At 45.6% G+C, this 72,089-nt stretch overlaps 1 long non-coding RNA gene across 1 annotated transcript; it reads right to left on the reverse strand.

Moving 5' to 3' along the window:
* Nucleotides 1-8,721: 8,721 nt before the first annotated feature.
* LOC146176853 (uncharacterized) lies at nt 8,722-45,819 on the reverse strand. Its single transcript, XR_014701224.1, has 4 exons — nt 45,679-45,819; nt 33,424-33,483; nt 28,397-28,564; nt 8,722-8,802 (listed from the first exon to the last, which is right to left on the reverse strand). It is a non-coding gene; the product is annotated as an uncharacterized LOC146176853 (long non-coding RNA).
* Nucleotides 45,820-72,089: the final 26,270 nt, after the last annotated feature.

Raw genomic sequence — 72,089 nt, forward strand, 5'->3', positions numbered from 1 at the left:
GTGGTATTGGGCTTGGTGACGTCCTTACCCAACGTAAGCCTGGTTACAGCGAGTATGTTGTGGCATACACCAGCCGAACATTGACGAAAACAGAGTCCAATTATTCAGCCACAGAAAGGAAATGTTTGGCCATTATTTGGGCCATCGGAAAATTTCGTCTCTATATGTATGGCCGACCGTTTTATGTTGTGACCGATCACCCCGCTTTGTGCTGGCTGGCCTCTCTGAAAGACCAATCCGGTCGCCTTGCTCGCTGGGCTCTCCGTCTCCAGGAGTATGACATCCATGTCATTTATCGATCAGGTCTGAAGCATAGGACGCGGGGTGCTCTTTCCCGCTCGCCATTGCCTAGTGATACCTCGTCTGAGCACGTCTGTGCTTACGATTTGTCGACTATTTCCATTGTCGACATGGTTACCGAGCAGTGAAATGACGCGTGGACCAGTGCACTTTTGCATTTTATTTCAAGTCCTACTCCCCATCATTCATCCAAAGCGCTCGTCCGGCAAACCCACCACTTCTCCATTCGTGACAGTCTTCTCTATCGCCGCAATTATTTGCTTGATGGACGGAAGTGGCTTCTAGTCATCCCGCGTCATCTCCGCGCTGACATTTGTGCTGCGTACCATGGTGACCCACAGTGTGCCCACGGTGGCGTATTGAAAACCTACACGCGCCTACGTCTGCGATTTTATTGGCGTGGAATGTACCGCTTTGTACGACATTTCGTGCGCACTTGCGAATCTTGCCAACGCCGAAAAATTCCACAGAATTCCCGTTTCGTTGCAGCCGTTACCCTGCCCTGCTCATCCGTTTGACCGTGCTGGCATAGATCTCTATGGCCCTCTTCCTACTACTTCCGCTGGAAACCGGTGGATTATCGTGGCAGTAGACCATCTTACTCGCTACACTTAAACATCACCGTTACCCTGTGCCTCCGTAAGAGACGTTGCTTTGTTCCTTCTCAACGACTTGATTCTTCGCCACGGGACTCCGCAGGAACTGCTCAGTGACCACAAACGCGTTTTCTTGTCCGAAGCTCTTGAGGCACTACTGAAAGAATGCCGCATCATTCACCGCACCGCAACTTCTTACCATCCTCAGACGAATGGCCTGACCGAGTGCTTCGACCGTACTGTGAGTGACATGCTGGCCATGTACGTCAACGACGCTCATTCCAACTGGGACCAAGTTCTTCCCTTCGTAACCTACGCATACAATACTGCGATACAGATCACCACTGGATTCTCTCCCTTCTTTCTTCTTTACGGACGCGAGCCAACCTGTATAATGGACGCGCTCTTTCCCTACCGCCCTGATGTCTCTGAATTGATGCCACTCTCGGACGCCGCCAGTACGCACAAGAATGCCGTTAACGTCGCCCAAGGGTGGACCACCCCCTTAGCCTATAGAATATTTCAAAATTGCTGTCGGGACACGGACCCCGCGTGCCGATATGTCGTCTGGGCTCCTAGCCACCAGGGTCTTGCAGGGAACGAGGCAGCTGACGCAGCCGCCCGCGCGCTTTCTCTCCGGGCGGTTTCCTCGGGACTCGAATCGGCTGAGGACACCGATTCCAATCCGACACACATTCAAAGATATTGTAATTTTTTATCAAAACGCGCATCGCAAATGCCGTAACCTCTGCAAAGGGTTAGGAAAAGCGAACGAGAGGCTGCTCCTGCGCCTCTTCACTAACACAATGCTGTGCCCGGCTGTACTTAAACATTTTGGCTCACAATTCACTGAACAGTGCCAGTACTGTGGGGAGGTGGCTGACACCTACCACATGGTATGGGCCTGCCAACATAACCCATCCCTTCCCCCATCCCTAACCCTTCCCGGGAGGACTGGGAAGCGACCCTGCTTGGCTTCTGCGAGCTACAGGCCCAAATGGTCTTAACGCGGCGTGCGGGCGGCGGCAACCGCTAATGGGGTCGCTTACTAGGGTCTCCACCCAGTATTATAAGGCCGAAGCCCTTAAAGCTCCGCGTCAAACCTCCTATTATGAAATAAACGTTTTCACCACCACCACCACCTCGCCCGTTCGCTTACAACGGAAAACCAGTGGGAACAAAAACGCCACCGCGACACCGGCGAGTCTTCTACATATGCACCTAACTGCCTGGTATGGCTCTGGGTCCCTGCCACAACCACCGGCCTTTCAAAGAAGCTTCTTGTTCGATATCATGGTCCATAACGAGTCCTCCAACAAACATCTCCTGTCAACTACGTAGTTGAGCCTGTTACGCCCTCTGCGGACATGCGTCGCCGTGGACGCAACAGTTCATGTCAACCGAATCAAGCCATACTACGATCCGTCTGTTCTGTCGGCTCCATAAGTCGCCAGGATGGCTCCTTCTCTACCCGGGGGGGAAATGTAGTGTGATAATTTTCGTCTTCCTAGCCACTGCCATGCATCGCGTGCTGGTGCGCTCGAGGACGAAGAAGTTGGTCGCTGCCTTGCTGATTCGCCACGCCTAACGCTCCACTGTGAGTTCCTCCTGAGTGGCTATATCCATAAGAATAAACACACCCCTACAATATATATATATATATATATATATATATATATATATATATATATATATATATATTGTGAGCACAATGTCAGAAATTTCACCTCTGTCACCTGTACATAACCGTGGTTCGCAAGGTCACGCGCAGCGTTCACGATTGTGGTTGGAATAAAGGCCTTTGTTCGAGCGGTGGCTCACACAATATATACACTCATATTCTGATTCAATTCACTGTTGCTCTGTTCTCGTGAAATATGACGGGTTTGAAGACTCGACAAAAACTAAGACGGTCATGCAGAACGCATGTGCCCGAATGAAAACGACAACGCACCTATGGGCCACGTGCGAGGTGTTCGTGCCTTTTCGGGGAAGGGGGTGACGCATGGACCCAGGTTGCTTGCACTCTACGTGATGGTGGTGGTGGTGAAAAACTTTATTTAGTGGAGCCGCGAAATACTCGTTACAAGGGCTGGGCCTGCTCCTGATCACGGGTGGTGACCAGCAGGCAGTGCCTGACGGCGACCGCTTCAGCCCAGTCGACCAGTCTCCTTTGTGGAGCCGGTTCTGAGCTGGAGACCGCGATCTCCCAAGCCTCGTTGTCCGTAAGGTGCCATTCGGCCGGTGGTTGAAACTCCGGGCATCTGAACATATGTTCGAATGTAGCTCTCGGGGCCTCGCAGAGGGAACATTCGGACTGATGAGTAGAGGGGGAGAAGAGTGCCAGCAGTGCTGGGGAGGGAAAGGTGCGGGCTTGAAGGTGTCTCCATGTTATTTGTTGTAGTTTAGCTAAGGAGGGGTGTGGGGGAGGGTAGTGAAGTCTTTCAGACCGGTAGTGTAGTGTAATGTCGTTGTAGGTCATCAGCCGATCTCTGGCACTGCCTAGGTCCTCGGTATCTGTTGCTCGGTCGACGTATGCTCGAGCAGCAGAATTGGCCGCTTCGTTACCGGGGTTGCCCGAAAGGGCTGGTACCCAGACAAGGTCTATGGGTCGGGGTGTTTGAACGTTGGTAGTTAAAATTTTGTGAGAGGCAGCATGTAGCTGGCCTCGGGCGAAATTTTGTAGGGCAGTTTTAGAATCGCTGAGGATAAGGGTGGCAGTGAAAGAGACTATCGCGATGGCTATAGCTGATTCTTCCGCTTCTACGGACGTTCGGGTAATGATAGATGCAGATGTGATGTGTTCGAAGCGGCTGGATACCGCGCGTATCGCATAAGCTGAGCGGTGTGAATATTCTGCGGCGTCCACGTAGACCGTGTCGGGTTCGTTCGCATGTGCTCTGTGTAGGGCACGTGCTCTCGCTTTCCGTCTGGCCTGGTTATGAAGGGTATGCATGTTTTTCGGAAGTGGGTGGACAGTGATGTGATCGCTTACTGTCTTTGGAACTGCATAAGTTTCCACTGGAGGGGCACCTAACAGTCTAAGTTGGAGAAAGGAAAGAATGTGGCGACCAGTTGGGGTAGTGGAGAGCCGTCCTAGTTGGGCGATGCGGTGGGCTTCCACCAGTTCGCTGAGGGTGTTTGAACACCCATGCCTAAGAGTCGATAGGTTGGGGTGCGCTTAGGTAAGCCGAGAGCTGCCTTATAAGCGTGTCTGATGAGAGCATCCACCTTGTCTGTCTCTGTTTTTGTTAGATATAAATACGGAATCGAGTAAAGAGTGCGGCTTATAATAAATGCCTGTACTAAGCGTCTGAGGACATGCTCGCGCATTCCACAGTGCTTGTTGGCTATACGTTTGATTAGGCGGGTGATCTGATGTGTTGTGTTAGTCTGGGGAGTGTATCCGTGTTAAGGCCGTTGTCTTGTATAAACATACCTAGTATTCGAAGTTTGTGAACTTGTGGTATTGGCTGACCATCTACGGTGATGAGCATAGGGGGTTGGTGGTGTTTCAGCGGGCTTGGGTGGAGTATCAGGAGCTCGGATTTGGTGGAGGAACATGCAAGGCCTATTGAAGCTGCGCATCTTGACACCATGTCTGCCCCCTCCTGAAGAGTTTCTTCCATGCTACCTACATTGCCAGTGGTGGTCCACAGGGTGATATCATCTGCATATAGAGAATGGGAGAGGTTTGGGATCTGTGACAGCTTTTTAGCCATGGGGATGAGTGTGATGTTAAATAAAAAAGGGGAAAGGACTGATCCCTGCGGGGTGCCTCTATTACCGAGGGTAAAAGTGGGGGATTTTAGGGGACCGAACCGAATTTCTGCTGTGCGATCCCGGAGAAATGGTGAAATGTAAGCATGTGTTCGGTTTCCCACATTCAGAGTGGATAGTGCATCCAATATAGAGGAGTGATAGACATTGTCAAATGCCTTTTGCAAGTCTAGAGCCAGCAATGCTCTTGTGCGTTTGCAGTGCCGGGGATGGAGAATTTCTTCTGATATCTGTAGCATGACATCTTGGGTGCATAGGTGGCTGCCGAAACCCAGCATTGTGTGAGGAAAAAGGTCGCGGGTTTGCATGTGTGTATGTAGCCGATTCAAGACAACGTGTTCAAAAAGTTTATCAAGACATGAAGTTAGCGAAATGGGCCTAAGGTTTGAAAGAGTGAGCGGTTTGCCGGGTTTAGGTATAAAGGTAACCTGAGCGTGCGTCCACTCTGAGGGAAGCGTTCCCTCTTGCCAGTGTTGGTTAAAGAGTTCCGTTATTGTCTGCATGGAGTTTTCATCGAGGTTTCTAAGTGTTTTGTTCGTGACCTGATCGGCTCCTGGAGCAGACGTAGTGCGGAGTTGGAGCATGGCTGCTCTGACTTCATACTTTGTGATGTCTTCGTCTAGCTCATGGTTTTGGGTTCCAAGGTACTGTGGTAAGGGTGTCTTCGGTGTGGTTGTGAGGTATGTATCTTTTAAGGATTGAATAATGTTTCGTTGTCCATGTTTGTGCCATGGATAAGACGCGTCACATTTTTCTGCTGTACATTTTTGGCGTGATCGGGTTCAAGAAGGCATCGTAGCAACCGCCACGTGTCCTTAAGTCCTAGGTTTCCAGCAAGGCGGTCGCATTCTTGACCCCATTGCTGGTGGCTGAGCTGTGCCGCGTGCGTCTCCATTTCCCTTATGAGAGCGGAGATGCGTAGCTTCAGGTCGCGATTGTGTTTGTTTTTAAGACATCGCTTCTGTAAGCTCGAGTGAGCTTCCCACATGTGGAGTAATCGGCTGTCAATCACCTCCGAGGTTTGTGTGCACGGCATTTCCCATGTGGCCGTGTTCACGTCCTTGTTGAGGTTAGCCAGCCAATTTGTAAGGTGGTCTATCTGCTTCGGGGCCGCGGTACGAAGATCGCGAAAGCGATCCCAGTTGGTGATTTTGAGTTTCCTCTTTACACTGGGGGTTATGGAGGATAGTGAGAAAGAGGTCTCAATTATATAGTGATCGCTACCAAGAGAGGTTTGCGTGTTTGTCCAATAGCATTGTGTTATGTTTTTCGTGAGTGTAAGATCGGGGGTGGTGTTGTTCTGTACACTGTTGCCGATGCGCGTGTACTGTTGTGTATCATTGACAAGGGTTATGCCCTCATTTTGGAGAAGTGTCCAGAGTAGGGCGCCTTTACTGCAAGTCATTTTGTATCCCCATGTGATATGGCGCGCATTAAAGTCTCCTGCAACTATCAATGATTGGTTAGCGCTGATTTGAAGGGCTTTTTTCATGGCCGCCCTCTACGTGAGGAATTGCTTGCGTTGGTTGGTTCACAGGAAGGGAAAGGCGCAGTATCTGTCACAATTGCTCTGTGGACACCTGAATCGCGCCGTAAGGGAAGAGAGGAAGGTGGGAGTGAAAGTGGAAAGAGAGAAAGGGTAGCCGTAGTGGAGGGCTACGGAGTAATTTCGACCACCTGGGGATCTTTAACGTGCGCTGACATCGCACAGCACACGGACGCCACTTCGTTTCGCCTCCATCGAAACGCAGCCGCCGTGGTCGGGTTCGAACCCGGGAACTCCGGCACAGTAGTCGGGCGTCTTACCACTGCGCCACCCCGGCGGGTCGGAATTGCTTGCGTAGGACACGGAAATGGGAAGTACTACCGCTGATGGACTAACAGCTATAATGCCGAGTTATGAAGCTTTCCTCTGGAGCCTTCGCGGCCTTCAGTGTCCTCATGGTTTTCACCGTAGGTAGAAATAAGTTCCTACGTTAGCAGGGTCCAGCACCCCATCACTAATTATGAATGTGCTCCTAAAATAAACTTGCGGCTCCTCAGTAGAGACTCTGATATATTATTCAGTCAGAGTCGCTCAGCTGCTTTGGATCACGCATTGTCATTATCTGTTTGATGGGTAAATAAGGGCAAAGTTTGCAACATTTCATAACAAAATGGCCTTGAGCTGCGCTTTCTAGCGTGCATTATAAGGTTAGGTGGTTAAAATATTCCGAGCGCGCTACAACGCCTTCCTAAAGAGCTCTCCACCAACTTCATGACCATAAAAAAAAGCCCCGCCGGGGTGGTGCAGTGGTAAGACGCCCGACTACTGTGCCGGAGTACCCGGGTTCGAACCAGACCTCGGCGCCTGCGTTTCGATGGAGGCGAAACGCAGAGGCGTCCGTGTGCTGTGCGATGTCAGCGCACCTTAAAGATCCCCAGGTGGTCGAAATTTTTCCGTAGCCCTCCACTACGGCTCCTCTTTCTCTCTTTCTACTTTCACTCCCATCTTCCTCCCTTCCCTTACGGCGCGGTTGCGGTGTCCACAGAAAACAAGTGAGACTGTTACTGCGCCTTTCCCTTCCTATAAATAAATCATTTTTTTATGACTATAAGTTAAGTTAAATTGGTTCACAGGAGGGGAAAGCAGCAGTAACTGTCACACTTGCTCTGTGGACACCCGAACCGTGCCGTAAGGGAAGGGAGGAATGTGGGAATGAAAGTGGAAAGAGAGAAAGAATAGCCGTAGTGGAGGGCTACGGAGTAATTTCGACCACCTGGGGATCTTTAACGTGCGCTGACATCGCACAGCACACGGACGCCACTTCGTTTCGCCTCCATCGAAAGTCAGCACCACCCCGGCGGGGCTGACTATAACCACCGCAATTTGTATTTTAGAGCGCAGCTCTTTGGCGTCCGTTCCTGGGTTTCGCGTCGGCGTCGGCGTCGTCGTCGGCCTCGTAACCAGCTCCGCCCCCCTTTCATCCCCCCAGACCTAGCAGCGACCGACTGATACCGCTGGATGCCGCTGACGCCGCTAGAGAGTCAAGATAACGTGACTGCATAGAACACCGTCGCCGCCACGCACAAAGAGGAGGGGAGGGTCCCCCCCCCCCTGTTCCTGTGTGGCGGATAGGGTGCTCTTCAGTTGCCGACGCGCCGGTTATTTCACGTAGGCCTCGGCACGTCGACGAATACGTGACCACCTTCCCACGGCTAGACCTGGTTCTTGGCGCTGCGGAGGCGAGGGTATCATATTGTTTGCGTCGGCATCGGCGGCGTTGTCCCTGAAACCAACTCCGCAGCTGGGGTTGACTCACTATCGGCGTCAGCAGCATCAGTCAGTAGCTGCTATCTCTTTCCTCCTCCCTTTATCGCGTTGTCCGCTTGCTGCGCGCGCTTCTGCCCCCATCGTTTGCCGCTGGGTGTTCACGCCGCCCCCCTCCCCCCTCTTCCTGCGAGTCTCCGGTTGTCAAAGCGCCGGCTCGAACTTTATTTCTTTCTTCGCTCCTCCTCCAATGCAACCCCTGTGCGGTGGCAATCAGAGAGCCAGATCGGTGGCGGCGGATCTGTATACGTGCACCGCCCGACCCGAAATTGCCGCTGCCGTTCTTTGTTAAAGAAATACGTGTGAAAAATAAAAAAAAAATCTGTGATAGCGCATACATGTGTTGCTCGATTTTTTTGCCTCAATCTATCGAAAAGGGTAAACAGCTTATTTGCTGCGCTCAAATTTCGCATTAGGAAGTAACGTAATTGTCGGTAATTTTTTTGTATTCTGTTTTTTTTTATCCCAGTTTTAAAAGTTGTATTATCACTAGTAAACTAAAAAGAAACTGAAGTTCAAGGAAGATTTTTCATTAAAAAATAATGTCTATCAGCCTGACTCACCTTTCGCTTGTGTCTTTAACTCAAGAGCTTTACTGCGCACTTGGCGATAGGCATTATTCCTCGTGAAAAAGAGAGGCAGTGAGAAGAGGCACAGCACCTGTCTTCTGAAAATATCAGGAATGCTTACGAAAAAACAACACGCTGCCACTCGTTACTCAGCACAGTGATCGACTGAATTCACAGCAATTTTATTTGGGTCTTTGTGGAGTATCCCACCATGTCCTTGCAACTTGTACACACACGGTATTGGCATCTGTAAGAAGATAAAATATGACACGAAATCGCATCTTCACTTAGAGCTCCGACATTGTAGAGAAAATGGGGTTGCATAATGAGTGGAAAGAGCTAGCTGCGGCGGTCAGGCTGTCCCAGAGAGAGCGACTCGCAGGAACGGTGGCGGATAGGCAAATCCTCGACTGGGTAAACCTACTAGCGCAAGGGAAGGCGAAAGTATCAGAGAAAGCATAGATCGAGAAACCAGAAAGCATCTATACGTCTCGCCCATGCCGAAGAACATGCACCCGGTACACGACGAGGGAAGGAGGAAAAGCAGAGCTAAGCACCTCGCTAACAAATTGGGCAAACTCCCGCAGGGATCGGTCGCCTACACCGATGCAGCGATCGGGAAAGAAGGCGACGTAACCTCGGTCGCCCTATTAGACACCGGGATCGCCATAGGAATCGAAAGAAACTAAGATCTACCGCCGGTAGAGGCGGAGGTGATTGCAATAGCCATCGCCATTGCACGATCAGGCGTGAAACATGTCATCAGCGATAGCAAAGCGGCGGCTGGGAATTTTAGGAAGGGTAGAGTCAGCAATCGTGCTGCAAAAATTCTGAACGAGTCGTCTCTCACCGAAAGTATAGTGCCTACCGAAAGCGTCACCATAATCTGGACCCCAGCACACGCCGGTCTCGCCGGCAACGAGACAGCCCACATGCTCGCCCGCTCTTCGCTACCTCGAGGTGCTGCGGACGCCTCCACAACAACATCTAAAAGCAAAGAATGTATTGGTACGTTTAGGGATGTAACCGACAACCTGAAGAAAGACCGGAGGATATATCCGCCCCCGGATAGATCCCTGAGTAAAAAGGAATCATACGAGTGGAGAAGTCTCCAAGCTCGAAATTTTTTTTCGCCCCTGTGTAGGAGTTGGACGGGTACCAGAGGGTGGAAGAGGGACGGTGCAGGAACAGAAATTTGTAAATTTTGCGGCCACGTGGCAACATTAGATCACATAATATGGAGATGCGTTTGTGCCCCAGGGTGCAAAGCGATTAAAACTATCGATAAATGGGAGACCACGCTAAGAAGCTCCGACGGAAAAACTCAGCGATTCGCTGTCCGCCTGGCAGCCGAGGCTGAAGACCTCTTCTTCTAGACGGAGCTGGATGTCCTCCGGCCGCGGTGCGACAGACTGCCTCCCCGGACGCCTGCGTACGGACCGGGAGGTGGGTGCCGCACCATATTCGGCGGAAATAAATGTTCCTCCTCCTCGCCGTCATGCAGGACCGGTACACCTCTTCATGCTGAACTCCTCGTGATTTGGGGAGCATTGTCAGGAGTGCCTTGCACCGGAACTGGTTCAGTACGTATTCTTACTGATTCCTATGAAGCTTACAAGGAAATCGCTACTCCGGGTTCACAAGGTGCAACAGCTACGGCCATATAGCGCCTCCTTAAACGCTACGAACTCGCGACCAGAACTGTCACTATTCACTGGACCCCAGGTCACTCGGACGAATCAGGGGACAACGAGGCGGCACACGCCGAGGATGCCTTGGCAGGTGGGATGTCCACATTTACTTCCCCACCCCTCTTGATTAATCCTTATTCGGCTTTGGGCGGGCAACTCATCCCTTCTCTTGCCCTTATGCACTATACTCGGACCAGTCTTCGTAGCCTCAGTCAACATCGCATGCAGGTGGCCATACCAGACCAACATTTTACAAGAAAAACCCACCTCACCCGAAGTCAAGAAGTCTTTTTGAATAAGCTCATTCCTATGCGGCTTACACGCCACGTAGTGTGGCCCGCTGGCGTCAGTATACAGAGAAAATGATTACGTGCCCCCACTGTACTACTCGCGGTGGCATATCTCATCTATTCTGGGATTGCCCTGCTTTTTCTACTCGACGCTCCGAGATCAAACCCTACCGCCTGAACTACCGTTCCCTTCTAGAAACTGATGCTAACACACAGATGATATTTGCAAAGTATGGCTCGCTTAGTGGCCTGGTTAGAGCAATGTGATTCAAGTGACGACCTAAACATTGAAGATTTTGTCTATGCCCCTTTATCCCCTCCATGGCCATAAGCCTTCCCATTCAATAAAGGACATTCAATCAATCATCATGCAACACTTTGCATTGCGCCTCAACACGTTACTCAGAAAGCATAATGAAAAGAAATATGCCGGACACTTAAGCACCGCCTTTAGGTGTATGACACGGTAGCGTACAAGCCCATATATAATGCCCAGCTTTATTTAAGCCGTAAAAATGTGCCGGCGTGGTAAGGAGCAATGTGAATGCAATGCTCCTGATAAGGTTATTTCGAAATCACTCTCCGATATGAAATAAGAGGCCTGTGTTGCCAGTTCTATCTCTACACGCAATGTCAAGCAACTCAATGCCATATTAGTGCTCGGCCATCCCAGTTGCGAGCAAACGCATGTCAGTGCCATGCTTGAGATTTTTTGCTAACAACGGCAACGCCGGCGGCGGCCACCGCTTCTGTAAACCAGACATCTAACTTTATAATGCGAAAGTATTACTTCGCTATGTTCGCAGATTTCTGTCAGCAGAGCGTGTCCGCAGGCCGTGTCCGCAGACTGCGTCCGCAGAACGTGTCCGCAAAATCGTGTCCGCAGCAGTTGTGAGTAATCGAGGAGTGGTAGAGGCTAATGAGTGGTGTCAATCAATAGAGGGTGACGTAATGTTGCTGCCGGGAAAATAAGTAGGTCAAAGGGTAATTAGGTAAATAATTAGAATAACTGGTTCTCAGGAAAAGGAAGGCGCAGTATCTGCCAGGCCTTATGTGGACACCGCGGTGTGTTCACCTAAACCGCGCCGTAAGGGAAGGGAGGAAGGTGGGAGTGAAAGCGGTAAGAGAAAAAGGGGGACGCAGTGAATATGCCGTCAAGAATGTGACGTCACACAACCGGAAGTAGAGCGGAAAAATCATAGGAAGGGGTTGGCGAACAATTTGAAAGTACCAAAGACTAAAAAAGGCAAGCAAGAAATAAATGAAGCATTTAGAAGCAACCAGAAGCAACCATCTGCAGCATTCGTGCTTTCGCATTACTTCCAATGCAGATTCTGCAGTGCTCTTAAATTATTTCAGTCAAATTCTGAATGACACATATGATCCGCCTTTGGAGCTTGGCGTGACACAATCAATGGCCGCGGAACACGGCCACGCTTGCAAATTGTAGTTCGTCAACAAGCACTCTTCTATACCGCTATATCACAAACTCCTAGCATGGGCTCTGCTGACATGCACTCAGAGGCATACTATTGTAAGCTACACTGCATGCAGGATTCCCCAATGTATATATTGCCACCTGACGGTTCGAGGTAGCGCTTGAATGACGAAGAAGTTGGAGACTCGCGCGCTTCGGCTAGCTAGGACTGTGGACTCTTCAGCTCGTGTCTTCGTGTTACCGTTTCCCGGGAACCTCTGTCTTGACTGTTTGTATCTGCCCCTGTTGCCGATACCCATATCGTGACAGTTTTGGTGGAGCCGCTGGGTAATTGTCCTCTCAATGTCGCACACCCCTCTGCGAACCAACGACACCGAGCTTTTGCCTCTGGACACGCCAGTTCATCGCGCCAGCCGGAGGAACCTGGGCCTTCCTCCCGAACACGGGCCCTTGGAGTCCACTTCAACATCGAGCCTCCGGCCAGCCACGCAAAGCACTACGTCGGTCATGCAAGGTACTCCTGTTTACTTTCAAAACCCCCGAGTGCCGAAATCTTTCCATGGCACTGCGCATGAAGACGTTGAGGATTGGCTAACGCAGTTTGAACTAGTCGCATCCTTTAATCAGTGGGACGACAACTTAAAGCTACGGAACGCCATTTTCCGCCTGGAAGACCATGCTTTGACATGGTATGACAACCGAGAAGGCACAAAACACCATGGCCTCAGTTCCGCCGTCTTATCGTAGAGGCGTATGTGAGCCTGGATAGGCGCAAACGAGCAGAACGTGCTCTACAATCTCGGAAACAGATGCCAAACGAGTCCGTCATGATGTATGTTGAGGACATGACGAAACTATTTCGACGTGCGGATCCCAACATGTCTGAAGAGAGAAAGCTGCGCCACCTGATGCATGGGGTTAAAGAACAGCTTTTTGCTGGTCTTGTACGTAGCCCACCAACTACAGTTACCTCATGTTTAACAGAGGCGGTCACCATGGAAAAAATCCTACACCAGCGCCTCTCGGCGGTCTACGACAGCCCAATCCTCGCTACGACTGCTGCCGAGCCTCTTACAGCTGCTGTAAGCAATACTGAAAACCTCCGAGATCTTAATCGCGCAATTGTACGCGAGGAACTGCAGATGATTTGTGGCACGTTCCAATCCATGGGTGATTCTCTCGCACATATGATCCGCGAAGAGATTCAGCAAGTCACGCAGCCATCTCTGCATGTTGCTGAAGCTCAAAGTACCCCTGTTCCTGAATATTCTCGTCCGACTTACGCTGACATTCTCCGATGCGCAGTTTCCGTCCAAGCTCCGTTGTCTACGTTACCACCAACCCAGTGCATGCCCGTCCAGCAGCCAACTCAATACATTCCTGCACAGCAGCCAGCGTGGTACGTGCGGCCACCGCGGTCAAACATTCGACGAACGGACGTCTGGCGGGCCCCTCGGAGCCGCCGCCTTTGCTATCACTGTGGGAAACCTGGTCACATTTTCCCGTACGTGGTGCCCTTATCGGAAACTCGGACCGGGGGGTTTTTACACCAATGCACCTAGACGCACGTTTGGACAACTACCTCGTGACATTGGAGACAACCTCGCACAAGAGACCCTCCGGATGGCTCGCCGACAATCCAGGTCTCCATCCCCATGTCGGCAAACCCCTTCAACAACTGGTGACTTCCCGCGAGCACCGCCTGGTCGTCGCCAAGCCCCCACCGGGAAAACTGAGTAGAGCGACCTCCGGGGGCGGGGCCGCTAATTGTCAGCACAAAGAAGTCCCCCCAATGAGAACAGATATGGATTTTGGAGCAGAAACGACAGCACTTGGTTCACGAGACCGCCTATCGCTGGACATCCCTGTGTGCCTCGATGATCATAATGTCAGCGCTTTAGTGGATACCGGAGCAGACGTTTCGATTTTGAGCGGGAAACTGGCAGCGAACCTTATGAAGGTTATGACACCATGGTGTAACACGCAAATACGCACGGCTGGGGGGCATGTAATTACTCCTATTGGAATGTGCCCGGCGAGAATCCAGATTCGTACGTCAACGTTCGTTGTCAGCAGCGTCGTTCTTCGGGAATGTTCACGTGGTTTGATTCTCAGTGTGGATTTCCTGCGAGAATATGGCGCCATCATCGATCTCCGACAGCGAACGGTCTCGTTCTCAACGGAGAAAGCGGCTGCCAGCCCCACCGATGGCCAACGTACGTGCGCCCTACGGGTTTCAGCCGAGTGTGTTTCAGTGCCTCCCCGCTCCAGCGTGTTTGTGAGTGTTGTGTGCGACGCGCTTCGTGACGGGCCGATAATAGCTGAAGGCAACCGTTCGCCTTTATTTTCTCATGGCAACTGTGCAGCTCGAAGCTTAATTATTCTCAGCAATGGTCACTCTGAGCTTCTCGTCACGAACTTCACGAATGAATCTCGCCACCTCTATCGCTCTACTGCTATCGCTTTCGGCGAACTGTTAAATAAATAATAATAATAATAAATTGGTTCACAGGAAGGGAAAGGCGCAGTAACTGTCACACTTGCTCTGTGGACACCCGAACCGCGCCGTAAGGGAAGGGAGGAAGGTGGGAATGAAAGTGGAAAGAGAGAAAGAGGAGCCGTAGTGGAGGGCTACGGAGTAATTTCGACCACCTGGGGATCTTTAACGTGCGCTGACATCGAACTGTTAAAGGAAGTTTCTGAATGTTTTGCATCTGACATTATTGATACTCCCAGTGTTCTAGACCACATCGATGTTAGCAGTGACCTTTCTTTCTGTCAACAACGCGCCCTGCGGGCCTTACTGCTGGAGTACGCCCCGTGCTTTGCCTCATCATCGAAAGTCCGGCAAACTTCTATCACCAAGTATCGCATCTTAATGTCTGACGATGCCCGAGCTATTCGACAACAGCCGTACCGTATTTCGGCCAAAGAACGTGAGGCAATTCGGACACAAGCCCAGGAAATGCTTAATGATGATGTTCCGATTCAGTCCGACGTTTCTTGGGCCTGTGCGCGTACTATCGCCGTTTCATTGCCGATTTTGCCAAGATTGCAGAACCTTTGACGCGCCTGACACGTGATGACGTCCCGTATTGCCTGGTCTTCCGAGCAGCAGGAGGCATCCATCGAGCTGCGCCAACGGCTGTACAACCCTCCCGTTCTTGCACACTTCGATGAGGACGCTCCCACCGAAATTCACACCAACACCAGCAATGTCGGTCTGGGTGCTGTTCTGGTCCAGCACCAGCAAGGCGAGGAAAAAGTGATCGCTTATGCCAGCCGCACACTTTCTCGGGCAGAATCAAACTATTCAACTTCTGAAAAGGAGTGTCTCGCCGTCGTTTGGGCCACAATGAAATTCCGACCTTACCTCTACGGCCGTAAATTTAAAGTTGTGACAGACCATCATGCTTTGTGTTGGCTAGCTAGTCTTCGAGATCCATCAGGACGTCTTGCACGGTGGAGCCTTCGTATGCAGGAGTTTGATTACACTATCGTTTATAAATCCGGACGTAAACATGAAGATGCTGACACACTGTCTCGATCACCCGTGGAGTTGGCCCATGACAGTACGGTTGAAGACGCCCATTTTCTTGGCATTATCAGTTCCTCTGATTTAAAGGCCCGGCAACGGGCTGACCCAGACCTCAAAACTGTGATCGATCATCTGGAGGGTTTCGATTCTACAGTATCTCGACTGTTTTCTAAGAACTTGTCATCCTTCTGTACGCGCGACGGAATCCTCTGCAAGAAAAGCGCAGGCAACAGTGACCGATCCTATCTTCTAGTCATCCCTGAAAATCTCCGCGATGAAATCCTTCATGCTTGCCATGATGAACCCACCGCTGGACACTTGGGCTTTGCACACACTCTTACCAGAGTGCGCCAGGCCTACTACTGGCCCAAACTTACCGCCACCGTTCATCGATATATTAGAGGTTGCCGCGAGTGCCAGCGACGCAAGACACCGCCATTGAAGCCAGCGGGTTTCCTGCAGCCTATTCCCCCAGCGCTAGTACCATTCGACCAAGTTGGTATGGACTTTCTTGGCCCTTTTCCTCTATCGTCAGCTGGCAATAAGTGGATTATCGTGGCTACAGATTATCTGACACGTTACGCGGAAACTATGGCGGTGCCACGTGCAACATCCTCCAAAGTGGCACAATTTTTCATGACGCAGATTGTCCTCCACCATGGTGCCCCTTCATACGTCATCACTGATCGTGGCAAAGCATTTACAGCGCGTTTTCCTCAAGAAGTTTTCCAACCAAGCCAGACACATCACCGAAAGACTACTGCTTACCATCCTCAGTCTAATGGCCTTACTGAGCGACTAAACAAAACAATAGCGGACATGTTCGCCATGTATGTCGATGTCCGGCAAAGAACATGGGACGAGATATTGCCTTATGTCACATTTGCATATAACACGGCCGTCCAAGAAACAACTCGATTCACTCCGTTTCGCCTGGTATACGGACGCGATGTACAGACCATGCTCGACGCTATGCTGCCATGTGAGGCTGACGACCAGCTGCTTACCGCTGACGCAGAAGAATTCACCAACTACGCTGAGGAACCTCGCCAACTCGCCCGTAATCACATTACAAAACAGCAAGCAACAGATGCACGCCGATATAACGACCCCCATCGCTATGTCGTGTTCCAGCCTGGTGACAAAGCCTGGGTGTGGACACCTGTCCGGCGCCCAGGCCTGTCAGAAAAACTTCTCAATCGTTACTTCGGACCTTACAGAGTGTTGCGTCGCCTTTCAGAAGTCTGAACTGGTGCATGTGCTTCGCATGAAGCCGTATTTTACCCGCTGAAAGTGTTCTTTGCCATCCGGATCAGTTTTTTTTTCTGTGAGCTTGCGGTATTTTTTTGAGGGAGAGGAATAATGCCACCTGACGGTTCGAGGTAGCGATTGAACGACGAAGTTGGAGACTGTCGCGCGCTTCGGCTAGCTAGGACTGTGGACTCTTGAGCTTGTGTCTTCGTGTTACCGTTTCCCGGGGACCTCTGTCTTGACTGTGTGTATCTGCCCCTGTTGCCGATACCCATAAATCCCTGTCTTCGTGACAATATAAAGCGCAATTTTTACCTATCAGCGCGAAAGCGCCTACCTGCATGGAATAATGTCTCACTCGGAATCAAACGGTTCGATCTCAAAACATTTATCCCAGTTAGGAGCGACTGCCATCTCCACCACGTAATGTGCCCACGTGATAGAGGCATGTTCATGCTAAAATCTTCGATATGCGGATAACAAAGTCGCAAGATTTGCTAAAGGTCCGCTTCCAGCAAATAGCTCTAAAAACGCAATAGTTCTTAATACGCCTTTATTTAGAGTTGTACCATTAAATAATATTATATACTAAGTGTAATAACGAAATATTTAAAAAATATATACTGTCCCAGCATAGAGAAAACAACTGTGGCCAGTTATATGTATCCTGTCAAACAATGATGTATTTTTAATTTGTGAATGTTATTAGTACAGCTTAATTACCTAATTTCGTTTCCCCTTAAGTGACAGATTGTCAACGGAAATCTTCCAGGCCGTCTAGAAAACTCACTAGCACAGCTTCTTTCATTAAGCTAGCGTTTACGTAAAATATCTTGCCGTAAACTATAATTCATGCAACGCACACATAGATTTTACATGTATTTCTCTCTACTTAGTGCTAAACAGACTGGGACATAGCGAGACACACGGGACGGGAGCTAACTTACAACTGAACTTTTATTGCATGAAAAAAGGCAATATAAAGAATAAAGTGCTTATATTGCCTTCTTTCATGCAACAAAAGTTCAGTTGTAAGTTACCGCCCGTCCCGTGTGTCTCGCAGTGTCCCTGTCTGTTTAGCGCTATGTGGAAAGAAAACTGTCACCAACTCGCCCAAGTTTCCATCCAGGCAAAATTTACATGAAGGCAGCGTTAACTCAAATGTCTCGAAACAAGCCTCAGATACCAAAGTCGGGCGTCTGTGCAGCACATGCAGTGCTGCAGCACTTCTACCCGCATTATCGCAAAAGCCCGATGTACAGAAGCCGATTTGACCTTTAACCTTTTCAAGGGTTTCAGGTGTCCACCGAAGCAAGTTCGTAAAGCGCTAGGCTGGGGTTCCAAGAAATGTAGGTTCGATTCCCGGTGCAGACAAGATTTATTTTATTTATTTTTATTTCTCACCTTCGAAGCTGTGACACCTTCTGCCGACAGCCTCCGCAGACAGCTTCTGCTGACAACGATGAAGCAGTAAAGGCTTTCGACTTAATATGCTATCACATATAATCATTCATATAGCAAAATAGTCAGGTGCTAGCCCTATAACAAAATGGTCCAGCGTTTTAATGTATTGTAATGCTTGACCATTCTCTCTGCCTGTGTGCCTACTTCGATTTCATATGAGTTGCTTCGCGAATCGTAATGCACTCTTGTCCTATTTTACTAGAGACCTATGTGAGGTCATGTTGCGACGTTTAAAATGACAAAGATACCCAGAAGCTATACTAGCGGAAGCAAGCTTACTTTATATTCTGCAAAACCTCGTGGTCTTCTGACGGTGGACCAAATGAGCAGAGATGTGAGCGTGTGGAGGGTGAAGCGAAGTTTTCCAGAGACAGTTCATGCGCACCATTCGACAAACCTATTATGTCTAATCCATCCACGCTTTCGGACTACATCCGAGTCCTATTGTAGCCCCCATGATATTGAGGACTCTTGAATGTATAGTCAGTTTTATACAGATAAACTGGCGTCCAACTGCGTCGCTATAGGGTCACCCGCACCCTTTGCAGAGGGGCGGCGCAGACCCCCCCCCCCCCTCCCCCCCATTCCTGCCGCGTTTAAGCAGTTTAAGCACCGAATCTCAACTTCCTTTCTACCTCCTCTGTCCTCATAGTTCGCATTGAAGTCAAGTTCGCTCTGCATCCTATCACGCAGTGTGAGTGAAGTGGCATTTTTTTAATAATTTAGCGCAACGTTCGTTCCTGACGGCTGATAATTAGGATAAACATCACGTCAAAAGCAGAAGCATATTGGGAGTTCACAGGAAAACAATTTTTCAGTTCACTCTGTAACCGAACCCTTTGCTCAAAACATAGATTGCCACGGCTTGTCCTTTTTACCCACAGGATGCAAACAATTCCTGATCGTCATTCAACTCCAGATTGCATTTTTTTAGATTTCGCTAAGGCGTTTGACAAGGTTTACCACCGGCTTCTGCTACTAAAACTGCGAAAATAGGACTTGATACTAATGTACTGAAATGGCTTGAATGCTTTCTAACAGAACGTCAGCAGTTCGTTGCAGCTAATGGCACTGACGCAAGCTTACACCCCGTCCTTTCGGTGTTCCGCAAGGTACCGTGCTTGGGCCCTTACCCTTCTTAATATTCATTAAGGACCTGCCTGGTTCCTTCAACTCATCAGTTCATCTTTTTGCCTACGATTGTGTCTTTTTCCGCGAAATAATAACTGTGTTGACGTAAGAGAAATACAAACTGATATTAACAATATCTCCTCCTGGTGCAATGCATGAAAAATGACTCTTAACTATAACAAATGTCAATTCTTACGAGTGTCAAGGTCGGCTGACAACTTACTTGCATATCATCTTACCAGCACTGCTCTCGAATTAGTAACGTCATACAAGTTCCTAGGCATTCACATCACATCTAACCTTAGCTGGAAATCTCACGTCGTATTTATTGTCAAGAAAATTACCCGCCTGATAGGCAACCTAAAAGGGAACTTTCACTTAGCCCTTGCTAACACTAAGCTTATCTGCTACAAAACCATTCTTCGTTCGCAACTGGAATACGCATCGCCAATATGGGATCCATGCACTAATGAGCTTACCAACCAGCTAGAAATGACTCGGAACAATGCAGCTCGCTTCATCTTCTCTATCACCGGACTGCCAGCGCATCCACGATGAAATCTAGTCTTGACCTGTTAACTCTCGGAACTCGTAGAAAGCTCGCACGTATATGCCTCTTTCATAAGATATTTTGTCATGATGACCTACGCAATAAACTGCTCCTTCCGCCTTCTTATATATCATCTCGCATAGATCACTGTGGGCCCATCTTTATGTGTTTCCTCTTCCTACCCTGAAGTAATTTAGATGTCTGAAGTACTGCATCAACTAGGCCGACAACACATCTTACTGAAGCACCACATTCACAAAGTTGGTATAACTGCATGCAATAGTAGAAGTCTTCTTGACTCATTTATACCCCGCACATCGAAATAATGGAATCGCCTTCCCACTCTTATTGTAACCATCACTAATGTTTCATTATTCCAGCCTGCAGTGCGCAACGTTGACCATGCGAAGTTTCGTTAGTACTGTATAACGTTTGCTTTAATTTTTCTGTGTTCACCTCGGACTACCGTGTATTTAAACATTTAAGCAAAAATACTGTTTACATATTGTTTAATGATACCTTGTAATGCATTTTTTGAGTCCGAAGTAATACTAGTGGAATAATACGCAATTCGTAAATATGCTGACCTCTTTCATTACGTATATATTGCTTATATGCTTTTTTATGGTATGCATATTTTGTATTCTTGTACGTCACCCACTCACCTCTGTATTGTTCCTACCCTGAAGGTAACAATCAATAAATATAATAAATAAAAGTCCTAAGCAGAATGTTTCACATGCCACATGAGTAGGCGAAAGCCTTTACTTAGGATTCACTATAATTAACTTTTCGTCTCCCCGTTCTTCTAAAAGGTGCAAGTTGACCTCCTCATCCACATTGCAATGTTAACAACCTGCATTGATGCCATAAAATAAGAAAATATTAAGCGCGAACCGTCTTTTTGAAGCTGGGAGAGGGTGGACGTCACTAGGTTCATTTGTAATGAATTTGCTTAGCTCATTTTAACAATGGCTTTGCTTTTTCAGAGAAAAATGTAAGAACCGCCTTATATACTGCGTGAGCACTCTTCAGTAAATTGACTCAGTTCCGTTCAGTTCAGTCGTTCAGTCGTGTCCGACTCTTCGTGACCCTATGGACCATGTCACGCCACGCTTTCCGGTCCTCAGTATCTTCCTAACATCACATAACTTCATCTGCAGTGCCTCGAGGATGCCATCTAACCATCGCGTTCGCTGCCTACCCCTTCTCCGGCGACCCTCAACCTTTCCCAACATCAAATCTTTCTCCAGCGACTCCTCTCTTCTCATCAGATGACCAAAGTAGCTGAGCTTTAACTTTAGAATTTGACCCTCCAATGAGCAGTCAGGGTTTATGGTCGACAATATTCACTGATTTGATCTTCTGGCAGTTCAAGGAACTCTAAAGAGTCTTCGCCAGCACCACAATTCAAACGCGTCAATTTTTCGGCGGTCAGCCTTTTTCACAGTCCAACTCTCGCATCCATACATCACAACTGGAAAGACCATAGCACGAGTTATACGGATCTTGGTTGGCAGACTAATGTCTCTGCTCTTTACTAGGCGGTCAAGGCTAACCATTCCTCTCTTTCCCAGAAGCAGGCGTCTCCTAATTTCATAGCTACAGTCTCCTTCCGAGGTAATCTTGGAGCCCAAGAAGAGAAAATCTGTCACAGCTTCCACTTCTTGTCCCTTGATGCTCCAAGACTTGATAGGGCAAGACGACGTGATCTTTGTCTTTTTAATGTTCAGTTTAAGACCAAACTTCTCACTCTCTTCTTGTACGCGCATCAGAAGTCTCTTGAGTTCCGCTTCACTTTCTGCCATTGAAGTGGTATCATCCGCGTATCTCAGGTTGTTGATACGTTTTCCAGCAATCTTCACTCCAGCTGAAGACTCGTCCAGACCGGCCTTCCTCATGATGCACTCTGCATATAGGTTAAATAGGCAGGGCGACAGTATGCAGCCTTGCCTCACTTCTTTCTCAATCGGAAACCAATCAGTAAGACCATGCCCAGTTCTGACTGTGGCCTCTTGCCCTTCATACAGGTTCCTGAGGAGACAGATGAGGTAAATAGGAACTCCCATCTCTTGGAGAGCTTGCCACAATCTGCTGTGATCTACGCAGTCAAACGCTTTTGCATAATCAATAAAGCAGAAGTAGATGGGTTTCGGGAACTTTTGCTTTTTCCATAATCCAGCGAAGGTTGGCAACTTGGTCTCTAGTTCCTCTGCCCTTGCGAAACCCAGCTTGCACGTCCGGAAGCTCCCGATCCACATACTGCTGCAGCCTACCTTGGAGGATTTTCAACATCACCTTGCTAGCATGCGAAATAAGCGCGATCGTGCGGTAGTTGGAACAATCTTTGGCACTGCCTTTCTTTGGAATGGGGATGTGAACTGACCTCCTCCAATCCTGTGGCCACTGCAGGATTGTCCAATTCTTCTGACATAATGTATGCAGATTGTTAACAGCGTCATGGTTTAGGTTTTGAAGCAACTCAGCTGGAATGCTATCAATTCTGCTAGCTTTGTTCTTAGCAAGGCTGGCTAAGGCCCATTCAACTTCTCTCTTGAGGGTGCCCGGCTCGAGATCAGTTATCACAACCGTCTTATGTTGGGTTTGCACATTCGGGTCCTTCTTGTACAGTTATTCTGTGTATTCCTGCCACCGCTTCTTTATCTCTGCGGCTTCAGTGAGGTCCTTGCCTGGCTTGTCCTTTATCACGCCCAGCTTAGGACAGAAGCTTCCTTTGATATCTTTGATTGTCTTATACAGAGCTCCTGTGTTCCTCAATTGGCTGTTGTCCTCAACTGCTTGGCACTGTATGTTCAGGAAGGTATCATTATCTCTCCTTGCTATTTTCTGCAAATCCGCATGGAGAACCTTGTATCATTTCTCTGTCCCCAATAATTTTGCCATCCTTCTTTCCTCAGCTATTTGCAAAGCCTCTTCAGATAACCGGTTTGCTTTCTGCATTTCTTTTGCTTTGGAACTACCTTAGCAGCAACTTCCTGTATTATATCACGAACATCAGTCCACATCTCTTCGGGCTCTTTGTCTTCTAGATCTAATTCTTGAAATTGATTCCTCACTTCCACAGCATATTCTAATGGAACTTGATCCAGATTTTACCTGAAAGGCCTTCTAGTTTTCTGCGTTTTCCTCAATCGAAGCTTAATCTTGGCAATAAGAAGCTGATGATCGGTGCCACAATCGGCCCCAGGCCTTGTTTTTACTGCTTGTATAGCGCTTCTCTACCTCTGCCGGCAAAGAATATAATCGATCTGATTCCTGTACAGACCGTCCGGTGAAGTCCATGTGTACAGGCGCCTCTTGTGCTGTCGAAAATGAGTATTCGCTATGGTCAGGTTGTTTTCTCGACAAAACTCTACAAGCCTCTGCCCAGCTTCATTTGGTTCACCAAGACCGAACTTTCCTGTAATTCCGGATATTTCTTCACTCCCTACCTTAGCATTCCAGTCTCCTATGAGAAAAACGACGTCTGATGATGGGGTGCGGTCTGAAAGGCATTGTAGGTCCGCATAAAATCTCTCATCATCAACTTCTTCAGCAGTAGTGGTCGGTGCATAGACTTGGATAACTGTTATGTTGAAAGGGTTACTTTGGATCCGACGCGAAATCATTTGGTCGTATTTGGGGTTGTACCCTAGCACTGCTTTGCCCATTCTTCTGTTTACTATGAGAGCGACCCCATTCCTTCTCTTGGATTCGTGCCCACAATAAGACATAATGGTCGCCGGAGTTAAATTCTCCCATTCCGGTCCACTTGAGATCGCTGATACCCAAGATATCATTGTTCAATCTGTCCATTTCTCGCTTGACGATATCCAGTTTACCTTGCGTCATAGATCTTACATTCCATGCTGCTATGTGATATATCTCCTTGCAACATGGGACTTTCCGGTCGCTTCCCGACACATCCACAACTGAGCGTCCTTTTGGCTTTAGCCCAGCCGCTTCATTCGTCCTGGAGCTACTAGGAACCCCCCTTTGTTCCTCCCCAGTAACATGTGGGACGCCTTCCAATCTGGGGGGCTCATCTTCCGGCGCCATATCATTAATGGTATTGTGACTGGCCATAGGGTTTTGTTGGCAGGAAATACTGGAGTGGGTTGCCATTACCTTCTCCAGTGTATCACATTTTGTCAGAACTCTCTGCCGTGACCTGTCTATCTTGGGTGGCCCTACACAGCAGAGCTCACGACTTCATCGAGTTTCGCAAGCCCCTCCGCCACGACAAGGCAGTGATCCATGAAGGGGACCACTCAATTCCCCTCTTAAAGCACTTGGCCTTCGAACGGTACCTTCCTTCTCATTATTATAGTTTTTGTTTTGTATTCAGTAACTATGGTGATCACACATCCCATTCCAATGAGCAACAGGCATTCGACGCCTTTCGGCGTTTTGGAAATATTAGGCGGACATGTGACTGAGCAGAGGAGCGAGAGAGGCACAGAAGATAAATGAACAAGGCAGAACACTACCGCAATGATGCCAGCGGTTCTCTGTATAGGAAAAGGCGAGTGGACTGCATATGCACAAAATGAGGCGATGCGGCGGTGCGGCCGCCAACGGAACCAGGTCTCCCGCAGGGGTTTCCGATGGGTATCGGGTTAGTGCTACTGTTCCCTTGGTACACAGCACATAAACAGGGCCGGTCCAACGTTAAAATGGAGTTGAGTCTGACATAAACTAAGGAAAGGTTTTGAAGCACTCTTCATACGAGAATAATTCGTTCTACAAGATCACATTTGCTGGTCAGCATCTCAGCGGCCCTTATGCGCGCCTTTTTGGATTTTTACACAATAATTCATTTCCACCCCCCCCCCTTCCTGCCTCCCTCCCACAGCAAAACTAGCTGCACCCCCTGAGCGCCGCACCCGGTGTTGACCGCATCCCCTACTCTCCCTCGTGATGCGACTGACGGCGTCCAAAGATATTTCCTATACGTGGAGCCGCACAACGTATATACGAAACGATATTAGTGAAGCCTAGCTATTTGAAAATTAGAAATTTATAAGACGAAAGCATTGCCCTTTTTAGGAGTCATCGCCATGGAAACGATGTATTGCGCATATTGCTTTGAACGCATGCATTAGCAATGAACATAAAAGGCTAACCAGAGTGGCAGCAGCCACCTGGACCAGACATACAGTCAGATATTTAATTTATTTATTTTATTTTATTTATTTGTACATACTATAAGTCCATCTGGACTAAGATAGGAGTGGGTTTGACATCAAAATTCATAAACGCAGGCCAGTACGATAAAACAGCAAGTACAGTCAATAAAACACGGTTCATAAAATACAGTCAATGTAATGTACAAATTATGTGCACTCCTGCGTTAAATATTTGCATATAAGGGTAGCAAATTGCTCTCGGGATTGAGCGTTCCCAACGTGGTTAGGAAGGCTGTTCCAGTCGGATGATGTGGCAGGAAAAAAAGAGTATTTAAAACAGTCCTTAAAAAATTTTTCTACTTGGACGTGTTTATTATGCTTATTACGAGTGACGCGCGTCTTTGCTTCGTTTATGTATCGTTCTTTCTTAACCAGGACTAAACCATTTATTACACAATAAAACAAAGTTAGTCTTTTTTCTTTGCGTCTGTGGGAAAGTAGAGACACATCGGCTTGAGCATAAAGAGCGGGTCACTGAATCCAATCGTCGATACCGGGAGAAAATGAACCGTAGCGCCCGTCTTTGTATCTGCTCAAGCTTAGAGACAGATTTTTTTGTGATATGGGTTCCATATTTCGCATGCGTAATCAAGTAAAGGCCGTACAAGCATCTTGTACGCTGTCAGTTTTGTGTCCGTAGAAGCCTGTTTTAGGACGCGTCTAATGTAGCCTAATCGCTTGTTTCCCTTCGCGACAATGTTGTCAATATGTTTTGCCCAGCTAAGATTTGAGGTGATGGTCACGCCGAGGTACTTGCATTCATTTACTCTGGAAAGCGGGCTACCTTGCAAGCTATACACATACTTCAGAGGCTCAAGCTTGTGAGTAATTGTCATGCAAACTGTCTTGTGTGGGTTTAGTGACATCTGCCATTCCGTGCACCAATTATCAATTTGGAGTAGATAATCATTAAGCTGAATTTGGTCATTAACGGATCTGATTTCATGGTAGATAATACAATCGTCTGCGAATAGCCTCGCTTTTACTGGTGAATCCCGGATCACGTCATTAATGTATATCAGAAATAAGAGGGGGCCAAGAACTGACCCCTGGGGTACACCTGATCTAACCTCGCAACAATCGGACCTCTTATCCCCAATGACAACATACTCTCTGCGACCTCTTAGGAAGTCCTCGACCCATCGAACTACACAGTTATGTCCCAAAACAGTTTTTACCTTAATTAGAAGCTTTCTGTGGTTAACCTTGTCGAAGGCTTTTTTGAAATCTAAGAATATAACATCCATCTGGCCCCTGCAATCAACCACTTTACAAAAATCATGACAACATTCCAATAGTTGTGTCACTGTTGACAAGCCCTCGCGAAAGCCATGTTGGTATTCACTAAAAATATCATTGCGCGTTAAGTGCTGGCGAATATGTTTTGATACAATATGCTCTAAAAGCCTACAGCACACTGATGTTAGTGCTATTGGCCTGAAATTTGAAACGTTAGCAGCGTCACCATCCTTAAAAACTGGGGTAACCTTACCAATCTTCCAATCATCAGGAAGCATACCTGTGGCTAAAGATTTCTTAAAAATTACGAAGAGATACCTGGCCGTCCATTCAGCGTACCTCCTTAAAAATAAATTCGGTATTTCATCCGGGCCTGCAGCCTTTGAAGTGTCTAGCTTCAGCAGTGAAGCCAGAATTCCCTCGTATGACACTTGCAATTCGTCTAATTCGGGTAAATTGTTATGCGATGCAAACTGTGTCGGATCTCCGTCATCCTAAGTAAAAACACTTGCAAAGAACCCATTGAAAGCCTCCGCAATTTTAGCCTTATCCTCAGTGAGACCCTGATGCGTATTCATTTTTGTTATTGGTGTCTTGGTTGCCGACAAGTGTCTCCAAAACTTTTGGGGAGATTCACGAAGATATTTACTCCTTGTGATGTTGTAAAACTTATGTTTCGATTCTTTATTCATTAATTTCAACTTTTCACTTAATGTCGTTAAGTCCTCACGTAACGCCGGGTTCACTGATCGCCGCAACCTTGCTTTACGTCTGGACACTTTTCTTTTTAGTTGAAGAATTTCTCTCGTAATCCACGGGTTGTGGATACGTTTTTTCTTACATTTCAAGGGTACATATTGTGTTATACATTTGTGAACAGTTTCTTTGAAAGTTAGCCATAGTCTTTATGCCTGTGTAAATTATTTTTTTCTGCCGCTCGTTTTACGTCATCTGCTATGGATTAAAATTTGGCTCCCGCTTGTCTCTTAATATATGTCAAAATGAGGCTGAAACCTCAGCTCAACCACTGCTTATAAAAAAAACATGTAGCCATTGATTTGTGAAAATGCTCAGCGAAGAAGTAGGATACACATTCTCAGACACCAAAACTAGGAAGATAATTTTGATCAAACGTATACTGGAGTGTGCCCGAAAACAATAATGAGGCCTGGGGCTGTGCTTGAATAATAAATAGTCATTATTGTACCGCGAATGAAATAAAAGGCTTTAATCGTTCCAGGAGCCATCATCAGACTGAATTGCTCTTATTGCAACTTTAGTTCTGTAACTATTCTGAAATAGAGAAATTTCGAGAGGCTTTTGTCTTACTATCATCAGTGAATTACTGCCGGAGGTAAACGTTCTCTCTGTTAGTGAAAGATACACTTTTTTCCACACCTAAATAGGACAACAAAATATAAGCTTTCATGCATACATGTCTGAGATGCCCAACGAAAAGACCAGACTTACATCGGATCAAAGCCGTGAGAGATCTTGCGATTTCAATATTAGTGATGCAGCCTGTGACTTTCTCACGCCCTCTCCTCTTCTACCCTCCCTCTTTAATCCCCCATTCTCCTTCCCCAGTGTAGGGTAGCCAACCGGAATTCATTCTTTCTGCTTAACATCTCTGCATCCCGCCCTCCTTTTCTCCTCCTCCTCCTCCTAAAGGTTCTCAGTGCGTAAAAATTGACGTGCAGAAAAACGCACAAAAATGTACCGAAAACAAAGGGCGAACGGCTCTTTCCTAAAGATATGCACGCCTTTAGTGCTATATGTAATATTAGTGCATGTATTTCTTCTGATTTACGCGAGCAACGCACACAATATAGTATAAACATTTCTATGTTTTTTTGGCGCAAAGGAAACCTCCGAAGGGAAATTTTTTACGATCTGCAAGGATGGAAATACAACATAATTTAAAATATTAAGTTTGGATTATGCCAGGTCAATTTGAACAGTGTCATAAAACAGTATACATGGAGATCTAGTTTCATGCTCTTGAAGCCGCTTGAAAACAAAAGCTACGAGTTTCTATCAAAATGAGAATCTCAACTTACCCCCACACCGTTTGTAGCAATCCGCGCAGGTATGAAAGGTGTCTCCAACATAGCATATTTTGAACTCTGAATACTCGCACATATTTCTTGTAGAATTGTAGAACCAAATAACAGATTTCTTTACACAGGATTCTCGCATTTCCCCGTAGCATGGCCTAGGAACGAATGCTACATAGCAAGGCATCCATTAGTAAGTTAAAAATCACTATTTCACTAACACGTAATTGAAAGCATTAATGCATTTTCTGCAGCCACAGACAAAACCGTGTACACTGACTGTTATCGAGCAACAGCGAACATTATTATACAAACATAAATTACGGCTTCCGTTAGCAAACAATCACAAAGGCATACAGTATTTCGGCAATATCTTTATTCAGAGGTAAGTTTCGCAAAGTATAGAATTTTTCTACCTATCGACGTTCTTTGCAGAACTGTGCTCTCAGGATTCATTCAGATCGCTGTAAGTTATCGAACGCCAAAATTTCAATTCCGAAGAATGAGCATTGACCAATATTTCGAAAGCAAAGGCCTTTTAAGCTTTCAGAATTGTGTGTTGAAACTGTAGGGTGTCTTAGAAAGAGCACTACAGACTGCACAATTTCATAACGGCGCGCCCTTGCGTAGCTCCATTTGCTTCTTAAAGGTTGCAAGTTCCATTTTCTAGAAAATTTGCGTATTACATCATCATGGACGCTAATGTGATCACACCTTTGCGTGTCAAAAAAGCTTTATAATTCACAGAGAAACCATGTTTTGTTGATAGAGAAGTAACGTTAATGACATTACTGCACCCACATATGTGCCGAAGAACTGCTATGCACATTGCAAGCCAAACCAGAAAGGGGACGTTACAGCGCCGCCTTATCGGTACAAGATATCGGCCTGAGGACCTATATAATGTTTCCGCATTGAGAAATTTATATAGAGGTGCGCTTTGCATTCAGAAAGCCACTGTCAAATTTGGAACACGAAGGAACAATCTGTGCTGGCAATGTGATATCAGGACTCGATTAGGTTCGGTGGTGCCCGCATGCCTGAGCCAATTTTCCTAGACGTTTTCGTAAAGCAGGGGAACGGCGATGGCTTTTAATTCGAACGAGCCTAATAGGTTATTGCTTATTATACTCGCATTAATTCATTCAAGTATGGAAGCCTCATTAACATCGCTAGTTCAATACGACCAATAAGAATATTTTAGGCTTTGCCAGTTCTTAAAGCGGTGATCCAGAGTCACAAGGCGCCGTTATTTCTTTTTCTTGATGTTATCTTTCTTGGCGTTTTCACCATTAGCACCACCATTAGCTTCCAAGAAAATTTGTGACCAGAAATGATGCCGCTCATAATCTTGTTGACATAATCGCGCGAACAGCAAGTTATTAGACAATGCAGGGATAACTACCATTGATTTCGCGATTTCTTCATTCATTCGTACATGTCGACTGAATAAAGCATTCTGCGATTTGTATTTGAAAGAAACTAATAAGTAAAAAATATGGCCTCGAATAAATATGCAATTGGTTTGGCTTGGTTGAGGGTGCTTAAAGTCGCAAATAGGCTCAGGCCATGAGAGAAGCCCTAGTTGAGTACTCTACAAATTTCCACAAGTGAGGTTCTGTAAAACGCACTGACACTGCAGAGTACATGGGTGCCTTATTTTCTGCCCTAATTATGAAAGCCATCATTCCTACAGTCCTCAAACTGTGAGTGAACCGTCATAAGGGAAGTGAAGACTGATTAACAAAGGCAGCATAATTTGGACGCTTTTTTACGAAGTAAGCATTAAAACACAAGTCGATAAAAACTACTGAGCAAGAATCTTGCGGAAATAGCGACGCGCAAGCCTTGTCGAAACCAGGTTCGGCTACTGGTTGGATTCCGCAATAATGGTTGCATACTGGTTAGGTTCGATTAAAAGTGCATGATACTGTCCTCCTTTCCAACTGCAAAATCAACAGTACAAGGTTAGCTCCAGAGCTGGTCGACAACCTCACGTGTCTCTTCTTGTGCAGATCGTAATTATATTACCGCACTTCTACCACGGAATTCGCGGGTGTATACACACGGAGGTGTGAAAGCAATCCTACAGAAGGTCTGATCCTAAAAATGTGTAATGCAAGGGCCGCCGCTTTTATTGGCTATACTGTTTCGTTAGGACGCAACAACGCGGCCTCGCGTGAGAAATTTAAATTAAGTCCGGTACATTGCTTGCCCAACACGCGAGTCTTCCTTATAGGTATTTCAATTTCCCCAGCAAGCAGAGAGGGTGATGGGGTCTATCACTGTGAGGTAATTGGTGGGTGGCCATTAACATTTATAGTGCTTTCATGCAATTTCTTACAGCGAACTCGAACCAATCAGGTACACACCTGGGTACAGGATCAGTAGGCGAGCGTTTTTCCCATTCATCAATCGTGGCGTGCGCTTTCGCACGTCTAACTAGCTTTGGTAGGGTTAAACCTCGCCCTTTTACGCGGCAAATCCAAGATGGGTGACAGAAGTAGGGTAAACTGCGTGTCTTCACGATCATACTAGCCGCTACACAGGGGCTAATTGCAGACGCCACGATTAACCTTCTCTAATGTGACGCGGGGACTGCCAAATGGGACCACATGTACCATTAAAACTGTAGCGCATCATTCCCTTTTTCGTATAATGTTTGCACAAGCCTGCTTTGGCGCATTATCTAACATCTAGTTAAAACCTTTTCATATTCCACAAAGAAAAAAGGCCAAGGAAACAAACTCATTGCCTTAACTGCTATTACTCGGCATTTGGGATGACTGCTCTATTTCATAAATGTTAAACACCTATCATATATAATATTTAGCACACGCTACATTTTTCCGTATTTCCTAGTTGCGAATGCTGAAAGCAAGGTTCCTGAATATCATCAGTTTCGTAGCATGGCGTTTAAGTTTTGCGTCATACTTATTCGAGGATATATCATCTGTAATATAAAAAATATTATGGTGATACTGCTGGGCAAAAATAACGCGCAGGAAACAAAAGCCCTACTATTAGTTAATAAACGGCTTTCATCAGTGGCTTTTCTGTTTAAATGTGTTTAGCACGTGTGATACATACCGGGTGTCCCAGCTGACCTGAAGCAACGGTTAAAAATAAAATATTTGAGGTAGGCCAACGAAACCGGGTGTCTCAGCTAACCTGAAGCACAGAACCGGTTAATTGGAGAAATATGGGAGAGGCCTTCGCCCTGCAGTGGGTATATTCAGGCTGATGATGATGATGCTGAACGAAACCGGTTTCATACAACTGCAAGCCGCTTTGTGCACCACAGGCAAGTTTATTTTGTTGCGTAATCACTTACCTATCAAATGGTAATTTTTATAATTTCTGAAATGTGGACTTCCGTCCCATAAATATCAATTGGAAAGTTGGAGAGCGCCTTCAAAAATCCCCATTCCATTAATTACGATAAAGAAAGCATCATGTGTATCTTTTTGTCCAAGCAGGAGAGAAATACCGTAAAATAGAAATAAAATCACATGACTAGCGCTTTCGCGCGCCACCACTGTGGTGCTCTCAGTCATGGTTTTATGCCCGAGGTCAGCTGCGGCCGTGTCGCTTCGGCCCCGCGATAGCGGCAAGCCGGTATGCATGTGATGGTTTCTTCGCCTATGTCAGACAACCGGCACACGAGGTGGTGCAAGTAGCAGCGAGCGCGGCGAGCTTGTTCAAACCATCGTCAACATGTCAGCCTGCCATTATAACGGAACCGTCCAGCCACACAGATCATTACCGGCTGGCTCGACCATAATGACATCCCATAAAAATGAACAAGAAAGAAGCTGGAAACTTTCTTTCGTGGTGTCACTCACTGCACATACCCCTCGCGCCCGAAAACATGAGAATTCTTGGTTTTGCTAGCAGATTTTAACTTTCCTAAAGAACTGAGACTATGAGAACGCAGTAGTTGAAGGCTGCGGAAATTTGAGAACGATGGAGTTATTACTTCTTGCAGTGGCATCACACAGTACACGGACCTTTGCTTTTCGGCTGCCTGTGTTCAGAATTGCTCCACCATAACCACTGCTCGACAATGGCGACCATTAAAACTTATATGGTCTAGCATGGTGCAATGTAAGTAAAACGGAATTTTGGCGGCACGTGAGGTATCTGTTCGAAAGTGACTTCTAATACAAAGTATATTCGTTATCTACTACAGGTTTTTTTATTTGCAAATAAGGGAATAATTTTATAGAGAATGCATACTTCTTCCTGGATCACAGTTTCGGGACTGCCGGATTTCTGGAGATGACAAGACTCGTACGGTGAACATTTGCAATTAGTAAATCAAGCAGAATTACTGTTTTTTTTTTTTCAGGTTTTATTAATTACTTTTTTACGGAAAGGAGTCTTATGAACGCATAAAGACTCGAGCGTAAGTGTATGTAAGTGAGCTATAGGCCAGCGAGTCAGCCTGACACGATGGTATAAAAATTTATTCAACGAAAATCATAGCTTGTGAAAAGAGTACAGTCATTTTGAGCATGAAAATTCAGGAACAGGTTGCTAGCGAATATTGCCGCTAAATATTTAAGGCTAGGGACCTTATTCCATAACGATTAACTTAGGGGACATTCCTGCTTCGTACTCCATAAAACGATTTGAGCCTCCAGATTTTTAGTCGCAAAGCGCATGACCAAGCTTCAAAATGTTTCTCAGTTAATAAAGACCTTCCTCGAAGAGAAATCAAATTTGATTTTTATATTCCCGTTCACACTGTCAACCCCAGAATCGAGCTAGAAAGATAGACGTTAAGGTCTGAGCTCAAAATGGGAATCCTAACAAAAAATATTGCCGCACCATACAGACAGGTCATGTGTGAGCATTTCAACCAAGTGGAAGCACACTAGTGTGAAAACGTAACTGAAACTTGGGCGCCTGAGACAAGGTGCTCATCAGAATGCACAAACTAATAAAGTAACGCACTTTTCCTTCATAAGTTACCAAGTGTCGAAATGAAATGACCAATTTGAGTTATAAAACTGATAGTTACGTACGTGGTCGGGAGGGTACTTCAGGTTCAACTAATTCTGGTTTATCACGGATAACGCTGCAACCTGGAAGGAGAAAAATATATCAAAATGCGGCCCAAAATTCCTAACGGCACATTTGTTTCAATCGAAGACAGTTTTGTTTACTGGCGAGTCCAAGAGAGGTAAAACTGCATTAAATAAATTTTTTTGTTTTCGTATTTTTTGTATACTGTGGAAATGTAAACGAGTACGGTAGTAGAGTATTTCTCTATCTTAACGCCTAATAGGTTTTATGGAAAATAAAACGGATCTTGGCAAAGGAGTCGTTTTCACGCACAAATTAATAAAACCTTCCATAGCTTCTCCACATGCGCATGTCTAACCGGAACTCCATTACGCCCCTAGTAATAAAGTTATTACTACTACTACGTCCGCTACCCCGTGCACTTGTGCTTGTCGCGCCTTGTACCTTGGACCTGGCCAAAGCGAACAGCCGCACACCATGTCGTTCGCGCAATATATAGCCGTCGATGTATATATTCTACTCTTTCTCTCTCTCCGCTCGTCGACGGCACGTGGAGCGCCAGGTGTTTTTTGTGTGCGTAACCGGGACTCGTATTGCCGAGCAAGGTTCTCTGACTAGCGCCGCTTGCGCGGCAGTTAAATAAGTGCTGTCGGTCTGGCGGTACAGTAATGCTACAATAAGCAGTTTTATTTTGATCAGTACTTTCATCTTTCGAGACACATCTGCCTCAGAACGCTATTTCACGAATTTGCAATAAATCACAGAGTGGTATAGTTGCAATGACGAATATTACGTAATAAAGGTTAAGGGAAGGACAAGTATGTCAGACTTATCTCCGCCGTCGTGATAATCTGAAAGGGAATATGATTCTACAAGAACGCAACAAACATTTATTGGACCCGCCTTCAAAGTATTTTTCTTCGCGAACGTGAAGTACACTTAGTTGAAATTTCTTGATCCCTTTCTTTAGAGTAAGCTAAATAAAAACTGTGTCCGAATTTCACTTTCAGATAGGAAACATCGTCCCGACCTGCCATTCCATGGAAAATTAAAAAAAGCTATACACTTTATTTTGTAAAAAGAATTAGTAAGGTCTTTAAAGCTAGAAAAGAAAATTACAAAACAGAGTGGTACAATAATAACGCGATAAGGCGTGAACAACGCTCAACGCAAATTGCGATACCTGGAGATGAAAATCTGGACTAGTCGAGAGGGTGTAACGTATCAGCCACACTGACTAGGGCGAGTAGTTTAACAAACCGTGTAACGATCACAAAGTACAAGCGTAATGACGTCACTTGACAATTCGTATTGGTCTACGTGGTCATGAAATCTGAAATAGCGACGATAAATTGAAAACGATATCAGAGTATTAAACACGGATTCAGGGCGAGTAACTATGCTAGAAATAAAGCTAAGGGTATGTGTGAATTGAGCCTCCTAGTAACTTTTGAATGCGAAGCGGAAGCGTTACGGAGAGACCATCAATGTACGTTTGCTGAGCTTGATTGAAAGCGGCGCTTAGTGTGCTGCTGTAAATAAATACAACATAAACATAGATGCAAGGTGTTTGTCCGAGAAGGGAAAAGCAAAGGATAACAGCAGGAAGGGACTCTTTAGCGCTGTAACATCGCATAATTAGGGCGGAGCAAATATTCCTTAGGAATATCTGTTTCCCAGAACCTCGCCAAATCTAAAACCCTTAGCAGCTCGAGTAATTTTAGGCGAGGGAGCACCAAATCCGGTATGTGCTGCTCTGGAGTTTCTAAATTTAAAGCTGGTACCGTTCCTAGCGGGGATGGCCTAATCAAAACAATATTATGACCCGACACTTACCTCTCACATAACCGCACTGAGCCCTTCTTGATCCGATTAGCGAATAATAGCCTAGAATACTGCCCGCAAATGCATGCAAACAATTGTTTGGCTGTATCTTTTTAATATGCACTGTCACCGCACAGCACACTGGCACCTTGCTTTTCGCATCCATGGAAAAGCACCTCCCGCAGACAGGATTCCATCCCGCATCCTTGGGAAAAGCAGTCGAGTGCCCTGACCAGTCTGCCACGACGACCGGAGGTGCAAGCAATATACTATTGTGAAAGTAACAGCTTGGAGTGGGACACAAAATGGGTGCAAATAAATACTGTGCGATTTACCCTATATTAACCATATACTATCCCCAATATATAGATGCATGCGCTCTGGTGAATGTTCTGTCAAGCGCACACAGAAAGAGTATCACAACTAATTCTGCAACTAAAGAAAACTTTGTACATTAGTTTCACGTACTTTTAAGTCCCCACGTGTCAGAAGTGATAGCTTAGCGTAATCGACTGAAAATATTCGCCTATTATTAGGATCTAACGTGAGTATTTATGTTTTATTTCTTTGCTACAGGATTTCTTCACTTGTTTCAGCTCGGATAGGTCTGGCTTATGTACACAATGAGGAGGCTATAGCGTTCCCGCCGATATATATGCATTGTGAACACTCCGCGTGCCAACCGCACCCATATCTAGTTAAACTAACTCAAAGAAACAAACGGAGCTATACTGCAAGTAGATGCAAGAGCGATAGAATTAATCAGATGTGTGATAGAGCCGACACACGTCTACTCAGACTCAACACAAAGTATCGCGATGACAGAAACGTGCGTTTTTAAACAATATAAGCAACGTTTGCCATTTGTTTCTCTGTATATCATGTTTCGGGATGACCATGCCTTCATAAAAGAATAAATCATGTCCTGTATGTTTTTTATAAACATTTATGCAAAATGAAAACGCAGTTGAGTTCCACCCTTTGCACCATTTTCTGTTGAATGGTTGTTCCTATGTTCCGTTGGGACATTCCACAGAATCCGTTTCTAATGTTCTGTAAGTCACGGCACCTCATGCTCATGCATTATTGTACAAAATTGACTTTTGTTGGAAATACAGACGAAGTCATGTGGATCCAAAAAGGAAGTCTGCAGGATGTATGTATTTTCTCTCCGCTAAAACTTTTAAAACGGCGAACAATCCCCTGAATTTCCACTGTTTGTTTAGCAGTCGATGAGAGTGCCTTGCTTCATACAATTACCCATCGCAGTCTGCTCACAAACCGCCAGCGTATGAGCTCTTGCTCTTCGATAAGAGTTTGCTCTAATTATATTACAGAAAACCAAACCTAGGCCCGCATTCCGAGTTTGCATTGTTATCGAAGTGTCGCTATCTCACGTGACCTCGAGTCCTTTGATTGGTTGAAACGCCGGAACCGAGCGTTGCCACTACGAAACCGGTAGAGGTGGCAACATCATTTCCCAGCGTTTCCACCAATGATGTGACTCGAGGTCGGTGAGATAGCGACACTCACGATAACGACGCAAGCTCGGAATACGGGCCGTGATGCCAAGTTTGAAGGCTTAGTATTATGCTGATGATCTGTAGGGACTTTGACCGGCTTTTATTTCTCACATGAAGTGTACTTTGCTCATGCAGTGCAATTATTCTCTTCCTTACAGTGTTTTAAAATAAATGTGCTCGTTTAACTTGCTAATTTAGCCTTTTGAAGCAAGACGTAAATAGCTTTTTATTCTAGTCTTTCTGGTCCAGGACTCATAATCGCACAGTCTGGTCAGTTTGTGACCTGTTTGAGCCATAACTCTGAGAACTGCTAGCTGTCTGTAAGTAAAGACCGTGTAGGTTAGAAAGAGGTTTCTGATTGTGGCTCAATGACAACAGTGTGTATATGGCTGTTGGCTTATAGCATCGAGCCACATACATACAACAGAAATAGGTTCACAATCAGAAGCACCCGTTTGGCCTTCCCTTGTGTAACTCTCTTCAGTAATTTTGATATACTTTGTAATTCGGTTGTTTTGTTTTTAGTAGATGTATAAGAAATATGGAGGTCCTTCGCTCAGCTCTTTGAGAACTACGCCCATCATGATGGATCTGTGAACAAAGGAAAACACCACATTTCGCAGGGCAAACAAAGATACGCCTCGAGTAAAAAATGAAATCTGGATGCAGCATTTTACTGCGGTATTCACAGTGTGAGAATACTATGATGTATGTGGGAAGCAAACACGCATCGACCGTGCATTTATTATACTTTTTACTCAGGGCGAATGCTTACCAAACTCATTGCCAGTTATTACACGTAAACACGTCGCCCAATACAGAGCAGTTATTTCTGGTGCTGAATTTCTACAAACCATTGCTGGACGTTTACGCTAAAAATACTGTACAGTATATGCTATTTTTTATGTGCAAATAAAGAGGAGCCGACTGCATGGTAAAGAATTGTATGGCAGAACATTTTTGCCAGATCGAATGCAAACACACTGAAACGTGTTTTTTATTTTCATGTTATTTCAGCCGACACACGCCGGTGCTGCTCCAGTTTGCACTACTGCCGCAAGGAACACGTTTCACTAATATACTGGCCAATCGTACCCACGTGCTCCAGCTACAAACTCGATTCGTCATGCCTTAGGCTTTTACCTCACTGATAGTCAACCTCCCTTGCACCACCCAGGTATCAATGTACGCCGATGACATGCCCACTTTGGCATCCTCTGCGATGCGTCTCCAGGTGCATGCAAGACTTCAACGGGCAGCAACAATAACTACATCTCACCTTCAGTATCAAGGTATCTGCGTATCACCGGCAAAATGCGCGCTAGTGAAATATACACGCAAATCTATGAATCCATTTCCGGTGTGCATCCATGGTCATAACATTTCTTACTACAAATCTTATTGTTTCTTAGAGATTCTGATAGACCGCAATCTAATATGGAGCCCGCTTCGCACATTATTCAAAAAATCTAACCTCCATCGCTCATTAATTCGCTATCATGGCGAAAAATCATGGGGATCTTCGGTACAGCCAATGCTGCAGTTGTACAGAGCAGTATTTTTAGAATTACTGCAGTATAGTAAACCTGTACGTAGCACATGGAAGACTAATCTGCATGCCCTCCAGGCAGTTCAAGGTTAGACCCTTAGCACATGCTTGGGCCTCCCTCAGAGCGCTTCAACATTGTGAAGTATTATACTCGCCAAAGACCAAGGACTTTCGACATAAATTGCTCTAGACTCCTTGCGAATGCATACGTGACATGTGCCAAGGGTTCCACAGCATCACGTTGCACAAATGCCTCTTCAGAGATCACATTTCGCATTTACAAAGATCGTAGCAATACACCAGTCAACAATTACAAAACAGTGCACTCCGTCGGCAGGACCTCCGTCACAACTGTGGAGTCCACGGCTCCCATGTGTACGTCTTGCTGTTCCGGGGATATCGCAGAAATCGAATTTATCAACGGAAGCCCTTCTAAGAACTCACACAATTCATTCTACACAATGGCTACTGGGACCGTACTCACATCCATACGGATGGCTCGGTAATCTCTACCAGTTCTGCCTGCGCCATCGTCACTACTGCGAGGCCAGCAAACATATACCATCTCATTTCTCACAAAAATACCTCTACCTGATGAGAACTGGCTGCTCTTTGTGCTGCTGTAAAGTATATCTCGGAACAAACTTCTCAAAGATGCCCTGTATTCTATTATTTTAAACATGTCCTTACAAGAGGCTCACGAAATCATCTACAATTGGCTACCAGGCCAGAGTTGAATTGTTGACAGCAAATTAGCGGAAAACGCTGCTCGATCGGGTCACGAAACAACCACCATTGTCCAGATACTGTTGACAATAGGTGACGTAGTAAGACACCTTCGACTACTCGCCCAAAACGTGACTAGCCAATCAAGGTCTACGCCTGCAGGCTGGATATTCCGCTCGCGCCACTTTGACCTAATTACTTCAACTGCAAATAACATTCGGTCTCCACTGCTGTGAAACTACAATGTTGTGCGGCCTGTAGCTAGAAGTGGCGTTTAGAAACGCCTATTCCCATCTCATCCGAATCGCATACTCTTTGAAGTGTGAGCAGTGCGGGTGTGAAGAAACGATTACACACATACTTTGTGACTTTGAGTGTGAGCTGCCTTTTTTATTATTACAGTCTGCCGCTTAGACAATCGCCCTCTTAAAAAAGCGAAGATTGTGGTCCTTGGACGACACCGTTTTCAGATAGGAAAGCGGTGAAGGCGCTCCTGAAGTGCTTAAAGTAGCCGGCGTCAAGTTCTTAAGTTTGTGCTCTCTACCCTTTTTTCACTCACAATCTTTGTACATGTGACAAACTCCTTTCCTCGGCTCTCTTCATTTCCTTTTTCTCCCTCTGTACCCCTGCCCACATGTAGGCTAGATTCGTGGGCATCGCCTAGTTAAGCTCTCTCACTTTCTATTCGGCTATTTCTCTTCTCTCTTCATAACCACGCGCTGAATGACGCTTTGTTTGCTACGTGTTCAGCGCAAAAAAAAAAAAAACACCTGATGCGCGGCGTTTCATTTTTTTTCGTGGCTTGTGCAAACGCGATTCCCTGGGTTCAAGTTCGTTCAAAAAGTCGCTAAATAGTTATTTTGTCCTTCCGGACACCAGAAATGCGTGTCAAATTATGAAAGCATGCCGACAAAGCTTTACGCTCTTTAATTTATTGATTTTGTGTCTAGACGTGACGACTTGCTTCCCAAGAAATCCTATCCCGTTTTCAGAACCCTATAGTCAATATATTAAATGTAAGTAGCCACAAAGTCATGCAGATTTCACCAGCACACACTGCAACCCTGAGAGCAACAGTCTTATGCTAATTTACCGACCGCACTTTTCATTGTATTAAGGAAGGTCGCTACCATAACAAGCGAAATAATTGTGCGTAAACTATTGTAAATAGTATCCAGTTTTCCTAGAATTAAGGTAAAGACCACAAACAAACGCATTAAATCCGCCGGTCTCCGTAGATGTCACGGTGAAAAAGCCGAAGTGCATTTCAGGTTGTACTGAAGAGGATATTGGCATATCTAGATGATCGAGGTTCCCGAACAATAGTACTGTAGTTCACGCGGTGCCACACAAAAAAAGTGAGCATTACCACAAAGGTTGCTTCCGCCAACAAGGGTCCAAGCAGCGTTAAATAACCGCTCCCTACCGTACCCAGAATGTTGGTCTACTTGAGTAAAAAAAGTGACAATGATGCGCGATGACTGAACCAGTGTCTAAACGCGCGCATTAAAAAGGCTACGAGACGGAGTTAGACATTTCTACACACACATTGTGTCGATTGTTGCATTCGTCAAACCGCAACTTCAAGCAAAAAAGAAATGGTGTAGAAAGCGTGCTGACGCTCATTAAAGGGGGAGAAGGGAGCTCCAATCGGCGAATTGCTAGTAGAAACAGCACTGAGGCTAAAACGTGACTTAAAATTCCTATCAAAATATTCGTGGCAGTTTCCCGGTATTAAGAAAGCATGCAAAGCTGACGACATGCGGACGATGCAATCAACGCGGCCTCTAGACCGAGCCAAGATGGCGAACTGAAATTGTTGCCGCGGTGTTGCCGGCCACCAAGCAGTTTCTAATACCGTCTTTTAAACAAAATTTCTACACGCGTTCATTGCATTTCTCATGGAGGCGTAAAGCTGAGTGTTCGATTTGCTATCGTAGTCGTTTTTACTCTGTTCGGCTTTGGATAACGGGATGAAATGTATATTTTTTCTTTATGTTTCAATTACAGTACTAACCTGTTCTGAAACAGGAGTTGTCGAAGTGAGATTTCTCGCCAGCTTTCATCTTCATAAAACTTCATATTCGAGGTTTTGTTCTTTCAATGTCCTAGCATTTCTTTCCTCTTAATTGAAATCAATGGGCGAATAAGCCGGACAAATCCCAAGCAATTCTAGTCATAAACTGATCTAAAGTATCCATATTCATTCAAGGAATTGAACAACCGTCCATTCACGTCCCAGTCAAACTCGCTAGCCACTACACCACGGCGAGCCTGGGCGAACTGTCCATAATTCTTCTTGCCTCCCATAAAGATGATCGAAGTAAATAAAGAAATAAGAATACTATGAAAAGAAGGAACAAAAAGTTATTCGAAAATAAAACCTATACTGTCTGAAGAAAACTGCAAAAAGAAACATTGGTGCACTTATTGCCACCAGAACAGCAGTAACATCGCCCACTCTTCTGCATTTCTCCAATTGTGGTTCAGCAGCGATCTCATTCTTTTTTTTACTGGAGAACTCCTACATTATCAGCTCATATTTCACACAGCTTTGCAGTTCGTTAGACGTCCTTTATTGCTTAGTCTGTTCACTAGACGCTAACAATTTTCCGAAAATGGCGTTCTCACAAGATGTGTCCCATGCATATCCTTGATTCTTTTATGCAGTCAAGACACTAGAATATATGTGTTGGTTATGTGTTTCTAGCTGTTGTTTGGTATATTTAAGTCAGTGTGCCTTTTATGTATCCGACTTGGTTTTCTTATTTGCCTTTATAGTACGCCCAATTTCTGATTGGTCAATTTTCGGGGGGTATAAGCGCAACCCAACAGCATTATCAGATTTGTAATTTTTACCAAACGCCAGAGACACTTTCATTAAAAATAATTTTTATGCGATCGAATAAGCGATGTAATAATTTACATGCTGCAGCAAGTAGGCTAGTAATAATAAAGGCTGTATACTTTTTTATACTCCTCATTACTTATATAACTTGTAACAGATAAAAATAAAAAAATATTTTAACAGCGGTGTCTTGAATTAGACTGGCCAGTGCAATTGTCAAAATTATAAATGGTTTACTTCTTGGGGCACAAACGTTTGAAACTGCGCACAATTGTGAAGGTTCCTATGCTATGAGGGCATCACGTATTCTCTGGGGATCACAGTTACGTATTGGGCTTTAATAGGCACAATGCGCAGGTACTCAGGGGTAATGCAAATTCGGGTAGTGGACAAGAATATTTAGAAAGTTTTCGAGGAAACATAGAACTGTTTTTGGACTTGACAGGACACACCTGAAACAATCGCTATTAACTTGAAATTGGATAACTTATTCATAAACTGACAACCTCTGTAAGTATACATAGAGCATTTGAATTGGGCCAGGCTAGCAGAATTTACTTAGGTCAATCCCCGGCATCCTAGTTGGACAGTCAAATACTATGGTAGGGCCTAAATATTTTTAGTGTTGGCCGGGCTCCCTTTGTAATTTGTGACGGCTCCTGACCGATTCGCCGAGCAAGACGTCATAGTGATAGTTCGCAAATTTCATGTTTCTGGCGACCATTTTCCTTGATGCAGGCGTCGTCATAGTTACATATATATAATGCGTTGGCATCAAATTAATTTAGTTTAAATTTTTCTTGACGGAGACGGTCACAGTCTCGGCACTGGCGCAACATTTTATGCATAGAGCTATGTTCGCTCCTTGCAAGCTTTGGCTTTGCTTCGTCCACTTAAAATTTAAGAGATACGATCGTATATTTCTATCGGTCCTCAAACAGCTAGGTTTCAGTTTCGATAACGGAGTTTGAGATATTTCATTTCCACATTTTTGCCGCTACCTTTTCTTGCCTCAATGCTGAAAATTACTTCACCTTGGAAGATGTTGCTCTATCACGGGCATGTGTCGCATCTACTTCTTACGTATTTGATGAGCAAGTTCAAGGCCATGTGCGTTTTACACGTCTCATAAACTCAAGGCGAAAAACGCTGCATGAGCGGCAGCCTTGGGATAATGCGTCGTTCTCAGACACACGTTTTGCAATGGTGATAAAAAAAGTACAGAGATATCGCCGGAACAATCAAAGCACACTGGATTTATGTAAGTGCTTTTCTGTGAGCTTGATATAACAAAGGAATTATGTACACCATGGAAAATGATGAGGCCACGGGGCCGCAGCTTTGAACACAAACTTTAAAAGGAGTGGTAGAGATGTTGCACATATTTGAAATCAGCATCATAAAGGGAGTGTAAACTCGCGCGGAAAAAATCAGATAAAACTAAGGACGCGAAACAATATAATGCGGCAAAATGTTTGTGAACATCAAGTTAAAATTTAGAATTACAGCTTTATTAGGCAATATTGTTTATAACAACCACGACACCAGTCGAACACAGAATCTGCACTGCTTAAAGTGTACTGAGTTTTATTTTGCACCAGTACACCAGAGTGCCGCTATACTAGCATAGTACTTCCTGATGTTAACACACGTTTCGTGTTTGTCACAGCACTGCACAAGCAAAATTCGCTTATAGAACCCGTCTTCTGTATGGGTCATCCCATTTTAATAAAATGGCAGTGCTTTCAGCCACCGGACCACAAATGGGAATATGAGCAAAAGATCAGGCGAAAAGTGCGTGCTGCAATCAGCTTTGTCATGGGATGCAGGTTTTTCTTATCAATTGTTCATAGTGCTTACTGGCTTTAGGTTAATCCTCTGGTGTCCAACTTCGATGTTTTTGAGGGACTGATGATTTTGGAACAAGCTGTATATTAGAGCTTGTGTCAGTTTCAATGCTTTGTTTTTCATCGTTTTTAATCAACTCACCGAACTGAAAGTACGAATACATTTCTCTTATTTAAAATATAGGCTACTGCGCTCTGCTTTCTGCACTGCGCTTTTATGTAAAGTACTGATGAAAGATTAACGATATATTGCCGTCTTGGGCATAAAGATCTTGCCGATAGTGTAAAAGTTTCTTTCTTCAAACCTTTTGTTCTTCTGTAATGGCTTGATGACGTGAGAGAAACATCTGGTCATGCATTTAAATTTTAGCAACAATATAAGTTTGTGCATTTTATAATTTATATGCTGTCTCCTACAATTTTACCATTTCGATGATGCACCCTCCATATATTAAGAGCTGATTGAATATGCCACTCGGATATGTTGATCGCGACTACTGTCTCCTAGTAACAGCTCATCTTTATCCGCAATAAGCATATAAATGTTAAGCGCGTGTTTCCAAGAAGCTTATTGTCATAAATGTCATCTATATGACCTTTAGAGTTAAATACGTGGCGCTTCAGTGGAAGCTGTATTAAGCTCCTTGAAGTCTTCTTGGGAATGTTTCATTTCGACGAAAAAACTTGGCGACCTTTCTGGAAGCTTTGAATCCAACTGAACTTCTTGCATGCACTTGCAGCACGTTTCATATGTGCTTTCTCTAACATCTTCGATGACCAAATGGTCCACCTATAGGTACATGGCACTCATTAATACAACTCGCGCGGAATGGAAGCGAAATTTGATGAGAGCAACGGAATGGTCTCATACAGAACGACGCGCACTCAAAGTGGAACATTGGTGTGTATCTCATATACGTGCGGTCAAATAGGTAGGGTATTTTGCTGTCAATTCAACGACTTCGCAGTCGACATCACCAGCAGGAGCATTCTTCGCATTGAGGGCACAACCATATTATATGTACACTTAGCGTATATATGTGTTAAAACCACATTAATTTAATTTTGTATATTTATTTTACACTTCAGGGCCAAAGGCTCTACAGAGGAGGAGTGGCAAAACACAAAAATAGCTATTCAAAAATGTGCAGTGACACAGATGTAAATAACCCCTCAGTATGCAATATATAGCAATACCTTCTCTACCATCTGGTAATAAGTTTAGTTTGGGGATTTAAAGTTACAAAATAAGTTAGGGTATGTGAGACGATGGAGTCGAAGGCTCCGGAAATTTCGACCCCTGGTGTTCTTAAACTTGCACTGACATCGCACTGTACATTGGCACCTTTGCGAATCCCGGCAGCGGCGGTTGCTACCGGCATCCGATCCCACATCCTTCGGTGCAGTAGTTGAGCGCCCGAATCACTACACCACCACGACGAGGTCCATCAGGTAATTGTCACTGTCGACAGTATCAGCGGTAAGGTGATTCCAGTCGTGGGAGGGACACGGCAATATTTACTGCTAAATATATTTATTGTCACATGAATCGAAATCGATATTTGGGATGGTCAGAACGTTGGGATGCATAAAATGTGTGAGGAATAAGGTGATCGCAAGAACGGGATGATGGTATAACTTACGAAAGAAAATAAATACTAGCCGCCTTTTGACGCCGTGATAGTGACGAGAGAGAAAGACTACATTTAATGAAGTTATGTTTGCAGTGCCGTAACTTTTGCGTCCGACAGTTGTCTGCCCAAGGTAACATTAATAACTCATGAAAACATGAACCTTTATGTCCGATAAAGGCAATAAAGTTTCATCTGATTAACTTCGGGGTTTACAATATATCTCGCGGTAAGTATGCGAAAGAATTTTTAAAATTTCAAAAGAAGGGAATTTTTGTATCGTGCACTTTACAAATAACTACTTACAGCACCTGTTGATGAAAAATAAAAAGAAATGAGAGCAGATAAATATCCTAGTCGCCAACATCTTCGCATTCAACGTTGCTTATAAAAATGGCTCAGTTTCAGTAGCACTATAATTTTGCATGAATGCAGACTAACCTGTGATCTACGCTAAATTTCGCGGATTTCATATTTTATTTATTAGGAACCTTGCTTTCTCTTATAATAATTGCACATGACGTCTCTCATACTGTCATATAATAATGTGAAAAGCGCGGCGGCGAGCATATTTTCGAACATATGCCAATTAACATTACTTATCTTTGCAGAAACAACTGCACTCCAACATTTAGTGATCTGTGCTTTCAGATCTTCCAGCACGTAATATAAAATGGGAGAAAGAAAGCAAAAAATGGGTCTGCCTCTTGCTTTTATGAAAGATTTAAGTATAAATTGCCCGTAGCCACCGTTTTAGTGAGGGGGTTGCCTACCATGCCTGGCTGAGGAAATGAAATGTGCATACAAATGCTCTCACTACATTTCCGCTGAATCACAGACAACAGCTCGTGTTCCAAGTAAATTTTTGCAAGCTTGCACCTTTACAAACCCACACGATGAGAGAGAATGAGTTGAGGGCCACCTCCACGTTTATTGGCGCTGAAAATGAAAATAAATCTAAGGCTTGTTTTGGAATTGTAAGATTTCCTTGAAAACTTTCCTCTTGCTAATGAACGAGGTGAACACAGTACATTTGAGGCTAGGACACATATATATATAGGAGAGAGACATCAGCATCTAAGTGTTTATGGTCGCTTCTATGCACCACAGTAAAATTAAACTCTTGTAGGCGTAAAGCCCATCGAGCGAGCCGCCCACAGGGGTCACGAAGACTCACGAGCCAGCAAAGGGAATGGTGGTCGGTCACAATCGTGAAAGCATTGCCGTACAGATAGGAACGAAAGCGCTGTACAGCGAAAACAACGGCTAGACATTCTTGCTCCGTAACCGTGTAATTTCACATTTACTCAACGAGCGGCTGGCATACGCTATCACGTGCTGATCGCGTCCATGGCTTTGTATAAGTACAGCGCCGATACCGATACCACTTGCGTCAGTGTGTACTTAAGTTGGAGCTGATGGGCAGAAGTGGCGGAGGATTGGGCCCGAGGTCAGAAGAAACTTCAGATGACGGAAAGCTGAGTCACATTCGCTGGTCAAATTGAATGGTGTATCTTTATGCAGTAGCCTCGTAAGTGGGTAAGCGATGTCTGCAAACCTTGGTATAAAGCGTCGAAACTACGAGCATAGCCCCGAAAAGCTCTGCAGCTCTTTTACTGATTTGGGCACGCGAAACTTTTAACAGCTTCAATTTTTGGGGGATCTGGTTGAACACCCTCTTTATCAACTAAGTGACCGAGGACAATTGTTTCACGATCACCAAAATGACATTCTTTGCATTCAGTGCAACACCCGCTCGTTCCATGCAATCAAGTGTGCTATCCAGACGGCTGTTGTGGTCACTAAATGTTTTGCCAAAAATTACAACGTCGTCCAAATAACATAAACAGATTTGACACTTTAGTCCACGAAGGATTGTATCAAGAAGCGGTCGAATGTGGCAAGCGCATTGCATAATTTAAGAGGCATGACGTTGAATTCATAAAGCCCGTCTGGTGTTACGAATGCCGTTTTTTCTTTATCTGCAATGTGCATGGGGATTTGCCAGTAGCCGGATCTCAAGTCAATAGAAGAAGAGTATGAAGCTGAGTGCAGACAGTCAATTGCGTCATCTATTCGTGGACGCGGGTAGACATCTTTCTTCGCGACTGTATTTAAGCGGCGGTAGTCAACACAAAACCTCCATGTGCCATCTCTCTAACAAGAATAACTGGAGCTGCCTAAGGACTACAGGACTCTCGAATAATGCCACGCTTTAGTATGTCTTGAATTTGCTCATCTGCTGAGACTCGATAGGGCTTCTGACGTATTGGACGGGCGGACCCGGTGTTGATCGTGTAATGAATACGACTGGTAGGCAGTGGCGCTGAGTCGTCCTTGGCAAAGTCAAACACTCTCATGTGTTTAAGAAGTAGTTCCACTAGAATGCGGTGCTCGGTTGTAGAAAGAGGCTCATTAATCGTAGCCGTAACTTGGGTCTCCATACCTGGTTGCACCTGCTGCTCAGTGACAGAGCTGTTTAACGCCGCGACGGAACCTGATACGCCTTCCTCAAAACGGGCGAGTTTTAGGCCTCGAGGCAACACAGTTGGCTCTTCAGAGTGGTCCAATGTAGTACACAGATCAGTGCGGCCTCTAGTCACGGCAATGACGCAACGAGGCACAAGGATACTCTTCTTAGAGCAGGTGAATCGCGTAGGTTCTACTATAGCCTCAAAAGATTCGCACTGGTTGCGAATAGGGAAAACCCGAATGAATGCTGCAGATAACGCTGACAAAATTATGTATTCTTCCACAGCAAATACTCCAAAATCAGGTGTCGAGTCATCCACAAGAGCCGAAAGTAGTGAAGGATTCAAAGAAATCTCACCTGTACTACTGTCTAAAGTTTCACCAGACTCTTGCAGAAAATCAATCCCAAGAATCACATCGATCATGCAGCCACACTGCAAATTCTACTCTAAACTTGAAGCCACCAATAACAACATCCGAAGCACACACACCGAGAGGAACTAAAGGTTCACCACCGACACCTCGGAATAACACTGCACGGTCACTGAACATTACTTTTCTACCTAAACGGTTCTAAAAACTAAAACTCATAAGAGATTCTGTTGCACCAGTGTCCACAAGAACCATTGTATTCACAGCATCAACAAACATTTCCAACTTATTCTTTATTATAAACACGGGTAGAAGTATGGACGTCTTCGACTCGCCGGCGGCCTCACTTCCATTGGCCGCGCGTCCTAGTTTCCCTGAGGCGGAGAAGAAGAACGACGTCAAGGGGAAGGTGACCTGCGCTTGCGCTGGGGTGGCGGCGTCACACTACGATCAGATGCAGGAGATGAATTTCGCAAATATGTCGAATGGTACGAGTACCAAGTGGACATACTCGGGGATCGCTGCTGTTTGGTGTGCAGCCGTCCGTGAATGTTCGCGGGGGGTCAGAAGCCTTGGACAATTGGAAAACGACGGCGGCAGTACCTAGCGATATGCCCTGCAATGCCACGCCTGTAGCACACAAGCTGAGGGCACCAGCGATCAGCATAAGAGTCCTCACTAACAAAGTCGCGACGTTGGTTGTAGCCAGGCTCACTGCTGACGAACCTCGTTTCCAGATTAGGCAGGCTCTCTTTCCGTTGTCTGGTGGTCATAACGTTGAGTAGAGCTGCGCCGATTGTCTATATTCGAAGCGCCGCTAGGTTGAACCCACGGAGTGGGCAGGGCGGCAGCATTTGCCTGCGGTGCATAACTCTGCCGCACATATTCTTCACCACTGATGGTGTCCCTGGATCCGGACAACTCCTCGCGTACAATCTCTTGTATCATCAACCATTAAAGCTGAAGGACAGGCTTCAACACTTGCAACAGAGGTGACATTGGCCAGTCTTCAAATTTAAGTGTAATTCGACGCAGCTTAAGAGCCTAAAAGTTCTACAATGCTTTATAACATCAGTGGTGGTGCTCAGGCTCTCCTTGCTACTAAGAAAATTATAAACGTCTTCCACTGGGATTGACCAGCTTGCATAGCTTTAAGATGGCTGCGATGCATGCAGTACAAGTTGCTCCTAGTACTTGCGCCCTGTGAAGCAAAGTTTGTTCAGCGCGCTTCTTCTTCGCTGGTTCATCCCAAAATTTTTCTTGATCTGGCTGCTAAAGATAGCCTATGTACTTAATGAATCCTCGCGATTATCAAACCAGTCGAAGGCAGTGGCGGCAAGAAAGAACACCAAGTTAGCCAGCTTAGAAGCAGCGTTCCACAATTGTATTTACTCACTCTTTCATAGTGTTTAAGCCACTCATTAACGTCCTCTTCAGGTTTTCCAGAGAATGTACGCGGCTCTGGATGATGGGGCCAGTTGTTCGCCCTTGATGGTCCTGGCTACTCGGCACTGCCGTGTTCAGTCATATCTGATGGCATTGGTGGTAAACCAGCGAGTCTATGGCTTCTTCGTTGGGTGGAACGCTCCGTGCTCGCTACCCAAGCATTTCTCACCAAGATGTTACGTGCTTTGTACGCACGGGGGGTTTATTTACAGGGTTCGGTCCAAACAAGACTGCGGCAAAGCGTACAAACATCCCTTTGGCCTTGTTCTTCTCTCTTCTTCACCAATCTACCCGACCGTTCTTTTTCATCTTCTGTCGACGTCCTGCGAAGGCAGGTGACAATACATATACATACATATATATATATATATATATATATATATATATATATATATATATATATATATATATATATATCAGATCAGTTCAGTCGTTCAGTCGTGTCCGACTCTTCGTGACCCTATGGACCATTTCACGCCACGCTTTCCGGTCTCTCACTATCTTCCTAACATCACATAACTTCATCTGCAGTGCCTCGAGGATGCCATCTAACCATCGCGTTCGCTGCCTACCCCATCTCCGGCGACCGTCAACCTTTCCCAACGTCAAATCTTTCTCCAGCGACTCCTCTCTTCTCATCAGATGACCAAAGTAGCTGAGTTTTAACTTTAGAATTTGACCCTCCAATGAGCAGTCAGGGTTTATGGTCGACAATATCGACTGATTTGATCTTCTGGCAGTCCAAGGAACTCTCAAGAGTCTTCGCCGGCACCACAATTCAAACGCGTCAATTCTTCGGCGGTCAGCCTTTTTCACAGTCCAACTCTCGCATCCATACATCACAACTGGAAAGACCATAGCACGAGTTATACGGATATATATATATATATATATATATATATATATATATATATATATATATATATATATATATTAAATTTGAAGGAGCGAGCAGTCTACGAGTGCAAGACAAACGTTGTGTTTCTCTCCTTTTTTTCCTTTTTTGTGTTTATACTGTTGCCATTTAGTGGAATTTGTCTTATAGTGATTATTGGGATAAAGAACATTAAATGCAAAGCGGAAGAAAATCACAACGCGCCAATGTTGGGAATCGAACCCACGAACTCCAAATGTCACGTCCAGTGCTGTTTCAACTGAGCTACATTGACGGCTATGCCGTATATATATAAGGATATCACACAACTTTCCCGATTATCCTATATTTTTCTAACATCAGTTTCAGAAAGTGGGCTGTCCATCCGAAACTGCTGTTGCAAAAACACAGGTTAATCGGTAAAGTAGTGTGACATCCTTTTTGAATTTCCCTGGCCCATTAGTCAAACGCAATAAATATATATATATGTATATATATATATTGTAGGATATGCGGGTTTATTAGAGGTACCGGGACGCGAGCTAGGATTCAGTCAGGAACAGTCCACGTACGAGTATGTCCAGAGTACACACTGATAGCGATGTCACTGGCGGTAGCGCACGGAAGCTTCTTCTTCATCTCCGAACATAGATCTTCCTCTTTACAGGGACCCCGGGGTGGCGAGGAGCCACCTTGGTAACTTACGGCATAGGCAAAATGGCATGGTCGTAATACTATTTAAGGCACTGGACGTGGACACTTTAGGGGCCGCGTCGAAAGTGATCGGTTGAGGGCGTCAGGGGTTCCACAATGTAATTGACATCGGAGACGCGCTCCAGGACACGATAGGGGAAGTGATACCCAAAAATAAATTTCGAAGATAGTCCGGGAGTATTTGATGGAATCCAGAGCCGCGCAAGACTGTCAGAAGAGAATTGCGGTGTCGTCTTATTGTTGTCGCGGCCGGAGTTCTGGTGGTCCTGGCTTTCAGTGGTTAGAGAGCGGGCAATTTGGCAGCACTCCCCTACGTGTCAGGAAGCTTCAAAAGCAGCCGTATACTCAGATGCGTCTGGTCGGTACGGAAGAGCGCTGTCTAGTGCAGCAGAAGGGTGACGGCCATAAAAAGATAAAATGGGGAGAAACCAGTAGTTGACTGTCTAGCAGTATTGTATGCGTACGTCACATATGAAAGGAGGATATCCCAGTCAGAGTGGTCGGAGGAGACATACTTAGCAAGCATGTCACCAAGGCTACGGTTAAAGCGCTCGGTCAGTCCATTAGTCTGCGGATAATAGGCGGTAGAGGTTCGATGAAGTATGTGGCACTTCTTTAGTTGAGCTTCAACAACGTCAGATAAAACGACACGTCCGCTGTCACTGAGCCCTTCACAAGGTGCGCCGTAGCGCAAGTCGAATAGGTGGAAAATGAATGAGACTTCATCTGACTTATGGAAGATGGAAGGGCAGCGATTTCTACATATTTCGTCAGGTGTTCAACTGCCACGATTACCCAATGATTTCCAGCGGCAGTGTACGGGAGCGGGCCGTATAAATCAATAACGACGCGATCAAAGAGACGTCATGGGCAAGGTAACGGCTGCAACTCGCCAGGAAAAAGATGAGTAGGGGATTTGCGACGTTGACAGAGGTGGCACGAGCGAAAGTTTTTCAGGACAAAGTTGTACATGCCGCTCCAGTAGTATCGTAAGCGTAGGCAGTGGTAGGTCTTGAGCACTCCCGCATGGTCACATTATGGGTCAGCGTCAAAGCAGTTGCAGACAAGCGGGCGTAGGGGGCGGGGAATGACTAGCAACCATTTGCGTACATCCCCACTGTAGTTGCGACGATAAAGAAGGCTGTCGCGAATGGCGAAGTGTGATGCCTGGCGGCGAAGCGCACGTGATAGAGAAGCAGCCGATTGATCTGAGAGGAGCTCGATAAGAGAAGCGACCCAGGGGTCTTTCTGCTGCGCAGAAGGCATGTCACTGATGTGAAGAGACGCTGCCGATTCGTTCAATGTCGAAAGGCTGGTGATGTCAGTTGGAAGGGGCAGCGATCAAGGGCATCGGCGTATAAAGCGGTAGACTACGTTTACATTAAATTCCTATAGACGAAGAGCCAACCTAGCAAGACGGCCGGATTGGCCTTTCAAGGAGGAAAGCCAGCACAGCGCATGGTGGTCGGTCACAACTTCAAAGGGGCGGCCGTAAAGGTAAGGGCGGAATTTGGTCTGAGCCGGAACTATTGCCAAGCACTCTTTCAGAGAACAAGTAATTTTACTCCTCCTTTGAGAGCGTTTGACTTGCATAGGCGACGACGTATTCAGAAACCCAGGTTTCCGCTGGGCGAGTACAACGCCGAGGCCGACACCACTGGCGTCGGTTTAAACTTCAGTAGAGGCAGTCGGGTCGAAGTGATGCAGGACAGGCAGTATCATGAAGATGCGGCGCAATGTATTGAAGGCATCATCGCATTGCTGTGACCAGAGCGAAAAGTCGGAACTGACCAACAGAAGCTGCGGCAAAGGGGCAGCAATAGAGGCGATGTTTCTAATGAACCGACGAAAGTAGGAGCACAAGCCTAGGAAGCTGCGAAGGTCTTGGATGGAGCTCGGCTTGAGAAAGCAGCGACAGCACAAAGTTTTGCCAGGTCTGGAGAAACTCCTTCCTTGGCGACAACGTGCCCTAAAATGGTCATTTGACGCGTGGCAAAACGACGCTAGTTGAAGTTGAGCTGGAAGCCGCCATCACAAAGGCAGGTCAAAACGTGCTTCAGGCGGTAGAGATCAGTGTCGAAGCCAGGAGAAAAGACGACGATGACCTATTGTTAGCAGACGCAGGTCTTTCAATTCAGTTCACGCAAAATGCTGTCCATCATTCTCTCAAATGTCGTAGGAAGATTGCAAATGCTGAAAGGCATAACAGTAAATTCGTACAGACCGTCTGGAGTAACAAAAGGGGTTTTAGAGCGGTCTGCAGCTTCCATCGGGACCTGCCAGTATCTGGAGCGTAAATCTATGGAGGAAAAGAATTCAACTCTTTGCAAGCAGTCCAGTGTGTCGTCTATGTGCGGAAAAGGATATATGTCTTTTTTTGTAATCTTTTAGGTCGGTGGTAATCTACACAGAAGCGGATGGAACCATCTATTTTTTTTTAACGAGCACAACAGGCGAAGCGCAAATGCTGTTTGAGGACTGATTGGTGCCGTTCTGCAGCATCTGCTCTACTTGCTCTTCAATAACCTGGCGCTCTGTAGCAGAGACACGGTAGGGCCTATGCCGCTGTGGTGCCTGGTATCCAGTGTTGATCCGATGAGTAACATTTGAGCTTTGGCCCATGGAATTTTGATGGGAGTCAAAGAAGGAGCTGAACTGTTGAAGGAGGGCAACAAGTTGCGCTCGCTGAAGCATAGTAATACTGGCGTTGATGGAGGGGCGGAAAAGGTCTGTGGAAGAAGAAGCTGGTACAGATAGTGGAGGGCTCAGCGCAGACATGGCGAGGCGCGGTCTCTTCACGGAGAAGAGATGCGATGGGTTGTAGGCTCCCGAGACATTCACCGTGGCACAAAGCAGTTGGGTAGTTAAACGGGTTAGAGATAGGCCCAGAGCGCAGAGGAGCCAGCGGAAATAGTAAGTACAGCATAGGGCAACGAAAGGTACTTTCGGCGTAGAAATGCATGTGCTGACGTGAAGGGACAGTTTGGTCGCACACAGAGTCAGAAGTAATATTTACAAGAAGGGCAGAAGAGGGAGGAATGTCGATGTCTTCGGCGACGAGGGCTTTAGCGCATACGGGCTCAGGCCGCGCAGAAAATCCCACTTCAGCGCTAGCACAATCGATTATAGCGGCATGATGCGACAGGAAATCCCAGCCTAAAATTACAGCATGTGAACAACTTGGCACCACGACGAACTCAATTCTGTGAAGGCAATTCTGGATTACTACTCGAGCGGTGTACGCTGCTATAGGCTTGATTTGCTGAGTGCTGGCAGTTAGCAACGAAATTCCTGCGATTCGCGTCTTCAATTTCTTTAAAGAGCCACAACGTTTTGCATTCATTACCGAAATCTCAGCACCAGTGTCAATTAGAGCCATGACAACAACGCCTTCGACGGAAAATTCAACAAGTTTGGTTGGCAATAGATGAGGACTTGAGAAATTCGACGGGTTCGCAGTTTTCGCCTCAGGAACTGCGGCCTCCAGTTTCCCTCGCGTGAAGTGTAATACCTTCGTCATATTGGAGAGATAGAGCGGCGTCGCGGCGACGGTGAACGGCGGTCGGACATGGCTGAGCGGTCTGGGGAGACATGACGGCTTGCTTGTGGGTCAGTAGCTGAAGATTACTGAGGCGTCAAAGACCAGTACACAGATCCTTGAGTAGGTGGTACTCACTCTGGGAGATGGTTTCGGCAATGAGAGGAAATATGCCCAGCCTGCCCGCAAGTGTAACAAATTGGCTGGTTATCTGTCGTGCGCCAAGGATTGCATTGTCTTGGACCCGTTCAAAAACAGGTTGCAGGCGCTTTCACAGGCACTGACGGTAGAGTGTAAGTTCGCGGCCGAGGTTATGCAACCATTTCGGCGTAGGACAAAAGACCAGCGATAGGCTTTGGGATGACATCTTCATAGGTCATAGGAGCGTTGATATAAATCAGAGGAGCAGCACCAACAACTGATGGCGGATTGACAGGTGGAAGCGCCTCAGCAACCTGCTTCTGGATAGCCTTCCGCAGTGCCGGGGCTAAATTGTGTGGCTGATCTTGAGGGCTAGGAAGCAGGGAAAGCTGCCGTGCCAGCTCTTTACGAATAAATACTTTAAATTGCTGCGGGAACGATGGGTTGTCGGGTTCATGCGTCAGGCCGGAGAGCGATTCAACTTGTGCTTGGGGCAAACGCGTCAACACCCTCTGCTTGCGCAGCTTCTCGAAGCTCTTGCAGAGCGCGAAGACCTCTGAGACATTGCGCAAGTCGCGCGCTTAGAACATCTGGAAGGCGTCATGGTCAATACCCTTCATACTCTTCATGATATGTTTGAGCTGAGTGGTCTCTGGCATGTTGACGTCCACACGTTTGCTCAGGTCAACTATTTCTTCGATATAGCTTTTAAAGCTATAGCCAACCTGCTGCAACCGTTCACATAAGCGCTGCTCGGCGGGCAATGTCCTGAGAGCCGAGCGACCAAATACGTCAGCGAGCGTCGTTTTAAATGCAGCCCACGTATGGATATGTTGCTTTCATGGTTATGGCACATAAGTTTGCCATGCCGGTAAAATAAAATATGAAGCCTTTCAATTTAGACTCGTCGTCCCATTTGTTGTAGACACTCACCCGTTCGTAAGAAATCAGCCAGTCTTCAACATCGTGCTCATAATCCCGCTGATGATAGCCGGGTCCCGCTGGCAAAGGGAGCCGGCGCAGATGACAGTTGGACTCGCCTGCATGCCTTGATGTTTGATGCCATCTGGCATGGCAGGTGTAGGAAGAGTGCGGCTACGGAGCTCCAGGACCGACGTTTCTAACCCGCGACTATAGCAAATGTAGGATGGGGGTTTATTAGAGGTACTGGAACGCGAGGTAGGAGCCCGTCAGGAACAGTCCACGTACGAGTAGGACCAGAGTACACACCGATAGCGATATCACTGGCGATAGCGCACGGAAGCTTCTTCATCTTCGAACGTACATCTTCCTTTTTAAAATATATATATATATATATATATATATATATATATATATATATATATATATATATATATATATATAGATATATATATTTTAAAAAGGAAGATGTACGGGGGAAGCTTGTACCCATTGAAAACCGGTGGGTGTCAGGCGGGACCGGGTATCAAACCTTGTGCCTCCCGAATTCAAGGCTTATGCTCTAGCACAAGGCCACGATTCTGTCTTCCTAATATTTTTAGGACAGTAAATTAGACACTGAAAATGGCTCCTCGTGCAGCTTGAGCAATTATTTCGCTTGATCTGGCAGCAATTTCTTGCCTTCTGCTTGCTGGGCAGCTTTTACAAGTTTTCTCGAGATTAAAGAGCAGCACAGATGCATTTTCTAAGGATATATGGGGTGAGTCAATTTCGGACACGGGATAGAAAAACAATTTTTATTTTTTGCTTAAAGTGCTCATTTGGTTCCACTTTGCTTTGGTATGAAATTCGATACGTTTTTGTTTTTGCAGCCTGGTCCGGAAAGATCATGTGCCCATTGTCAACTACAAAGATCCTTTAAAGTGAATGCTATCGTTCATTCGCAAAATAAATGAAGGCGTGAAAAACTTGCGAAGTCAAGTGCAGTCGTCTTCATATACAACTGTTTTATTATAATGAACGCTCGGCATTACTAAACGTTTTAAACTACCGGGAAGTTTTGTATTAGAGCAGTGTTACTGTGTCCGATACAATTAACAGTCATGGCTTCAGCGCTGGATTAAAGTAAAGTTGGAGTCCACACCACTGAAACATTTATAAATATCACTGATGCAATAAAAGTTTCCTGGCTGAATGATTCCATGACACTCAGGCTAAAAAACTTTCTTAAGCTTTCCCTTTCAAAGCTGTGATTTTTTTAGGGCGTGCTTGCGGATTACTGTTCAAAACGTGACAGTTTAATAAATGGCGCCTATTTATGTGTTATTTAAGTGTTTATGTGTTAGCCGCTTTTTGCATTATTTACAATAAAACATTTGATAAAACCTTTTCACAAGCATACTACCATTCTTAATTAAAATCTATTTGGTAACATTGTGTTTCTATAAAAGATATGAACAAAATGAAATATGAAAATATACTCTCAAAACAGGAGCTCTCTGCTGAGCACGATGTGTTCGTCTGGATTTTTCTACAGACGTGGTTGTAGTCTCAGGATTACTGAATAGCGTGAAGAGTCGGTATGACAAAATGTATGAATTTTCCGGCATCTTAAGAATATGGGTTCTTATGTACAAACAACTAAAAAAGTGCACTGTAGAAACGGTAGTGTCCACAAAAGGCATTCACCAGTCTTTCTACATAGTAGTGGAGCTCCTCCAAATTTCATTTTAACTTTTGCAGTCCACTACGAAGCTTTAATTTGTAAGTTTCATGTACAGGCGCTGTAGTGTGTTCCATGGGAAACGAAAAGGTCATTCTGATAAACATCTTTGTTTTTTTTTTTTTCAAAAGAGCTATACAGAGCTACAAACTTCTTTGGCCTGTTCCTTTACCCAACATTCACACCATGTCTACAGAACATACACACACACACACACACAAACACATATATATATATATATATATATATATATATATATATATATATATATATATATATATATATATTACAAAGGAAGATGTACGTTCGAAGATGAAGAAGCTTCCGTGCGCTATCGCCAGTGATATCGCTATCGGTGTGTACTCTGGTCCTACTCGTACGTGGACTGTTCCTGACGGGCTTCTACCTCGCGTTCCAGTACCTCTAATAAACCCCCATCCTACATTTGCTATAGTCGCGGGTTAGAAACGTCGGTCCTGGAGCTCCGTAGACGCACTCTTCCTACACCTGCCATGCCAGACGGCATCAAACATCAAGGCATGCAGGCGAGTCCAACTGTCATCTGCGCCGGCTCCCTTCGCCAGCGGGACCCGGCTATCTTCAGCGGGATTATGAGCACGATGTTCAAGACTGGCTCATTTCTTACGAACGGGTGAGTGTCTACAACAAATGGGACGACGAGTCTAAATTGAACGGCTTCATATTTTATTTTACCGGCATGGCAAACTTGTGTGCCATAACCATGAAAGCAACATATCCATACGTGGGCTGCATTTAAAACGACGCTCACTGACGTATTTGGTCGCTCGGCTCTCAGCACATTGCCCGCCGAGGAGCGCTTATGTGAACGGTTGCAGCAGGTTGGCTATAGCTTTAAAAGATATATCGAAGAAATAGTTGACCTGAGCAAACGTGTGGACGTCAACATGCCAGAGGCCGATCAGCTCAAACATATCATGAAGAGTATGAAGGGTATTGACCATGACGCCTTCCCAATGTTCTAAGCGCGCGACTTGCGTAATGTCTCAGAGTACTTCGCGCTCTGCAAGAGCTTCGAGAAGCTGCGCAAGCAGAGGGTGTTGATGCGTTTGCCCCAAGCACAAGTTGAATCGCTCTCCGGCTTGACGCATGAACCCGACAACCCATCGTTCCCGCAACAATTTAAAGTATTTATTCGTAAAGAGCTGGCACGGCAGCTTTCCCTGCTTCCTAGCCCTCAAGATCAGCCACACAATTTAGCCCCGGCACTGCGGAAGGCTATCCAGAAGCAGGTTGCTGAGGCGCTTCCACCTGTCAATCCGCCATCAGTTGTTGGTGCTGCTCCTCTGATTTATACCGACGCTCCTATGACCTATGAAGATGTCATCCCAAAGCCTATCGCTGGTCTTTTGTCCTACGCCGAAATGTTTGCATGACCTCGGCCGCCAACTTACACTCTACCGTCAGTGCCTGTGAAAGCGCCTGCAACCTGTTTTTGAACGGGTCCAAGACAATGCAATCCTTGGCGCACGACAGATAACCAGCCAATTTGTTACACTTGCGGGCAAGCTGGGCATATTTCCTGTCATTGCCGAAACCATCTCCCAGAGTGAGTACCACCTACTCAAGGATCTGTGTACTGGTCTTTGACGCCTCAGTAATCTTCAGCTACTGACCCACAAGCAAGCCGTCATGTCTCCCCAGACCACTCAGCCATGTCCGACCGCCGTTCACCGTCGCCGCGACGCCGCTCTATCTCTCCAATATGACGAAGGTATAACACTTCACGCGAGGAAAACTGGAGGCCGCCGTTCCTGAGGCGAAAACTGCGAACCCGTCGAATTTGTCAAGTCCTCGTCTATTGCCAGCCAAACTTGTTGAATTCTCCGTCGAAGGCGTTGTTGTCATGGCTCTAATTGACACTGGTGCTGAGATTTCGGTAATGAATGCAAAACGTTGTGGCTCTTTAAAGAAATCGAAGACGCGAATCGCAGGAATTTCGTTGCTAACTGCCAGCACTTAGCAAATCAAGCCTATAGCAGCGTACACCGCTCGAGTAGTAATCCAGAATTGCCTTCACAGAATTGAGTTCGTCGTGCTGCCAAGTTGTTCACATGCTGTAATTTTAGGCTGGAATTTCCTGTCGCATCATGCCGCTATAATCGATTGTGCTAGCGCTGAAGTGGGATTTTCTGCGCGGCCTGAGCCCGTATGCGCTAAAGCCCTCGTCGCCGAAGACATCGACATTCCTCCCTCTTCTGCCCTTCTTGTAAATATTACTTCTGACTCTGTGTGCGACCAAACTGTCCCGTCACGCCAGCACATGCATTTCTACGCCGAAAGTACCTTTCGTTGCCCTATGCTGTACTTACTATTTCCGCTGGCTCCTCTGCGCTCTGGGTCTATCTCTAACCCGTTTAACTACCCAACTGCTTTGTGCCACGGTGAATGTCTCGGGAGCCTACAACCCATCGCATCTCTTCTCCGTGAAGAGACCGCGCCTCGCCATGACTGCGCTGAGCCCTCCACTATCTGTACCAGCTTCTTCTTCCACAGACCTTTTCCGCCCCTCCATCAACGCCAGTATTACTATGCTTCAGCGAGCGCAACTTTTTGCCCTCCTTCAACAGTTCAGCTCCTTCTTTGACTCCCATCAAAATTCCATGGGCCAAAGCTCAAATGTTACTCATCGGATCAACACAGGAGATCAGGCACCACTGCGGCATCGGCCCTACCGCGTCTCTGCTACAGAGCGCCAGGTTATTGAAGAGCAAGTAGAGCAGATGCTCCAGAACGGCACCATTCAGTCCTCAAACAGCATTTGCGCTTCGCCTGTTGTGCTCGTTAAAAAAAATAGATGGTTCCATCCGCTTCTGTGTAGATTACCACCGACCTAGAAGATTACAAAAAAAGACATATATCCTTTTCCGCACATAGACGACACACTGGACTGCTTGCAAAGAGTTGAATTCTTTTCCTCCATAGATTTACTCTCCAGATACTGGCAGGTCCCGATGGAAGCTGCAGACCGCTGTAAAACCCCTTTTGTTACTCCAGACGGTCTGTACGAATTTACTGTTATGCCTTTCAGCATTTGCAATCTTCCTACGACATTTGAGAGAATGATGGACAGCATTTTGAGTGAACTGAATTGAAAGACCTGCCTCTGCTAACAATAGGACATCGTCGTCTTTTCTCCTGGCTTCGACACTGATCTCTACCGCCTGAAGCACGTTTTGACCTGCCTTTGTGATGGCGGCTTCCAGGTCAACTTCAAGTAGCGTCGTTTTGCCACGCGTCAAATGACCATTTTAGGGTACGTTGTCACCAAGGAAGGAGTTTCTCCAGACCTGGCAAAACTTTGTACTGTCGCTGCTTTCTCAAGCCAAGCTCCATCCAAGACCTTCGCAGCTTCCTAGGCTTGTGCTCCTACTTTCGTCGGTTCATTAGAAACATCGCCTCTATTGCTGCCCCTTTGCCGCAGCTTCTGTTGGTCAGTTCCGACTTTTCGCTCTGGTCACAGCAATGCGATGATGCCTTCAATACATTGCGCCGCATCTTCACGATACTGCCTGTCCTGCATCACTTCGACGCGACTGCCTCTACTGAAGATTAAACCGACGCCAGTGGTGTCGGTCTCGGCATTGTACTCGCCCAGCGGAAACCTGGGTTTCTGAATACGTCGTCGCCTATGCAATTCAAACGCTCTCAAAGGAGGAGTAAAATTACTTGTTCTCTGAAAGAGTGCTTGCCAATAGTTCCGGCTCAGACCAAATTCCGCCCTTACCTTTACGGCCGCCCCTTTGAAGTTGTGACCGACCACCATGCGCTGTGCTGGCTTTCCTCCTTGAAAGGCCAATCCGGCCGTCTTGCTAGGTGGGCTCTTCGTCTATAGAAATTTAATGTAAACGTAGTCTACCGCTTTATACGCCGATGCCCTTGATCGCTGCCCCTTCCAACTGACATCACCAGCCTTTCGACATTGAACGAATCGGCAACGTCTCTTCACATCAGTGACATGCCTTCTGCGCAGCAGAAAGACCCCTGGGTCGCTTCTCTTATCGAGCTCCTCTCAGATCAATCGGCTGCTTCTCCATCACGTGCGCTTCACCGCCAGGCATCACACTTCGCCATTCGCGACAGCCTTCTTTATCGTCGCAACTACAGTGGGGATGTACGCAAATGGTTTATTTATTTATTTATAATACCCTCAGGGTACAGTTGTACGTTACAGAGGGGAGGGGCGCATACAGGATATATATATAGAACAGAAGGTTAACAAAAGCGTACAAATCTGAAAAACAAAGCAAATAAAAAAAGAACAAGGTACATGTGCAATTTAGGAAATTTAGGAAAACGGCATAGGTGTTAAAAACAACAATATAAAAATATAATGAGCAACAGTATACAATGATGTTATGCAAATAACCATACAGTAAGTTTTAAAACTAGGCAAAAAAGAAAGATTGCAGCGCGGATTTAAATTTTTGTTCTTCAGTTATACTTGTTAGTGATGCAGAGAGGTTATTCCAATCATTACAGGTGCGGGGAAGAAATAAGATATGTAACTGAATGTTGAAGATGGTGTTTCCTGTACTAGATGCCCTAGGTTTTGACGAGAACCCCTCTCACTTGCATCATTTCAGTGCCTGGCATACGCGTTCTCAATAACTGTCACCTTGACTGCTCATTCTCAACAGCTTTGTTACGTAAATACCATTGCAGGCTGCGAGGTTCGAAACTGGATTTGGGCCCACTGCGGAGGAGGGGCGCGCAGCGGGGTTTACGGAGCTTCTCCCAAACGTACACCCCTGTAAAAGCCGAGCACCAGGCCGGGGGACGCTTGTACCCATTTTTACCGGTGGGTGTCCGGCGGTGGGTTTCGAACTGACCACCTCCCCCTACGCCCGCTTGTCTGCAACTGCTTTGACGCTGACCCATAATGTGACCATGCGGGAGTGCTCAAGACCTACCACTGCCTACGCTTACGATACTACTGGAGCGGCATGTACAACTTTGTCCTGAAAAACTTTCGCTTGTGCCACCTCCGTCAACGTCGCAAATCCCCTACTCATCTTTCTGCTGGCGAGTTGCAGCCGTTACCTTGCCCATGACGTCTCTTTGATCACGTCGTTATTGATTTATACGGCCCGCTCCCGTACACTGCCGCTGGAAATCATTGGGTAATCGTGGCAGTTGAACACCTGACGAAATATGTAGAAATCGCTGCCTTTCCATCTTCCATAAGTCAGATGAAGCCTCATTCATTTTCCACCTATTCGACTTGCGCTACGGCGCACCTTGTGAAGGGCTCAGTGACAGCGGACGCGTCGTTTTATCTGACGTTGTTGAAGCTCAACTAAAGAAGTGCCACATACTTCATAGAACCTCTACCGCCTATTATCCGCAGACTAACGGACTGACCGAGCGCTTTAACCGTAGCCTTGGTGACATGCTTGCTAAGTATGTCTCCTCCGACCACTCTGACTGGGATATCCTCCTTTCATATGTGACGTACGCATACAATACTGCTAGACAGTCAACTACTGGTTTCTCCCCATTTTATCTTTTTATGGCCGTCACCCTTCTGCTACACTAGACAGCGCTCTTCCGTACCGACCAGACGCATCTGAGTATACGGCTGCTTTTGAAGCTTCCTGACACGTAGGGGAGTGCTGCCAAATTGCCCGCTCTCTAACCACTGAAACCCAGGACCACCAGAACTCCGGCCGCGACAACAATAAGACGACACCGCAATTCTCTTCTGGCAGTCTTGCGCGGCTCTGGATTCCATCAAATACTCCCGGACTATCTTCGAAATTTATTTTTGGATATCACTGCCCCTATCGTGTCCTGGAGCGCGTCTCCAATGTCAATTACATTGTGGAACCCCTGGCGCCCTCAACCGATCTCCTTCGACGCGGCCCCTAAACTGTCCACGTCCAGCGCCTTAAATCGTATTACGACCATGCCATTTTGCATATGCCGTAAGTTACCAAGGTGGCTCCTCGTTACACCGGGGCCCCTGTAAAGAGGAAGATCTATGTTCGGAGATGAAGAAGAAGCTTCCGTGCGCTACCGCCAGTGACATCGCTATCAGTGTGTACTCTGAACATACTCGTACGTGGACTGTTCCTGACTGAATCCTAGCTCGCGTCCCGGTACCTCTAATAAACCCGCATATCCTACAATATATGTATAATATATATATATATATATATATATATATATATATATATATATATATATATATATATATATATATATATATATATATATATATATATATATATATATATATATATTGCGTTTGACTAATGGGCCAGGGAAATTCAAAAAGGATGTCACACTACTTTACCGATTAACCTGTGTTTTTGCAACAGCAGTTTCGGATGGACAGCCCTCTTTCTGAAACTGATGTTAGAAAAATATAGGATATTCGGGAAAGTTGTGCGATATCCTTATATATATACGGCATAGCCGTCAATGTAGCTCAGTTGAAAGATCACTGGACGTGACATTTGGAGTTCGTGGGTTCGATTCCCAACATTGGCGCGTTGTGATTTTCTTCCGCTTTGCATTTAATGTTCTTTATCCCAATAATCACTATAAGACAAATTCCACTAAATGGCAACAGCATAAACACAAAAAAGGAAAAAAAAGGAGAGAAACAACGTTTGTCTTGCACTCGTAGACTGCTCGCTCCTTCAAATTTATTATATATATATATATATATATATATATATATATATATATATATATATACATATATGTATATGTATTGTCACCTGCCTTCGCAGGACGTCGGCGGAAGATGAAAAAGAACGGTCGGGTAGATCGGTGAAGAAGAGAGAAGAACAAGGCCAAAGGGATGTTTGTACGCTTCGCCGCAGTCTTGTTTGGACCGAACCCTGTAAATAAACCCCCCGTGCGTACAAAGCACGTAACATCTTGGTGAGAAACGCTTGGGTAGCGAGCACGGAGCGTTCCACCCACCGAAGAAGCCATAGACTCGCTGGTTTACCACCAATGCCATCAGATATGACTGAAGACGGCAGTGCCGAGTAGCCAGGACCATCAAGGGCGAACAACTGGCCCCATCATCTAGAGCCGCGTACATTCTCTGGAAAACCTGAAGAGGACGTTAATGAGTGGCTGAAACACTATGAAAGAGTGAGTAAATACAATTGTTGGAACGCTGCTACTAAGCTGGCTAACTTGGTGTTCTTTCTTGCCGCCACTGCCTTCGACTGGTTTGATAATCGCGAGGATTCATTAAGTACATAGGCTATCTTTAGCAGCGAGATCAAGAAAAATTTTGGGATGAACCAGCGAAGAAGAAGCGCGCTGAACAAACTTTGCTTCACCGGGCGCAAGTACTAGGAGCAACTTGTACTGCATGCATCGGAGCCATCTTAAAGCTATGCAAGCTGGTCAATCCCAGTGGAAGACGTTTATAATTTTCTTAGTAGCAAGGAGGGCCTGAGCACCACCACTGATGTTATAAAGCATTGTAGAACTTTTAGGCTCTCAAGCTGCGTCGAATTACACTTAAATTCGAAGACTGGCCAATGTCACCTCTGTTGCAAGTGTTGAAGAATGTCCTTCAGTTTTAATTGTTGAGGATACAAGAGATTGTACGCGAGGAGTTGTCCGGATCCAGAGACACCATCTGTGGTGAAGAATATGTGCGGCAGAGTTGTGCACCGCAGGCAAATGCTGCCGCCCTGCCCACTCCGTGGGTTCAACCTAGCGGCGCTTCGAATATAGACAATCGGCGCAGCTCTACTCAACGTTATGACCACCAGACAACGGAAAGGAAGCCCGCGTAATCTGGAAACGAGGTTCGTCAGCAGTGAGCCTGGCTACAACCAACGTCGCGACTTTGTTAGTGAGGACTCTTATGCTGATCGCTGGTGCCCTCAGCTTGTGCTACAGGCGTGGCATTGCAGGGCATATCGCTAGGTACTGCCGCCGTCGTTTTCCAATTGTCCAAGGCTTCTGACCCCCCGCGAACATTCACGGACGGCTGCACACCAAACAGCAGCGATCCCCGAGTATGTCCACTTGGTACTCGTACCATTCGACATATTTGCGAAATTCATCTCCTGCATCTGATCGTAGTGTGACGCCGCCACCCCAGCGCAAGCGCAGGTCACCTTCCCCTCGACGTCGTTCTTCTTCTCCGCCTCAGGGAAACTAGGAGGCGCGGCCAATGGAAGTGAGGCCGCCGGCGAGTCGAAGACGTCCATACTTCTACCCGTGTTTATAATAAAGAATAAGTTGGAAATGTTTGTTGATGCTGTGAATACAATGGTTCTTGTGGACACTGGTGCAACAGAATCTCTTATGAGTTTTAGTTTTTAGAACCAGGTAGAAAAGTAATGTTCAGTGGTGACCGTGCAGTGTTATTCCGAGGTGTCGGTGGTGAACCTTTAGTTCCTCTCTGTGTGTGTGCTTCGGATGTTGTTATTGGTGGCTTCAAGTTTAGAGTAGAATTTCCAGTGTGGCCCCGATCAATGCATGATCGATGTGATTCTTGGGATTGATTTTCTGCAAGAGTCTGGTGAAACTTTAGACAGTAGTACAGGTGAGATTTCTTTGAATCCTTCACTACTTTCGGCTCTTGTGGATGACTCGACACCTGATTTTGGATTATTTGCTGTGGAAGAATACATAATTTTGTCAGCGTTATCTGCAGCATTCATTCGGGTTTTCCCTATTCGCAACCAGTGCGAATCTTTTGAGGCTATAGTAGAACCTACGAGATTCACCTGCTCTAAGAAGAGTATCCTTGTGCCTCGTTGCGTCATTCCCGTGACTAGAGGCCGCACTGATCTATGTACTACATTGGACCACTCTGAAGAGCCAACTGTGTTGCCTCGAGGCCTAAAACTCGCCCGTTTTGAGGAAGGCGTATCCGGTTCCGTCGCGGCGTTAAACAGCTCTGTCACTGAGCAGCAGGTGCAACCAGGTATGGAGACCCAAGTTACGGCTACGATTAATGAGCCTCTTTCTACAACCGGGCACCGCATTCTAGTGGAACTACTTCTTAAACACACGACAGTGTTTGACTTTGCCAAGGACGACTCAGCGCCACTGCCTACCAGTCGTATTCATTACACGATCAACACCGGGTCCGCCCGTCCAATACGTCAGAAGCCCTATCGAGTCTCAGCAGATGAGCAAATTCAAGACATACTAAAGCGTGGCATTATTCGAGAGTCCTGTAGTCCTTAGGCAGCTCCAGTTATTCTTGTTAGAAAGATGGCACATGGAGGTTTTGTGTTGACTACCGCCGCTTAAATACAGTCGCGAAGAAAGATGTCTACCCGCGTCCACAAATAGATGACGCAATTGACTGTCTGCACTCAGCTCCATACTCTTCTTCTACTGACTTGAGATCTGGCTACTGTCAAATCCCCATGCACATTGCAGATAAAGAAAAAACGGCATTCGTAACACCAGACGGGCTTTATGAATTCAACGTCATGCCTTTTAAATTATGCAATGCGCTTTTCACATTCGACCGCTTCATGATACAATCCTTCGTGGACTAAAGTGTCAAATCTGTTTATGTTATTTGGACGACGTTGTAATTTTTGGCAAAACATTTATTGACCACAACAGCCGTCTGGATAGCACACTTGATTGCATGGAACGAGCGGGTGTTGCACTGAATGCAAAGAATGTCATTTTGGTGATCGTGAAACAATTGTCCTCGGTCACTTAGTTGATAAAGAGGGTGTTCAACCAGATCCCCCAAAAATTGAAGCTGTTAAAAGTTTTGCGTGCCCAAATCAGTAAAAGAGCTGCAGAGCTTTTTGGGGCTATGCTCGTATTTTCGGCGCTTTATACCAAGGTTTGCAGACATCGCTTACCCACTTACGAGGCTACTGCATAAAGATACACCATTCAATTTGACCAGCGAATGTGACTCAGCTTTCCGTCATCTGAAGTTTCTTTTGTCCTCGGGCCCAATCCTCCGCCACTTCTGCCCATCAGCTCCAATTTAAGTACACACTGACGCAAGTGGTATCGGTATCGGCGCTGTACTTATACAAAGCCATGGACGCGATCAGCACCTTGATAGCGTATGCCAGCCGCTCGTTGAGTAAATGTGAAATTACACGGTTACGGAGCAGGAATGTCTAGCCGTTGTTTTCGCTGTACAGCGCTTTCGTTCCTATCTGTACGGGAATGCTTTCACGATTGTGACCGACCACCATTCCCTTTGCTGGCTCGTGAGTCTTCGTGACCCCTGTGGGCGGCTCGCTCGATGGGCTTTACGCGTATAAGAGTTTAATTTTACTGTGGTGCATAGAAGCGACCATAAACACTTAGATGCTGATGTCTTTCTCCTATATATATATGTGTCCTAGCCTCAAATGTACTGTGTTCACCTGGTTCATTAGCAAGAGGAAAGTTTTCAAGGAAATCTTACAATTCCAAAACAAGCCTTAGATTTCTTTTCATTTTCAGCGCCAATAAACGTGGAGGTGGCCCTCAACCCATTCTCTCTCCTCGTGTGGGTTTGTAAAGGTGCAAGCTTGCAAAAATTTACTTGGAACACGAGCTGTTGTCTGTGTTTCAGTGGAAATGTAGTGAGAGCATTTGTATGCACATTTCATTTGCTCAGCCAGGCATGGTAGGCAACCCCCTCCCTAAAACGGTGGCTACGGGCAATTTATACTTAGATCTTTCATAAAAGGAAGAGGCAGACCCATTTTTTGCTTTATTTCTCCCATTTTATATTACGTGCTGGAAGATCTGAAAGCACAGATCACTAAATGTTGGAGTGCAGTTGTTTCTGCAAAGATAAGTAATGTTAATTGGCATATGTTCAAAAATATGCTCGCCGCCGCGCTTTTCACATTATTATATGACAGCATGAGAGACGTCATGTGCTCGCCGCCGCGCTTTTCACATTATTATATGACAGCATGAGAGACGTCATGTGCAATTATTATAAGAGAAAGCAAGGTTCCTAATAAATAAAATATGAAATCCGCGAAATTTAGCGTAGATCACAGGTTAGTCTGCATTCATGCAAAATTATAGTGCTGCTGAAACTGAGCCATTTTTATAAGCAACCTTGAATGCGAAGATGTTGGCGACTAGGATATTTATCTGCTCTCATTTCTTTTTATTTTTCATCAACAGGTGCTGTAAGTAGTTATTTGTAAAGTGCACGATAAAAAAATTCCCTTCTTTTGACATTTTAAAAATTCTTTCGCATAATTACCGCGAGATATATTGTAAACCCCGAAGTTAATCAGATGGAACTTTATTGCCTTTATCGCACATAAAGGTTCACGTTTAAATGAGTTATTAATGTTACCTTGGGCAGACAACTGTCGGACGCAAAAGTTACGGCACTCCAAACATAACTTCATTAAATGTAGTCTTTCTCTCTCGTCACTATCACGGCGTCAAAAGGCGGCTAGTATTTATTTCTTTCGTAAGTTATACCATCATCCCGTTCTTGTGATCACCTTATTCCTCACACATTTTATGCATCCCAACGTTCTGACCATCCCAAATATCGATATCGATTCATGTGACAATAAATATATTTAGCAGTAAATATTGCCGTGTCCCTCCCACGACAGGAATCACCTTTCCGCTGATACTGTCGACAGTGACAATTACCAGATGGACCTCGTCGTGGTGGTGTAGTGATTCGGGCGCTCAACTACTGCACCGAAGGATGTGGGATCGGATGCCGGTAGCAACCGCCGCTGCCGGGATTCGCAAAGGTGCCAATGTACAGTGCGATGTCAGTGCAAGTTTAAGAACGCCAGGGGTCGAAATTTCCGGAGCCTTCGACTCCATGGTCTCACATACCCTAACTTATTTTGTAACTTTAAATCCCCAAACTAAACTTATTACCAGATGGTAGAGAAGGTATTGCTATATATTGCATACTGAGGGGTTATTTACATCCGTGTCACTGCACATTTTTGAATAGCTATTTTTGTGTTTTGCCACTCCTCCTCTGTAGAGCCTTTGGCCCTGAAGTGTAAAATAAATATACAAAATTAAATTAATGTGGTTTTAACACATATATACGCTAAGTGTACATATAATATGGTTGTGCCCTCAATGCGAAGAATGCTTCTGCTGGTGATGTCGACTTCGAAGTCGTTGAATTGACAGCAAAATACCCTACCTATTTGACCGCACGTATATGAGATACACACCAATGTTCCACTTTGAGTTCACGTCGTCCTGTATGAGACCATTCCGTTGCTCTCATCAAATTTCGCTTTCATTCCGCGCGAGTTGTATTAATGAGTGCCATGTACCTATAGGTGGACCATTTGGTCATCAAAGATGTTAGAGAAAGCACATATGAAACGTGCTGCAAGTGCATGCAAGAAGTTCAGTTGGATTCAAAGCTTCCAGAAAGGTCGCCAAGTTTTTTCGTCGAAATGAAACATTCCCAAGAAGACTTCAAGGAGCTTAATACAGCTTCCACTGAAGCGCCACGTATTAAACTCTAAAGGTCATATAGATGACATTTATGACAATAAGCTTCTTGGAAACACGCGCTTAACATTTATATGCTTATTGCGGATAAAGATGAGCTGTTACTAAGAGACAGTAGTCGCGATCAACATATCCGGGTGGCATATTCAATCAGCTCTTAATATATGGAGGGTGCATCATCGAAATGGTAAAATTGTTGGAGACAGCATATAAATGACAAAATGCACAACCTTATATTGTTGCTAAAATTGAAATGCATGACCAGATGTTTCTCTCACGTCATCAAGCCATTACAGAAGAACAAAGGTTTGAAGAAAGCAACTTTTACACTATCGGCAAGATCTTTATGCCCAAGACGGCAATATATCGTTAATCTTTCATCAGTACTTTACATAAAAGCGCAGTGCAGAAAGCAGAGCGCAGTAGCCTATATTTTAAATTAGAGAAATGTATTCGTACTTTCAGTTCGGTGAGTTGATTAAAAACGATGAAAAACAAAGCATTGAAACGGACACCAGCTCTAATTTACAGCTTGTTCCAAAATCATCAGTCCCTCAAAAACATCGAAGTTGGACACCAGAGGATTAACCTAAAGCCAGTAAGCACTATGAACAATTGATAAGAAAAACCTGCATCCCATGACAAAGCTGATTGCAGCACGCACTTTTTGCCTGATCTTTTGCTCATATTCCCATTTGTGTTGCGGCGGCTGAAAGCACTGCCATTTTATTAAAATGGGATGACCCATACAGAAGACGGGTTCTATAAGCGAATTTTGCTTGTGCAGTGCTGTGACAAATACTAAACCTGTGTTAACATCAGGAAGTACTATGCTAGTATAGCGGCACTCTGGTGTACTGGTGCAAAATAAAACTCAGTACACTTTAAGCAGTGCAGATTCTGTGTTCGACTGCTGTCGTGGTTTTTATAAACAATATTGCCTAATAAAGGTGTAATTCTAAATTTTAACTTGATGTTCACAAACATTTTGCCGCATTATATTGTTTCGCGTCCTTAGTTTTATCTGATTTATTCCGCGCGAGTTTACACTCCCTTTATGATGCTGATTTCAAATATGTGCAACATCTCTACCACTCCTTTTAAAGTTTGTGTTCAAAGCTGCGGCCCCGTGGCCTCATCATTTTCCATGGTGTACATAATTCCTTTGTTATATCAAGCTCACAGAAAAGCACTTACATATATCCAGTGTGCTTTGATTATTCCGGCGATATCTCTGTACTTTTTTATCATCATTGCAAAACGTGTGTCTGAGAACGACGCATTATCCCAAGGCTGCCGCTCATGCAGCGTTTTTCGCCTTGAGTTTATTAGACGTGTAAAACGCACATGGCCTTGAACTTGCTCATCAAATACGTAAGAAGTAGATGCGACACATGCCCGTGATAGAGCAACATCTTCCAAGGTGAAGTAATTTTAAGCATTGAGGCAAGAAAAGGCAACGGCAAAAATGTGGAAATGAAATATCTCAAACTCCGTTATCGAAACCGAAACCTAGCTGTTTGAGTACCGATAGAAATATACGATCGTATCTCTTAAATTTTAAGTGGACGAAGCAAAGCCAAAGCTTGCAAGGAGCGAACATAGCTCTATGCATAAAATGTTGCGCCAGTGCCGAGACTGTGACCGTCTCCGTCAAGAAAAATTTAAACTAAATTAATTTGATGCCAACGCATTATGTATATGTAACTATGACGACGCCTAAATCAAGGAAAATGGTCCCCAGAAACATGAAATTTGCGAACTATCACTATGACGTCTTGCCTGGCGAATCGGTCAGGAGCCGTCACAAATTACAAAGGGAGCCCGGCCAACACTAAAAATATTTAGGCCCTACCATAGTATTTGACCGTCCAACTAGGATGCCGGGAATTGACCTAAGTAAATTCTGCTAGCCTGGCCCAATTCAAATGCTCTATGTATACTTACAGAGGTTGTCAGTTTATGGATAACTTATCCAATTTCAAGTTAATAGCGATTGTTTCAGGTGCGTCCTGTCAAGTCCAAAAACAGTTCTATGTTTCCTC

Source organism: Amblyomma maculatum, chromosome 10, assembly GCF_055883805.1.
Source record: "Amblyomma maculatum isolate TAMU_Amacu chromosome 10, ASM5588380v1, whole genome shotgun sequence".
Classification (NCBI taxonomy): domain Eukaryota; kingdom Metazoa; phylum Arthropoda; class Arachnida; order Ixodida; family Ixodidae; genus Amblyomma; species Amblyomma maculatum.